Here is a 61,575-nt window from a genome sequence, read left to right as displayed (position 1 = left end):
TCAAATGGACACTAACATGTGTTCATATGTTTAGTATTACACGGTCTTACAAAGCACTATAAAAACAAATCAGAAATCACAAAACACTGAAAGCATCAATTTTATAAACCACTCTAAAAAACCATTCAGCCTGACGTGGACATTCTTATTTCTAGATTAACACTGAGGAACGGTTCATTTTACCTGATTAATCAAAACCAAATTTCTTCAGCAGACAGACAAAATTAACTTCATTGTTCTCCAAGATGATTAATGTTTGATTTGCAAATATGGTGGAAATAAAATAAAACCACAAAACAAATTAATCAAGCATGATTACCCCAGTCACAGGAGACCATTGTTTTCATTTGACGTGAAGCTCTACAGAAAATAAAAACAGAAAACAGCAACATCACAAAATCAAGGTAGGCCCGAGCTCACCCGCTCACGCAACTCAGCAGACAAACTGCAATTCTTTATCTGTTAACTCTTAACTAGGCACGTACATACAAACGAGAATTGCACTGTACAAAATGTATGCGCCACAGCCTGTCTTTCTCTTAGGCCTCGATGTATGTAAATTACATTACTGGCCAGTAGCAGCCTTACGTCTTTTCAGATGTACGATATTGGTGAAGTGCTTGTTACATTTAAACATTTGTTTGGTGTCAGTTCATACAGGACATGGGATGTTAGGATAGACTAGCATCGAGAGTTGCATCAAACCAGTCTATGGATCTGAAGACACACATCTCGCTCCAGCAGTTAATGCAGCACATTTTACATCATCACAGACTGCTATAGCTTTGGGATAACACTTTCTGAACTGACACACATCACAAATTCGCCTATAATTCTCGAATTGAGAACTTCGCAACATATCTGCTACACTTTGGCACAATCACCATAAATCCAACAACCGTTCCCTATCTCAAATAGCACAGTTTACTACAATCACCAAAAATTTAAATCGTCTAACAAGTAGACTTAACGGTGGACAAGGAATGTTATACCATATCCTGCACTATAGTGCATTTAAAATTAGTCGCAGCTTGACGTTTGGCTGACCAGAGGGGTACACGACACCGTTGTCCAGGTAACACCAATGACGAGGCAGCTTTCCCTGCCGTGCCAACAGCAGTCTGGCTGGTAAAGTGCCCCGGTTGCCAAAGCACAAGTAAAAAGTACCGCATGGCATCACACAGTAGATGCAGCAGTGTCAGCTCTCGTTAAGTCTTATTTTATGGACTGAAATGTTCTGTAGTCATGTATTCTGAAGAAGTGTTCTGTATTTAAATGATTGATAAATTGACACCCTAGCTGCAAAGAGGTGTTGATATATTTCATTGGGGACATGTTGAAAAATGTGTGCCCCGACCGGGACTCGAACCCGGGATCTCCCGCTTACATGGCAGACCCAGTGGTGTGGACATAATGTGAATGTGGGTCTCCTGAGGAGCGTGCAAGGGATAAGTCCCTGCAGGTGCACTATCCTCTGTGCCCTCAGTGGCTCAGGTGGATAGAGCGTCTGTCATGTAAGCAGAAGATACCGGGTTCGAGTCCCGGTCGGGGCACACATTTTTCAACATGTCCCCAATGAAGTATGTGAACGCCTCTTTGCAGCTAGGGTGTCCATTTAATCATCATTTCATTCTAGCAAAGCTGCAAGGTCATCAACGGTAACTGTTCTTTCGGGAACAGATACTAGCATCATATATATGTTTTGTATTCGTGTTGTATTAGCAGCAGCAGTGCAACACATCTGAATAAGAGATTCGCAACAAAAGTGTCGTCCAGGGTCACTGTTCACCGGCCAGGAAACATTGTGCTGTAAAACATTCCTCAGAATTTGAAAATAGTAATGGACAGAATGCCATACCACACTGTTGTGTTGCATACCCAGTGTCAAACTGGCTAAACGTGAAGGGCGTAGTTTAATCATGCACCCTGCATATCGTGCCCATTTAAATCCGACAGTATATGGGCCTAGGTGAAAAGTACACTGGCAAAAAGCAACAGGAAGTGTACGCTCACTGAGATTGAAATGCTGACAAAAGAAGCCACTGCAAATGTTACACAACAGGACTGGTCTTGAGATGTCAGCCATACCAAGGAGGTAGTTGAGGGAACACTGATTCATGAAGGACTGTGGCAAGCTTCGAGGAATATGTAACTTCTCTTGTTACCCTGTTAAAATCTGCTTCTTTTGTCAAAACATACCAGAGTGTAGAAATATTCATGTCACTAACTTTCAAATGCATTTGAAATTGTTACAGAATCCTGAGGTACTGGATTATTAAACTAACAACTGAGTGCGCGTCAGGTCAATAGTTAATGAAACAGCCATCCTCAGTATAAAAATAAACAGTAACCTCTTCAGCTATACTGTTGCAAAAACCACAGCAGTTCTCATTTCACCAGCTATCGGGGGCCCTAAGTAATTACATTAAATCACTGAGAAATCTGTAGTCGCTTTAATATCGTGGCAGATATGGATGTTTCGCATATTAATCATATGGCAAAACACTCATCTTTGCGTGCTGTCATTTGCCAAAATCTTGTTTCGATATCTCAAACTATTTATGAGATACGAGGAATTTGTGAATATTTCATTCTACTTTTTTCCACCGACACCCGAGTTCGTGACTGAGTACTTTACATACATTGAATTTCCAGACAGCTTTCCTTCAAAATATAAGAAATAATTCAACATATTGTCAACATTTAATACATAGCAACACGCAACCTAACACACACAAAAAACAATTTCATTGCGGCACCTATTTTTCGCTGCAAACTAAGGATTTCTCTCTGGAGTTTACCTACTATGGATATAGCACAATAATTATGCCACCAACAAAATGATAGGGGGTTCACCATGAAGCCGACGAATTAAACTACAAGATATGCGAGAATCAGTTTTTTGTTACAGAATAGTTTCTTTACAGTAGTTTTAGAAAAATATCAGATCCATCGGTTTGCTGTTCACACAGTCAAGCGAGTGTGCCAGGTTCCACACTGAGAAGGCCTGACAATATACTGTCATCACCTGTCGACGCGCCCCGCACATGCTGGCAAATGCGCCTCCCTCCACTCACTCTGTACTGACCTGTCAAAAGCCGCAACTCATTTTAAACGCACTATAACTCTTCCCCAGATAACAACAAACTGACTGCAGACAATCACTTAACAGCCTCATACCAGCAACACAATGCCAGCAGCTGGTATCACCTGCAATCTGTCAATGTCTCAGCTCCAACAAATGAGCCATTTACCAAACAATTTCAATAAGTATTTCTACCAACACCATTACATCGAGGTCTACAGTGAACAGCTACATTGACCAATAGTGGCAATGGCAGTTGATCTATGGATATCAAACAATGACAAAAGGGTGAAATTTACTAATCTTATTCTGAGACACAGATCCTGCTAACTAAATATCGGCTATATTAGGGAATACATTTTTGATTAATTCCAAATGTTTTACATATATGTGTCCACAATTCTTGTTACATTACAATTCCTGCTTAACTTCAAGTAGGAGCTACTTACATTTGCACTTTCCAATATGTTACCTCATGTTACTATATCAATAGCAGAACATAGCAGGGACATTTGGTTCCCACAAGAGTTGTGAATCTTAGTAGAGTGACATTATATCAGGCGAAAAGGGATTCTAGTAGACTGTAGCCTACCAGTAGAATATGTACCATTTTTATACTACCTGAACAACTACGAATTTCAACAAAGTTCTCACTACAAGTAACCATACTGAAACAAAACCTAGCACACATGGGTGATTTGTCAAACTGCTTCTGAATTACGAGAGAATACAGATCCATCGTTGCAAACTGTATCCAATTATAGTATGCCATCATGTGTCAGCTGCTTCAATACAGTCTGCAAATAATGATGCAGAGCTTTCAGCATGTGAGGCCAAATGTTTTTCTTCATGCCATATTTAACACATTTTTCATTACAAAAGAGTAAATTGTAAATTCAGAAAACCCATATTAAACACTGGATACGGCCTGACGAATATTTTTACGCATAACACGTACACACACTGCACAAACTACAAAAATTCAAGGGAGGCCATTACATAACATTTACTATTATTGTCTGTTTTATGAAACCAAAACTATTTATGAAAGCAATGCCTTACTGTAAACGCATTACAGCTAACTTCATTCTGTACATGAATAAATGAATTCTTAATCTTTACGAAAATCCGCCTAGTCCACATATTCAACCTCATTTCCGCTTAAGCGAAATTGAATACCACATGCTGTTCGAAACCACTTGGCTGTAAAATTAATGCTGCCGATTACAAGTTTGCAAGGAAGGACAACAAAATAACTATTGTTACCTACAAAAAAAATTGCATCAATATTACCTGTTCCGTATCCTACTATCAGGACGCACAACTTCCTTGAGCTGACATACATCACATCATCTATAATAACTACTAGGAGCTACAAAGCGCAAACACACTGTCTCGTTAACGTACCATAATATTGATAATCTATAATGTATTTCACGCAGAATACTACCGTAAGTTCTCGCATCAGAGAAAAATCCTTTGTAGTACGACTACAAAAATTAGGACTTAACAGTTTCAATGGCTGACGAACTTAACCACCACATAAATGAACGGCAAACAGTAGCTACTTTTCGGCTACTCAAACCGAGTACCATAAAACAAATGAACACCGATGACTACGAAATGGCAAGAGTGCCTGCAGCATCGCGAATTGCTACCAACTTTTTTCCGGTATGGTCGAACTTATAGGTACATCTTTGGTACTTTGTTGCGGCCCAACTCTTAGTTTTCCAGTGAAAGTATTGGATGCATCATACAAATATAAGGGCAGACACACTCAGACAGCTGTAATATATGTCTCCTGACAGCAATTACCCTGCAATATTAAATCACGACTTTATATATATATATATATATATATATATATATATATATATATATTATTCAATCTGTATATTGAGCAAGCAGTAAAGGAAACAAAAGAAACAAAAGAAAAATTCGGAGTAGGTATTAAAATTCATGGAGAAGAAGTAAAAACTTTGAGGTTCGCCGATGACATTGTAATTCTGTCAGAGACAGCAAAGGACTTGGAAGAGCAGTTGAACGGAATGGACAGTGTCTTGAAAGGAGGATATAAGATGAACATCAACAAAAGCAAAACGAGGATAATGGAATGTAGTCAAATTAAGTCGGGTGATGCTGAGGGAATTAGATTAGGAAATGAGACACTTAAAGTAGTAAAGGAGTTTTGCTATTTAGGGAGTAAAATAACCGATGATGGTCGAAGTAGAGAGGATATAAAATGTAGACTGGCAATGGCAAGGAAAGCGTTTCTCAAGAAGAGAAATCTGTTAACATCGAGTATAGATTTAGGTGTCAGGAAGTCGTTTCTGAAAGTATTTGTATGGAGTGTAGCCATGTATGGAAGTGAGACATGGACGATAACTAGTTTGGACAAGAAGAGAATAGAAGCTTTCGAAATGTGGTGCTACAGAAGAATGCTGAAGATAAGGTGGGTAGATCACGTAACTAATGAGGAGGTATTGAATGGGATTGGGGAGAAGAGAAGTTTGTGGCACAACTTGACTAGAAGAAGGGATCGGTTGGTAGGACATGTTTTGAGGCATCAAGGGGTTACAAATTTAGCATTGGAGGGCAGCGTGGAGGGTAAAAATCGTAGAGGGAGACCAAGAGACCAATACACTAAGCAGATTCAGAAGGATGTAGGTTGCAGTAGGTACTGGGAGATGAAGAAGCTTGCACAGGATAGAGTAGCATGGAGAGCTGCATCAAACCAGTCTCAGGACTGAAGACCACAACAACAACAACATATATATATATATATATATATATATATATATATATATATATATAAGAGGGGGAAATGTACAATCATAGAAAACAGAACTACACTTAACAGGCACATAACAGGTTATTAAATACTTTCAGTTACAATATAGCCTCGAAGATTTACTTCCATTTTAGCCACTTCCACATGTTACAGACATTTCACATTTCTTTCATAACTGATTTCAGTTGCTTATTAAAGAGTATTTTGACTGCTTCACCAGGTACACTCATCGTTGGTTTCACATTCATCTGTCTAGTGCAATAATTTCTTTATTAGGAGCCATAGTACTGCGATATCCAATTTATAAATGGAAAGGAAATTTCTTGCTGCAAACTTTATTTGCCTATACTCCACTACAGTTTCGCCTTTTAAAGAATCTTCAGTGGATTTATTCTGGAACTACACAGTTTTTGTTTTATACACGATACTGGTTGATCAGAAAATAGTATGCAACACAATTTTTACATTAATGAATTACTGCTTACAGTTGTACGTATTTCCAGCCGAAATCTACGTCTCCTGTCATCTGATCACACTGAGTGAAGTGATTGTTCCCCTAACGTATAACGAGGGCAGAGAAAATCCAGATTTTTGGCTGGAAAACAAATTTGTTGGTGTGTGTATAATCCACAACAAATATATACTTATTTGTCTTAGAAGTTAGAAAGTCTTTTTCTTGCGGTGTCTACGTATATTTAGTCCGCCGCTCGTGGTCTCGCGGTAGCGTTCTCGCTTCCCGAGCACGGGGTCCCGGGTTCGATTCCCGGCGGGGTCAGGGATTTTCACCTGCCTCGAGATGACTGGGTGTTTGTGTTGTCCTCATCATTTCATCATCATCCAAGAAAGTGGCGAAATTGGACTGAGCAAAGGTTGGGAAATTGTACGGGCGCTGATAACCACGCAGTTGAGCGCCCCACAAACCACACATCATCATCATCATCTACGTATATTTATGTTTAGACGCGTTTTACATGAATACATATTTTTGTGTCATATTTGCCACTGTAGAGTCTTGTACCATGGGAAGCAAGGAGAGGATATTGCTTAGTAGCTGGTATCCTCTTTCTATAACACAACTGCACACATATTTTAACAAGGTTCTTTATTCGTAAGAAGAAGGAGCTACTTATCTTTAACCAAGTTGTTGTGGTACAAGCTCTTCTGTAATAATCCACATTAGCCTCACTGCTGGTGAAGTACAAGTCCCAATATACGTAAATGGTAATGTAAAACGGCAGACGCGAACCAGGATAGTGACTGAGCTAGTAACTGAGCTGGCTGTGACCGACTGACTTGGTTGACCGTCTGTGACTGACTGGGCGCGGCGGCGATCTAAATACTGACGGTCGAGAGGACTTTGGCGGCGCATTGCTTGCGAGTCTGTTTTTCCCCTCTCTTCTGATAAGTGCGCTTGATTCATCGCCTATTATCGATCTTCTTGCAAACTCTTTGCCGATCGATGTGCTGGCTACAGCTTATGCCAGCAACACATAGTGTGTATGTTGTCAGAATTCGGTGCTGGAACAAGACTGCGGCCCCCTCAGTGACAAGGTCTTTTCAATGATAAGTGAGATGATAGATAATTCATCACTGTACCAGTATATTACAACAGCTTCTCACCAAATAAAACACAAATAACACAGTAAAATGTGCCCAAACAGTCGCATCAATACATACACTATGTGATCAAAAGTATCCGGACACCTGGAGCCCTCCATCGGCAATGCTGGAATTCAGTATGCTGTTGGCACACTCTTAGACTTGATGAGAGCTTATACTCTCGCAGTCATACGTTCAATCAGGTGCTGGAAGGTTTCTTGGGGAATGGCAGCCCATTCTTCATGGATTGCTCCACTGAGGAGAGGTATAGATGTTGGTGGATGAGGTGTGGCACAAAGCCAGCTTTCCAACACATCCCAAAAGCGTCTATAGGTTTCACGTCAGGACTCTATGCAGGCCAGTCCATTACAGGGCTGTTACTGTCATGTAAGCACTCTGTCACAGGTCGTGCTTATGAACAGTTGCTTTATTGTGTTGAAAGATGCAGTTGCCATCCCAGAATTGATCTTCAACAGTGGGAAGCAAGAAGGTGCTTAAAACATCAGTAGACACCTGTGCTGTGGTAGTGCCACGCAAAATAACAAGGAGTGCAAGCCCCCTCTTTGAAAAACATGACCACACCACTACACCACCGCCTCCAAAATTTACTGTTGGCACTACACACGCTGGCAGATAATGTTCACTGGGCATTCGCCATACCCACACCCTGCCATCGGATCGCCCCATTGTGCACCGTGATTTGTCACTCCACTCAACAATTTTTCACTGTTCAGTCGTCCAATGTTTATGCTCCTTACACCAAGCAACGTGTCATTTGGCATTTGCCCGTTTGATGTGTGGCTTATGAGCAGCCGCTAGGTCATGAAATCCAAGTTTTCTCACTTCCTACTTAACTGTCATAGTACTTGCAGTGGATCCTGATGCAGTTTGGGATTCCTGTGTGATGGTCTGTATAGGTGTCTGCCTATTACACATCATGACCCTCTTCAACTGTTGGCAGTCTCTGTCAGTCAACAGACGAGGTCTGCCTGTACGCTTTTGTGCTGTATGTGTCCCTTCACGTTTCCATTTCACTATCACATTGGAAACAAAGGATCTAGGGATGCTTCGGAGTGTGGAAATCTCGCGTACAGACATATGACACTGGTGACACCCAATCGCCTGACCACGTTCGAAGTCCGTGAGTTCTACAGAGAGCCCCATTCTGCTCTCTCATGATGTCTAATGACTACTGAGGTCGCTGATATGGTGGCAGCACAATGCACCTAATATAAAAATCGTATGTTTTTGGGGGTGCCCAGATACTTTTGACCAAATGGTGTACTGTACCCCTACCTGGTGAATGCACAGACGTGTACTCTTGAGTCCAAACTATCATAAAGGTGCCAAGTGATGTTCTGTGATAAACTGTCCTGAGCATCTTTTACCTTTTGTTGTAATCTGGCAATGGTTATTCCAGGCTCTGGAGAATGAGTAAGTTATTGCAATTGACTAGAGACGAGGGCAGTTGATGCACATGTCGAAGAGCACATTGCACCAAAGCACTCATACATTATCCTGCTAAAAAGGCACATCACCTTCCTGTCGAAGAAATGGTCTATGCCTGTGTAATGTATTGGGCACTGGTTACTTTAACTTTCAGAAACACCAGATATGACCACTAACTTAAGTGATTGCCTCCCTCCCACCACTACCGTCAACTCTGGAATGAGACGTATGTGTCATAGGTGAATGCACTCTAGAATAGGCAGTTCATCAGGTGTACAGCAGAAGTATGTCCATCGCTTGCATATAGACAGAACCTACTCTCTAATCACTGAAGACAACAGCTCCATTCCACTCTACAGTCAACACTTTAACGACACCAGAGTGCTGGTAGCCATGGTTAGTGGTGTCATGGAGGCTGTGGTATGGTGGCCAAATATGCATGTGATCTTAATCCTGCTGCAAGCTGATGGTTCCCAATTATCCCTGACGACACAGCAGATGCAACATGAGCCCCGATTTCGATCCTTCATGATGTTCGGCTGGCCACCACTCTTCACTCAATGGGTCGACATTGACATTCATCTGTACTAAGTCGAAGTCCAGAACATGGTCTACAGACGTGGAAATGTTAAACAGCCCACTGATGAAAGCAGCGACGCATTACCAATACATTGTGCCCAACATATGTAGCAATCTGTCCATCCATCTTCCTGCTGGCTGTAGCTGTTCAGCAAGAGTATGCCCTCTTTGGTGAGGTACGGTTGTACGCCAGAATGAATGTTTCAAACACTTTTCACCTCTAAACTCGACACAGTTATTGCATGCTTAGTCAGAACCTAGGGTCCTCAAATAGCCATACTGAGCATCAAGAATCTCTAACACTACAGCCCCTCAGAATGCACATCTTATACGCTGTGTGTCTGAACACAGTTCTTGAGAGTGTCGGATTTTGTTTTCTGGCAGTGTGCTATATTCTTTACAATTGCCTCACTGCTCTTTTATGAACTACAAATATTCTGTTTTAATTTGGCAACATGTAGACTGCACTGAAGAGAATAGTTTGGGAAACATATGTCCACAGAACATTTTTCAGATAGCTTTGTCATTAACACACAGGCACGCTTGTCTAACACGTTTTTCAGAATATTGATTTAGTTCAATTATCAAAGCACTGACTAGTGTAGTGACATCGACGTTACACTGTTGCTAATTGGAAAAAAAGTAGATCATCCACTTTCAAACAGTTAGACGTATCAGTGGACGTATTAACACAGCCCATGGATGCTTCTGTTACAGGTACTATTCTTGTAGTTGATGCAATGATAGCATACTCGTTCTGAAGTACTTGTGCAGCGTTCTCTGCCTCTTGAAATGTCCTGAAACAAGTTTTTAAGCCTACGGTCTAATAACGTCACCAGCATATTAACAGTCAATGTGTTAAATGATTTCACTCTTTCACTGACTAATCAAGGAATCCAGAACACTTTGTCCTTCATTACTTGTCAAGTTGCTTTACAAGTCCGAAAATTTTGCAGGGACACCTCATATAAGAGGTATAATTAAAGAAGCAGTGATGTATGACTCCCCCGAGATTGTTGTTGATGCTATTTCAAAAGGTTCAAAAAGATCTATTATATTTTGTACAGCTAGGTAATTTTCTGCTGTGAGGGCAGTGCTTTTGAACTTTCATTGCTCACAATGCCAAGCTCACTTCGTACTTCCAAAATTCTTTTGAGCATGTGGCATGAGCTGTTCCATCGAATCAGCACCTCTTGCATCAGTCTCGCTTCTTTTTTGTTTGCTCTTTTTTGAACGTTGCACAGTTTGTCACTGGCTAGTTTAGAGCTATGAAGGAAAGTCACAATAGCCTTTATTTTCAATAAAATTTTGGAAAACGTTTCTGCTTAGAAACAATCTTCACTGTTACATCTACATCTACATCTACCTCCATACCCCGCAAGCCACCTGACGGAGGGTACCTTGAGTAGCTCTATCGACTCTCCCTTCTATTCCAGTCTCGTATTGTTCGTGGAAAGAAGGATTGTCGATATGCCTCTGTGTGGGCTCTAATCTCTCTGATTTTATCCTCATGGTCTCTTCGCGAGATACACATAGGAGGGAGCAATATACTGCTTGACTCCTCGGTGAAGGTATGTTCTCGAATCTTCAGAAAAAGCCCGTACCGAGCTACTGAGCGTCTCGCTTGCAGAGTCTTCCAATGGAGTGTATCTATCATCTCCGTAACGCTTTCGCGATTACTGAATGATCCTGTAACGAAGTGTGCTGCTCTGTGTCGGATCTTCTCTCTCTCTTCTATCAACCCTATCTGGTACAGATCCCACATCGGTGAGCAGTATTCGAGCAGTGGGCGAACAATCGTACTGTAACCTACTTCCTTTGTTTTCGGACTACAATTCCTTAGGATTCTTCCAAGGAATCTCAGTCTGGCATCTGCTTTACCGACGATTAATTTTATATGGTCATTCTATTTTAAATCACTCCTAATGCCTACTCCCAGATAATTTATGGAATTAACTGCTTCCAGTTGCTGACCTGCTATATTGTAGCTAAAAGATGAAGGATCTTTGTTTCTATGTATTCGCAGCACATTACACTTGGCTACACTGAGGTTCAATTGCTTTTCCCTGCACGATGCCTCAATTCGTTACAGATCCTCCTGCATTTCAGTACAATTTTCCATTGTTACAACCTCTCGATATACTACAGCATCATCCGCAAAAAGCCTCAGTGAACTTCCGATGTTATCCACAAGGCCACTTACATATACTGTGAACAGCAACGGTCCTACGACACTCCCCTGCGGCACAACGGAAATCACTCTTACTTCGGAAGACTTCTCTCCATTGAGAATGACGTGCTGCGTTCTGTCATCTAGGAACTCTTCAATCCAATCACACAATTGGTCTGATAGTCCATGTGCTCTTACTTTGTTCATTTAACGTCTGTGGGGAACTATATCAAACTCCTTGCGGAAATCAAGAAACACGGCATCTACCTGGGAACCCGTATCTATGGATCTCTGAGTCTCGTGGACGAATAGCGCGAGCTCGGTTTCACATGATAGTTTTTTTCGAAACCCATGCTACAGCGTAGATTTCTAGTCTCAATAAAAGTCATTATACTCGAACATAATATGTGTCCCAAAATTCTACAACTGATTGACGTTAGAGATACAGGTCTATAGTTCTGCACATCTGTTCGACGTCCCTTCTTGGAAATGGGGATGACCTCTGCCTTTTTCCAATCTTTTGGAACGCTACGCTCTTCTAGTGGCCTACGGTACACTGCTGCAAGAAGGGGGGCATGTTCCTTGGTGTACTATGCGTAAAATCGAACTGGTATCCCGTCAGGTCCAGCAGCCTTTCCTCTTTTGAGCGATTTTAATTGTTTGTCTATCGCTCTGTCATCTATTTCGGTATCTACCATTTGTCATCTGTAGGACAATCTAGAGAAGGAACTATGATGCGGTCTTTCTCTGTGAAACAGCTTTGGAAAAAGACATTTAGTACTTCGGCCTTTAGTCTGTCATCCTCTGTTTCAGTACCATTTTGGTCACAGAGTGTCTGGACATTTTGTTTTGATCTTCCTACCTCTTCGAAGTAAGGATTTTCTGCCAAGTCAGTACATAGAACTCTACATTTAAGTTGATGCAGTGGGCAAAACAGGGTGAATGTCGAATCCTTAAAATTTAGACAGCTTTTTCGTAATTGCAGTGTTGTCTGTAACCACAACTACTGTCTTATCACGGGTATTGTGTTCTAGTAAGATTTGATCTGAAAATATGCAATGTTAATGTAACCTGCAAGTATGTCCGAAATTTTGCATAATATTGTCAAAAAATTTCTTTCTTTAGCGTCTTGTTATCTGAAAAATTACTTTCATACGTAAAAAATAATTCACATAAAAATTTGGCCAATATATTATTTGTCGATGTTACATCGAGCTTCAGAGTCTTAGAAGCATGAGGAAAACAGGAAGAGCAAGAGGAAGAAGAAGGTGGTCGTAAGGAATAGGGATGTGAGAGGGGAAATGTTCACCATTCAGTTACGCAATGTTGCTACCTTAGGTGTGCATGCTTGCTCATGAACTGCAGCAGTTATGGTATAAACTGGACATTGGAATAACAAGGCTGAAACTGGGTTGAAGAGATCAAGGGTGGCTCCTTCACTCATGTTTTTTCTCGGTTGAGTTGACACTCAGTACGAAACAAAAGGGCCATCACTCTACTGCAGTGCTACAGCCACTACATCACAGAGATCGGTAGCACTTGTGATCTTAGTGCAGTTGACATAAAACGTGTAGCTTGTAGAAGTTTTGTTGGGTGTTTTGCCTTTCGTCAGGGGGAAACACACGGAGCAGTATAAAGAGCACGGTATTAATGAAGGATAAGGTAAGGTGCAGTGAGAGACCGATGTATTCCTATAATATACCCGCGTTGCTCGTATTATACACTTGACAGAACCTGAGAGATAACGTTTCGTTAGCTTCACTGTAGTGGCGATACGACAGCTTCCATTACTCAATAGCTGAGTTTTCCATTACCACTGGAAAGTTTCGATTCGTTAGTAAGGCTTATATTTACAACTTGCTATGGTCAGTCTTTTTTGGCAAATACATGCGTTAATTTTTGATGCCATTTTATAAGCACCGAAAGTTTTAATTCTTTCCAATTCGCTGACATAAGGGAAACACTTCCACATAAATCGCCACAAAAGCAAGTTGTTTATATACTCAGACGACAGCATCACAGCAATTGTAATGCCACTGCAGCTGATTTTTCTATGCTATATTAACTTTGGTTCAGATCGTGTTGGGATTACCATTCATTTCTCACTTGTTAGTCTGCTATCGTACGAACTCTCAAGAGAAAACTATGGGCATGGATGTAACAATATTTTGAGAATGCGCATTACAGAGACATCTATATTCAAATGTGTTGCTTATTTGTAGTAATGTATAAGAAAATATACTAAGCCTGTTGTAACACAATTATTCAATGATCTGTTAGAGCTGGCAGTGTCTAAAATACACGATGGCTTCAGATTTCTATCGACAAGATTGGTGAGTGTAGAGGTGGCGGGAAGGGGAGGAGTGAAACTGCCAAGAAATGCCTTACAAGTTACGCAGACTTGACTTATACCGGCATATACCGATCACAAGAATGAAACGAAACTCAGCATGGCATTGACAAGTTAAAGGAGGAAATATTGTTAAAAAATGTTAGTTGCATGTGCATAGATTATGCATTGTGTGGCCTGCAGTTTTTGTCACTTTTAATATGGGTGAAACTAATTTTTCGTTTATTATAGAGTGGCAAGTCAATGGCAGTATGAGTTATTTGTGTTGCTTTTCCACATGTCTGTTATAACACTAAAAAATTACATTTTGTAAGGGCTTTCTCCGATTTATTTTTTATCGCTTCTTATAGTTTTGAGATCGGTAAACATTTAAGTGTGGTTTTTTCTGGCAACTTATATCTGCTGTCTAAGGCACAAACAATTTTTTTCAAACATTGATGGTCAGAAGTTGTGTATGGCAGCATGTAGATAGCAGTCATTTGTGCATAAAGAGAACCAAGTTCTTTTTGTACTTTTGAACTGGCAGCGTACAACTGTCTTGTGTTAAAATAATTGGTTGTAGAGGTTCTCGATTTGTTTTTGGTTGCACCTCTTGCACTTGATCTAGCTCACAACTTGGTACCTCCCCTTTCGCTTCTATTGCTAATTCATGGTTCCTAGTTTTCACCATGATTTGTTTTTAGTGGTCTCTTAAATTAGTCCTATTTGCTGATCATGTTTATTATCTCAAATGCAGATGGTACACTTTACAAACTGACTATTATCCCCCGCTTTCTTGAAAAAATTCCACGTGGATTATTGATTTTTACGGTTCATTTTCAGAACAATAAGACGTAGGTCTTACATAAACAAAAGCGCGGAATTTACTCAGCCAACAGAGACTGTCGCTGGCATGCAAAAAGTACTGATCGCTTCATGTCAGCACCATTCGGAAAACTTCTTCGCTACTGTGCTCTTTGTCTCACTGCTGCCGACAGAGGTTGAACAGTTGTGGCACTATAGTTGCATGATCAATAATAATGTTGTGTGGCGTTTAAATAACGAAGTGAGTGACGAAGAAGCGATTGTTGACATATTGTGGTCGCCTCCTATGGTACCTCGTAGAGCGAGAAGCTTAAGGGATAGAATTCGAAAAATTATTCATCAGGTTGCAGAAAGATGTAAACACGAAAAATGAAAAAAAATGATGAGCTTATTCACCTGCTGCACAAATTTCAAACAAGGGGTTTCAGCATTAACGAGCAAGAGCTTAAGAAATATATACAGGATTTGGAGCTTTGCAAAAACAGCCGTGGACATTCACAGTCAGCTCTTGGCAAGAAGTGATTAGTTTTGTCTCACATCCACTAAAACATTCACATTTCGCCCGAATTACTTATGAATACGCCCTGCAATGCTGTGAAAGCATATAGCATGTAAATACAGCTGTATATTTTAATGTTTATGTCCAGCCATCACTTTACGTATTAACATGTACAACTGAAAACACTTGTAAGTGCAATGAGGACTCAGAAACAGAAGAGGGCAGTAGCAGGTGTGTTTACTTGATGACGACAATAATTGTATTTATTTTAAAATGCATTACACGATACAATCAGAATCACTTAAAAAATCTTTAAAATGTCATATTTTCCTCTACTAACTGCGTTGTATTACAACAGCATTATTTACATTTGTATTCCATTTTACAAGTAAGCAAGCCCACACATTTGAAGATGAAAATCAGTATAACGCACATTCACGAATACGTGTTATTTAGCTGTGTAGTTTTCACCATAAGCATCTGATCGGTACGAGACACACGACCATGAGTTGTCATCATTGGAAGACAAACAAGAAAATTAAAATTCCATTTTTCACGAATCCCTCTCCCACAGCGAACAATCCATTAACAACATAGCTTATAAACAACTTAGACTGGCTTAGGCGCCACCGTATTTGTTGTTGATTAAATACCACCATTCAGTCTACTTTTCCTCTGCACTCCAAACGCCATGGAGGTAATAGGAACCAACAATTTTTCAGGCGCCAATTAAAAAAGAATTACATTATAAAAGGTAGGACTAACGATAGTTAAATCAGACTACCGATAGCGCATATACTATCGATTAATCGATAGTCTGACGATGTAAGAAACACTGTCGAATGTTAAGATCATTCCCACCAGGATATTATGAAGGTATTTGTTACTCGTTAGCTTGTCTTCGAAACGAACGGATAGGATTATCGCATATATAGGTAATTCATCTTAGGTCGCAAGGCCCCGTGGGATGGAAAGAAATGAATTAAATGTTATCAAGGCAACAAAAGAGTGGAAATTTGATTATTCTTTTTCTTATGCCGCGGTATCTTTGTACACGTATGTTTGCGACAGGACCAAATGTGCATTTAAATGCATGCTTGTAGAATGTATTTAATGCGGAACTCTTAAAACTTGCCCACAAAAAGTCCACGTCTAGTTTAGCAGGCGATACAACCCGTCGGCTTTGACCAATGGCGTCGGAATTGGCCAGAAATCATGTATTATAAAGATGAAAGAGCTGAGAAGCATGTTCAGAAACAAAGGAATGCAAGACAGAAAGACTGTACTTCACATATATATAAGGGCCAGTAGTATTTTCACGTTAATGATATCGCGTGTTTGTATCTTAGTATTTCTCCGCAAAATACAGTGGAAAGAAATGAATGAAATATATTACTAGCAAAGAATACATCAAGTTACATGTACGTCAGTTGTATGTCGAAACTCTTTCGAACTGTATTGCTTAAGTGCAGTACGGGATACAAATTCAGCGTACGTCGATTTCTTAATTTCAACTAGCATTGCTGTCCTGTTGTTCACTTGAACTATGTATCCCCTGCTTCACTAACCATAAATGAAAAACCTGATACAAATTAAAATCTCATCCGAAGTGTGTTGCTTAAGTACAGTACGGAATACGAGTTTGTCGTAAGTCGATTTCTTCGTTTTCACTAGCATTACTGTCCTGTTCTTCACTTGAACGATGTATCCTCCGCTTCAGTAAACCCTAAGTGGAATACAGGATACAAATTGTAGATGTGTTGTTTATTTAGTCTCCGCTATTACTAACAGTCTTTTCTTATGTACATATCAGTACCACTGATGACAGAAGGACCTACGTATGTAATATATGTATACCAGACTTCCGTTGAACTCTCTATATATGTACACTGGTGACGAAACGGTGGAAATAGACGTACGCTACATTCGCAACTGTACCTCAATTGTACTACACGGAGACAAGAAGACGACACATGTACAATTTGTATCCCGTACTTCACTATGGGGTACAGTTTCTTTGTTGCCTTGGACGCTAATGGTATCCCATTCGTTACTTGAGCTATATAGCTATACCCAACATTTGTATCTTGCTCGCCAATTGACATATATAGTGTCAGTTAAAGGCGAAGTGAAGGATGGGATACAAATTTTCGTTGTGTCGTCAGTGTAAATGCGAAGTGAAGGACGTGATAGAAATTTTAGTTGTGCCGGGGGTTTCGCCTGTAATATAGCAAGTACACATTCGAAAATGTCGTACTGATACTAGTGCTGGGAAACGAAATAAGATCGACAGCTGAGAAATTTCTATTACGTACTTTACAATACGAAAATAGACATATTGGTGGAATAAAACAGTGAAATATGTCAAAATAGTGAAATACAGTGAAAGAAGCAAATGGAAAAGTGAACTTACCACACGGAAATATCGAGGAATAACCGAAGCTCGCCTAGACAGACAGTAACGAAAGTTCCATACCCACAAATAAACAAATCCATTCCTATAAACGAAAATAAGACACTAAAAATTTTTGGAAATACAGAAGCGTCCGATCTTACCCGTCGGCTTTGACCCATGACGTCACAAATACCGCGGAAACGACCATAAACAACAATTCCAATATGGCGGATATAAAAACATCGAATACGTATTGTAAACACTGAAATACACAAGTTTCACAAAAAGCCTAATGACTAACGGGACAAGCGTGGGAAATTGGGGGTTTTTGGGTGGGGAGAAACTAAATATGTCGTTATGCGGTGGGGGGAGTCTGCAGTGCCCCCCCATCCCCCCACAGGCTTCATTAGTGTGAAATCAATATTTTCGAATCATAGGCGGCCGCTGCCGCGGCCGCATTCCAAAAAAAAACTCCCAACCTAACCTCAAGTGGGCTACGCTACAGATCAATATGTTCATCAAATTGCTTCATATTACGTATACATGTTCTTTAAACAAGAGTACATCAAACCATGTATTAGGTTTTCCGCGCCGTAATGACGTCACACACCACAACACGCTTACGTCACGGGTCAAAGCCGACGTGTAAGATCGGACCTTTCTGTTGACCCAAATTTTTCTACAATAACAAACTAATACTCCAAATTACCTCAATATCATTACGAATAATTATTTTAATGTACAATGATAGCGCTTATCCGGGACATAGAACTGTATTATCTATGCCTCGAAGTGAAGACATTACTATCTCTGACTAATGCGTGACGATTGAAGTTATTGGTCAAAGCCGACGGGTTGTATTCCCTGCTTCACTAGAGCAGAACTGCAGAAGTGCGACGCTTGTGACCGGCTTGACGATAAATTACGTCTTGCAAGCGTGTGTGGTCGGATGTGCTCGATAAAATTCGAAACAAAATTGTGATACTTAAATGTCTACTGGCAATTTATAGTTACGTCAGTTAGATGAATTGGTAAGAATCGTGAATGATTTGTCATAACACACTAATTTGTGTTAAAATGTTCAGTTTACTTGGTGTATGTGGTAATGAAGATTCTAGTGCCTCTTCTTATGTCAACAGTTCCTGTGAACACGACTCTATTCCAGGAAGTGAACATTGGTGAACGTTAATTATTAGCCCATTTGTCGCTTCCTCGTGTTGCCGGGAAGGAAGACCCACTGGTTGATTTCGCCCCTATTTATAAGGTGAGAACGCGTCCCTTTTCATTAATTATTTTTTTTTTTTCAACGTGTTCCCTAGGTCCCATCGAAAATGAGTTCCATCAGGGATGCAGGAGATATATGGAACAAAAACATGAGAAACGTAGAAACTGTCTGTATACAGTATTAACAGTAAGCTGACAATATTTGAATGCTGTTCACACATATGACATCAAAACTTAGTCGAGTAAAGTAGAAAGTGACTAGTGCCTATATACCAGTACTGTGAGCAAATCAGCAAATTCCTTAAGCTTATCAAGTAGTTCACTGCATATTTTATATTGCTAGTTTAATATTTGCGTGACAACACAGGAAGATAATCGTTGGCTTACAAATTTAGTTATCAAGTCACATTTTTGCATTAGGGCAATTCCATAGTTACGGGTGTTACATGTACACACCTTAAAATCAGGAAAAATAATGTAAGGAATAATATTTATTGAATTTAATACTGAAAACTTTTAAGGCTTACATTATATTTCATGTGACAAATGTTGATACAGGAATTGTTTTATTATTCTCCTGGTTATTAATCAAAAAAGTAGTGTTACGGGTGTTACCAAAGGTAGACCTGGCCCCTGTTATGAGTTAGGGAATTCTCTAATTTCTGCAAACTTGATGAAGCTTTTATTCTTGTAAAACAACTGTTAAGAGGTATTGCCCCAAATTTTATTTTGAAATATAAATTTTTATTTTTTTTTTGGACATCATAACTCAGTATATATAAATTTTTTTCTGTTACGGGTGTTACATTAAATGTTACGGGTGTTACATAGATGCATCAGATTTGATTCTTGAGGAATAAATCTAACTCTTACAATTGCATCAAAATAAAAGAAGTACTGTAGTTTATTTGGAATAAAAGTATGTACTTAAGGAAACATATTTGAAGGATAAAGCCATTTATCACACAAAAAATTTTGTTACAATTTTATAGTACAACTAGGCCAAGATATCATTACTTACATTTACCTAATTTTGTAGGCCTAATAAATTTATGACAAATGTTTTCTTATTATTGATAGGTTTAAAAACTTCATTTGATAATCTTTTTCAGCAACATCCAACTCAAAATTGAACTCAAAGTACGAACGGTTACCTTGTTGTTTGATTTCTGGTGTTACCTTAGATAGTACTTGACTGAATTTCACAAAACAACCATCAGTTTCATCTAGTTTAAAAAGTGTTTTACTTTTTCCTACTGACTTCAGAAACATTATTTTCACATCCTCCTCTTAATCAACCTCACTCTGGCAGATTCCCAAGTAACAGTATTGACTTTTGGATAGGGTTGGCTTCTTTTTATCACTTGCAATGTCAACCAAGACAAATAACCCAAATTTTAAATCAGACTTTTCAATTCTATTAGTTGGGCTTAATTCACAAGCACTTCCAATATTGTCTTGTGATTCAGATAGTGAAGCAGTCTCCTGATCAGAATCTTCAGAACTGCACACTTCATAGAAGTTTATGCATCTTTTTGCATGTAATGTTTTGACTTTGGCGTCGTCAGAAATAAATACTGACACCCTTGTCATTAATGACTCTGCTGTTTTTGAAACCAGCAAATCAGTTGTGTTATAAGGCCAAAAGTGATGTCAGCCCTGGATTTGAAGAATCGCTTGTAAATTTTTCCACCTTTCATCCAAAATAGGAATGTTATGCTCCTATCTTATCAACCCATAGTACCTTAAATTTAGAAAAATTCTTCAGAGTGTAGTCATAAAACTCAATTGTGTTGTTAATAATAATTTTCCTAGATCTAACAGCATGTCCACATGCTCCTCTTCAGCGCACCTCCAATGCCATCCATGGCTCCTTTACCATGTGAACTGGCAAAAAAATTCCACTCAACTGTCAATCCAAAGTCTCTCTCAAAATAACATAGATTGGACAAAGTATATTTATTTTTGAACTGCCCAGCACAGTACATTGTTAAACATAGGCTCTTATGAATGACTAGAATTTGCCTCAATAAGCAGTTTACTGGGCCTATATAAAATTTAAAACTGAGGTTATAAATATTGTTGTTCTTGGAAAAGTTAGAATGGAAAACATAAACTATATGTAAAGAATTTTGGGCTTAATTAACTTTTTAGGAGAACATCAGTTGAGTCAGGTTAATGCTCTAATTAACTTTTATAATGTATGTGTAGTGCTTAAAAAATGTATGCAGAGGAATAAAATTTTAGTTTTCATGCTTAAAACTGTTTTCATATGTAATAAACATAGTTAAAAACTTTTTTCATTCATAATAATACCCTTTGGTTATAATTTAAATGTAGGGCCTAGGCCTACTAAAGATGAAGGTGGCATTAAACCTTCCAATTCAAGTTACGGGTGTTATGCATGTGTTAAGTAACACCCGAAACGAAAATTAGTAACACCCATAACAGCTCTAAGAGTGTTAAATAAGATTTCAAAATGCCATGTAATGGTATGATATTGTAAAACATGTGCATAACCTCACTTTTACAGAAAGGTATTGTACAGAACAAATTTACTAGATTACAAATTAAAGTTTTGTATCTTTTTTGTTATGGGTGTTACAAGCTGCATATATGTTATAAAACTAACAAAATAAATAAATGCAATTAGCTTACTTCAACAAAACTCAAACAAGAGACAAAACGAGTGTTCACATTACAAAAAAAAAAGCAATTAGGACCATTTTAAGAAGAAAGACCTAACTGCTTCAAGAAGTTAGGTATCTTAACTTCATCATTGTATATATACAAAACAATAATGCACATGACAAAAGGTAGTGAGGACTGGATTACAAATGCTAGTGGGCACACCCACAATACAAGAAGGAAGATTGAAGTAGGGAGCATACCCCACCAACTGGCAATGCTAGAAAAAGGACCCCAGTACTCTGGTATCAGACTACTATGAAGTCTGCCTGAAAACGTGCAACGTAGTGTACTTGACAACTTTCCGAAGAAACGTAGACTCTCTCATTGCAAAAGAGTTCGTTATTCATTATCAATTATGTAAAAAAAAAGCGAAAGGGGTAGAAAAGTGATAATGAATGTTACTACTTTGACATGTCCTGTATTACATGTACATTTACTGTACACAATGTAACCTTACAGGATCAGATAAAATTTAGTTCAGTTAAATAGTAAATTGCATAGCTTGGGAAACGAAGTGTCAAGTTCTAAATTTGAATGAATGAATGTACCCTTAAAAGAAAGGAAGGCAGAAAGAATGTGTGTGTTTCATTTGTTGTTTTAAGGAATTTGTGTACCATTTACTTTAATGCAGTGCCGTAATAAATAAGACACTTACGTCAGGTTTGTCATTCTTTTTGCTGGGGGTAACACTAATATCATATTTTTCAGTTGATCTGTATAGGATACCAGTGGGTCATTCCATGTCAAGTCACCCAGGCCTTGACACCAACCATGTCAGATTTTGATGAAACTTGGTACAATTACTTCTTTTATCATCCTGAAAGCACTTGTAAATTTTTTTTGCTCTATCTCTTATAGTTTTTTTTAATGAATTTTTAAAGTTTTTAGATTTGGGGTCATTCCATGCCAAGTGGTCTAAACCTTCCCACCATCATGTCTCCAATTTTCTTCAAATTTTATCTGTAGCACTAGTCAAGTGCTAAATTAAGTTTCTCAAGATTTCAAGCCTCTAGCTGCAATACTTGCTGATCTAGACCCCCTTGTCTGAAGGGTAGTAAGTTCGCATGCGCGCGACATCAGACAAAATGCCATTTTTGGGGTCTCATAAAATTGAAACCAATTCATAAGAATGGTTAGTAAGATGAGACCCTGTACAGTTTTTTGTGCTGATTCAAACGAAATTAATTATAAGATTACTGATGCAAAATCCGGTCAAACAAGTCGACTCAAAGTGTACCCCTAATTCTGTCGTGACTTAATGCGACAAATTTTGACCAATATTCAGACTGCAATAATTTCCTTGCAGATAAAGATATGGACTTGAACTTTTTACCAAGTCTTATCTTTGTGCTGGACATAATACAGCTGGATTTCCAACTACCCAGGCTTTATAGTCGCCTTGCAAAATCTCTTCAAATTTGGCAGTGTCAGCGCAAATGGCTTTATTTACCAAAGTTCAAAGCCCATTACTACAAAATAGTCAGCCTGGATTTAATTGTGAATAGTATCATCTGAAAGAGAAAATTTTGCTCTACAAGATGGATATATTTTTCTTTTGCAACGCTTCCATTAAGTGCTTATTTACTCAGGTCAAAGTATCTTATATTTTGTGTGCGCAGTGCCCTGCGTTGGTCCATGATGGCTGAGCCATTACTGGTTATCACAATAAAACCAGCATCCCCATCGCCATAGGGGCCACGCCCGATAGCCATGCAGTAACAGCCACGGGTGGGTATCTTTACTGCAGGTTCCCAAGCCTGATTACAGGGTGTCTTTACCACAGGATCCCAAGCCTGATTGTGGGTTTCTTTATGCAGGTTCCCAAGCCTGTCTTCCTCAGTTACTTCATCATTCTGAAAGCATCGTTGATTTGCAAGAGAATGCTTTCAGGAAAACTGTATTGCCGACCAGATGATGTCACTGATGGAGCTGGAATAACACCAATGATAAGTTGTTCTGGAATCCAGCAAGTATCACGTCTTAAGGGCCAATAAAATGAACTTGCAGGACCATGAGGATGCATAAAGCTTATGAAAGCATCTTTCTGTTCGACTGAGATTTCAACGATGTTTCCAATCCACCATTTCTTTTCATAAATGCAAGCAACATACTGCCCAGGCTGAAGATCCATGACTTGAACTACTAGTTCAGCAGCACTAATTTTGGCCAAAAAAGATGTCGCATCATTTGAAACTCTACTGACCTGAATTGTCGTCATATCAATGGGCAAAAAATGGTGGTTTTCTCTTGTGCCAGCTAGAGTGTGCCCTTGCAGGAATCTTCCTTCTTGAGAAGCTTTTTCTTCTTCAACTTCCTCTTTGCTGATGAAAAAGAATTTGATTCCATTGATATTATCATTGCAGAAGTTGAAAAGATCTTTGGGTGTTAGAATCTGGTTTTCATATGGACGTTGCAAACTTGCTCTTGCTGCCAACCGTTTTGTTGTGCCTCCAATGCCATCACAAGGCGACTTTCCATGGCTTGTTCCAAAGAAATTCCATTCTGCTGTTATTTCAAAATCTTCTTTGTGATAGCATAAGTTGAGAAAATTCTTGAAATTCTTATATTGTGCAGCTGAACCATCACTGAAGTAGTGGATGTGGCTTATTTTGGAAAATTGCATCTTCAGGTAATTGATTACTTTTCCAATGTAAACATGGACAGTAATCGTATCGTGTCGAAGGCAATCACTAATAACACAAAGATTCACACATTGCACCTCTTCGTTTTCACAGTAGTAGACTACAAATGGATGAACTGTTGCTTGACTGTTTTCCCAGTGAAAGCCTTGCACTGCATCTTGAACAATAAATGAATAGTTTTCAGCAAAATCCATTAGTATTATGAATTCGCCTTCTTTCAAATCAGTTTTGAGAGCTTTCAGGTGCTGGCTTTGATGCTTGGCAATGTAGTGATGACAAGACAGGTTCCAAATTTTTGCTGCAATATCTTCAACATACTCTTCTGTTGAAAGCTGCTTTGTTTCTAAAGTATCCCTGTCGGTATGAATCCATTGTTTGTACTCAATCGGTTCTTCAGGGTCATTATCTTCAAAATATGTTGCAATAACTGCTTCTACACCTTCTGGACCAGGGCAGTTTTCACAACGATGAAGCATACAATCCTTGTTTTCCAAGCTGCAAACAGCTTTGCTAAGAATTTCCTTGTAGTCTTCATTGATTGATGCACCAGTGAGCATAAGCTTGACATTTTGGTGTATTGTACAGACACAAACTGAGTGCATTCCAGCAGAGCCAACTGTAACACACCATTTTGGTCTAAGCTCGCAAAACTTTGAGAAGCCAATTTCTGGTCCATTTTGCTTCTGATAAGACACGTACATTTCCTTCAAATTGCAAAGCAACAACCGCTTTTGCTTGTACACCTTTGTTCCTGAAATTCTCACAGGCACACAGTCTTTCTTCCCTGGACAAAGTCTGCTGAATTCGTCATCTTGAAAAAAGTCATGTACTTTCTGGACAACTTCATCTGAAAGCTTCCTTCCTTGCCGATTTGCTGGAAAAGCTAGAACACCTTGCTCATTCTTCAGTTTTCTCGCTTGCTTTACCATTCTTTCTGATACATTAAATGCTGTTGTCGTATCTTTAATTGTCCAGCTTCTTGGAACCAAGGTCAATATTTGAACTTTTGTCCTACGATTTGACACTTTACATTTTTCTTTCAACTCTTCTATAAGATTATCAAGATCTGCACAATTACTGCATGGGCGACTTTTACTTGAACTTGGCTGTTCATCGTAATTGATTCCTACAGCAGCAGCAATTTGATTCCCAATTAAACTTTGTGCATCCAAGATCTTTCTTTTTGCATAGCTTGGCTTATCTCTTTTACTTAGTTGTCTTCTTTTCAATGGTGAAGCACCAATAAATGATAAACATTTGTTGATGGCTGGTTCAGTTTCATCCGTTGTGAAATCTTGTTCAGATTGGGTTGATAGTGATGATGAATCTTCTAGCTTTTGGTTCAGTGCCGACATGCAGCGAGGGCAAAGCTTCTGACCAGGTTTTATATCAATCACTTCTTTTTTCTTTAACAGGCAAAGTTTGGCAGCTGTTTCATTATCAAGCAGTCTAAGTCCAGCTTTTACATTGTGATTCCTCTTCTTGAATGGATTGCAACATTTCTTTTGCATCGCTTGATATTCATGTAGGAAGAGGGCTTCATGGTGGAAGCAAATGATGGAATTTTCGTCAAGTTTGGCTTCTGAACGCGAAACAAGCAATTTCTGGTCACATTCTGTGAAATCACTAAACGCTTTGAATCCAGTCTTCTTAGCATAGAAGATAACATGGCACTTTGATGCAGCAGCATCTTTTCCAATTGAACAGGGGGCCAACGATTCTTCTTCTTCATTAACTTCTGACATCTCTCACTGGCCAATCACTGAATAAAACACGAATGAAATATCCAATTATATCAGTAATTCTAAGCGACTATTAAGATTCAAATTCCTAGAAATGAAGAAAAATTAGTGCATCGCGCATACAAAATATAACAACTTTGATGTGAGTTAATGAGTACTTAATGGTCGCGTTGCAAAAAAAACAAATGTCAGTCTTGTAGAGCAAGATTTTCTCTTTTAGGTGATACTATTCACAAGCAGATTCAGGCCAACTATTTTTTAGTAATTGGCTTGAAACTTTGGTAAATTTTACCGTTTGTGCTGACACTGCCTAATTTGAAGAGATACTGCAGGGCGACCATATGGCCTGGATCATTGCAAATCCGGCTGCATTATGTCTAGCACAAGCATGAAGCTTGGCCAAAAGTTCAAGTCCATATCTTCAACTGCAAGGAAATCATTGCAGTCTTAATATTGGTCAAAATTTGTCGCGTTGTGTCACGACAAATTTTGAAGTATACTTTGAGTCGAGTTATTTGACCGGGGTTTGCATGAGTAATGTTATAAATAATTTCGTTGGAATCAGCAAAAAAAACTGTACAGGGTCGCATCTTACTAACCATTCTTATGAATTAGTTTCGATTTTATTAGACTCCAAATATGACATTTTTTTTATGTTGCATGCACACGGACTAAGTACACTTCAGACAAGGGGGTCTAGATCAGCAGCTATTGCAGCTAGAGGCCTGAAATCTTGGGAAACTTACTTCAACACTTGACTAAAGCTACAGTTAAAATTTGACGAAAATTGGAGACCATGATGGTGGGAACTTTTTTCAGTTTTAGACCACTTGGTGTGGAATGACCCTTTGGCGTTGTTTCAGCAGTCGGAAACTGTAGCTTAAACGTGTCCTCGCAACTAAAAAAATTTGTATATTAAAGAATACTCAAGATATCAGTATGAAATTTTGGAATAAGTTTGTGTATTATATCTAAATGTTAAAAAAAATTACCATAAAGATATATTAAATTCTTCCAAATGAAAAAAAATTTTCAAGTTTTTTTTTATTTTAGCTAACGGATGTTTAGTTTTACAAAAACTGCAATATCTAGAGTCTCAGACCTGATAGAAAGCTCAAATTTGTTTTAAAATACTCTTAATTGTATAGGCTATTAGATAAAAGAAAAATTATGTTGGCTTTTTAACCTGTTTAATAGTTATCTAATTTTTAAAATAATATTAATTATATTTTAAAAATAAAAAATGCCAAGTGACTTAGACACCAAAAATAAGTTTTTGTCTTCTTGGAGTAACAATGTACACTTGGATTTTGTATTGTTACTCCTGTGTTTTGAAGTAAAAAATTATTACAGTGTTAAATAGTGCTTGGATAGTATTTTATTAAGTTTATTCGAACTCTCATTAAGTGCTGTTACTTAGTTTAGAGATTCTTTTCCAATATCCTATAAAAGTAACCAGAACAGTAATCAGACCAAAAGTGAAATCAGTATGTCAGATATTCAAACCTGTAGTGTAGGGTTATTTAAAAAATCTGACTGTTTCCAAACAACCTACACACCTTCAAAAAAGTTACAACCGGTATCAGAATTGAGTGAGGAAGAAAAAGATTTGATCCACTTACGGTCTGGAATTAATCTGTGTGAATTTAGGAATATATGTTCACACCACAGCTACTACTTTTTAAATGTTTTTGAAAAGTATCAAACAACATGTGTAGACCCACTAAAAAAACACAAAAAGCCCATTAAAAAATCGTTGAGAAGTGTAGGCTTGGATCTTTCTAAACAATTACTGACAAAAAATATTAGCATAAAACCTGGACAAAAGCTTTGCTCAACACGCCGTAACTTTTGTGAGGAAAAATTAAGAGTTGAAGTCAATGAAAGTGAAACAGATGATGAAGTCATGGTTGAATTAGAATCTTTGGAATCCAGAAATGAATCCCTCGTACAAACAAACATTGCTCTTGATTATTTAGGTTTAACACCGATAAAGCTTCATGGCTTGTCAGAACAAAGTAAAGGGTCTTATTTTAAAAGGAAGGTTAGCAGTATTGAAAAGACTGCAAAAAAGGCAGTTTCAAAAGCATTAAAATATGATGCACCAAGTTCTGATGATGACGAAGAAGATAAAAGTGTGGTTGAGAAAGCAAAGGATTTTGATGTAATGATTTCTCTTATGAAAGAGAAGATTTCATCTGTTGGGAGGTCCAGAAAAATCCAGATTCTGACCTTGGCTCCAGATTCTTGGACTCTAAATAAAGTGATGAAAGAATTTAATGTGAGTGAGTACATGGTGCGACAAGCTAGAAAGCTAAAATCTGAAAAGGGTATTTTGGAAACTCCTGGTCCAAAAAAAGGTAAAACTCTTTCTGAAAATACAGTAAGACTTGTAACAGATTTTTATGAAAAGGATGAAAGTTCCAGAGTGCTACCTGGAACAAAAGACAAAGTAAGTGTTCAAAAAAATGTGTACATGCAAAAAAGCCTCATTTTGTGTAACTTGAGAGAACTCTATTATTCTTTCAAATGGGAGAATCCCGAGGTAGAAGTAGGATTTTCAAAATTTTGTTTCTTGAGACCTAAATGGTGTATCCTTGCTGGTGCTGCAGGCACACACACTGTATGTGTATGCAGTATCCACCAGAATGTTAAACTATTACTGGATGCTGTGAAAATTGAAGAATCTTATAAAGACCTAATTAAGATGCTTGTGTGCAACACGGAAAACCAAAACGGCATGCTACATCATTGCGACAGCTGTCCTGCAAATACTGCACTAACTGAGTACTTAACTGAAAAACTAAGTGAAGATTATGATTTAGAAGAAGAAATTGTAATCAGTCAGTGGGTTAACACAGACAGGGCAGAAATGATCAAACAGTCTATCAGTGTTGAAGACTACCTTTCTTTATTGGTTAGGTCATTGGAAAAGCTCACCCCGCACTCGTTTATAGCAAAATCCCAATCGGCAGCCTTTAAAAGATTGAAAGAAGACCCACCACCCAAAACAGCAATTATTGTGATGGATTTCAGTGAAAATTATTCCTTTGTTATACAAAATGAGATCCAAAGTTACCACTGGAATAGAGGTGGTTGTACTCTACACCCAGTTGGAGTTTTTCTAAGAAGTGAGGAAAACAATGTTTTTGTTTCCAGCCACTGTTTTATTAGTGACGACCAAGAACATGATACTGGTTTTGTTAACTTTGTACAAAAAGAAATTACAAAGTGGCTGTCATTACATCATACTGACATTGACTCAGTTCACTACTTTACAGATGGTTGTGCTGGGCAGTACAAAAATAGAAACAGTTTTAAAAATTTGACTGAACACTTGAGAGACTTTAATTTGAAGGCCCAACACTCTTTTTTTGCAACAAGTCATGGGAAGTCAATTTGTGATGGCCTAGGAGGAACTATTAAAAGAATTTTAAGGAAAGCCAGTCTACAGCTTTCAGACGAAGAACAAATAATGACAGCAATCGATGTGTACAAGTTTTATGAAAAAAATATTGAAAACATTCATTTTCACTTTATTGACAAAAAAGAAGCTGATTTGCTACGGTTAAAACTTGAAAAAAGTTTTTCAGCAACCCGAACCATTCCTGGAACTAGAAGTTTTCATAACTTCAAACCACTTCCAACAAACAACCTTGAAATTAGAAGGACTACAGATAGTGTAAAACCCTCCTTAGTCTTTTCTTTCCATTCTTCTTCTGATTGGGTTCGTGTTGAACCATCCGTAAATAGCTATGTGGCTGCAAATTATGATGGTAACTGGTACTTTGGACTGGTAAAAACAATATTCAATGATGAAGAAGATGCAGAAATTCTATTTCTACATCCTTCAGGACCAGCTGCATCATTTTATTGGCCTGAAAGAGAAGATTCCTGCATAGTGCCTTTGGAGCACATAGTCTGTGTAGTAGACGCACCTCAATCAAGCGGCACTGGGAGAATGTATTACTTCAAAAAAGACTGTCTCAAAAGAACTGAAAGCTCTTGGATGAAGTGGAAAAACAGTTTGAATCAGCATTAATGTTTATTAAAAAGACAAAATTACTCAAAAAATTCAATGTTTCAAGCAATCAGTTGGGTTATACATAAGTGTCGTAAGTAAACTATCTTCGTACATAATTCTAATGTAATCTACTATAATTAATAAACATGTTAAAAAGCCATCATTATTTTTGTTTTATCAAGTAGCCTATATGTTTACGAGTAAATTAAAACAAATTTGAGCATTCTATCAGGTCTGAGACTCTAGATATTGCAATTCTTATAAAACAAAACATCCGTTAAAAAAAAAGAAAAAAAAATATATATATATATATATATATATATATATATATATATATATATATATATATATTTCATAGAAAATATTAATATATTTTAATAGCATCATTTTTATCTTCAAATATGTATAATAAATAAACTTGCTGCAAAAATTCATGATGTTATCTAAAAGAGTTTTTAAGATAAGCAAATTTAAAGTTTTGAATACAAATTAAATTGACCATTTCCGAAGGTTCAGAAAACGCAAAACATAAAAACTTCAAAAATTTATTTAAAAAAAACTGTGAGAGATACAGCAAAAAAAATTTGCAGGTGTTGTCAGGATGGTATTAGAACCATTTGAGCCAAATTTCATAAAAATCTAAGGAGGTGGGTGTAAAATTTATTTTTTATTGGGTGATTTGATATGGAATGACCCCAGTGTTAAATGTCATTTTCTGCCCATCAGTTAATATACATGTGACCTGAAATGAGGTACTGTGTTTGTGGTTTCCTCCACAATAGGTAATGTCAGCTGACCTACAGGATACCAATGGAAGAGTTACAGTTTTCTTCGCAATACTTAATTCGTAGATGAACTGAAGTACACGATACCAGTGTTTGGTATGTTCTTCTTTTGGCTGTTGGTAATACCAGTGTTGATTGCTTGCTTGCTTTTTCCTTCATGGCTAACACTGGTATTTTCTTCCTCAGTTGAACAACAAGATATCAGTGTTTAGATTAGATTAGATTGGTACTTGTTCCATAGATCATGAATACTACACTTCGTAATGATGTGGAACGTATCAGGTTAATAAAAGGTGTCTATACAAGATATTACATTACACAAAATATTACATGACATTTAATCTTTTTATTTATTTATTTTTTGTGGCTGTTGGGGAAATTACCCACTTACTGTATCCAAAATTCATCTACTGAGTAGGAGTTGCCATTAAGAAATTCTTATTTCCTTTTACATGCTATATGGCTATCTGTCAGACTTACGATGCAAAGACTTTTGTAGCAGCATAATTTACCCCCTTCTGAGCCAAAGTTAGATTTAACCTTGAGTAGTGAAGATCATGCTTCTTCCTAGTGTTGTAGCCATGTACACTGCTATTACTTTTGAATTCGTTCGGATTGTTAATAACAAATTTCATAAGTGAATATATATATTGTGAGGCCACAGTGAAGATCTGTAGCTCTTTAAATAAGTGTCTGCAGGATGATCTTGGATGAGCTCTAGCAATTATTCTGATTACACGCTTTTGTGCAATGAACACTCTTTTACTCAATGATGAGTTACCCCAGAATATGACGCCATACGAAAGCAGAGAATGAAAATAGGTGTGGTAAGCTAATTTACTGAGATGTATATCGCCAAAATTTTGAATGACTCTAATAGCATAAGTAGTTGAATTCAAACGTTTCAGCAGATCCTCAGTGTGTTTTTTTTCCAGTTCAACCCCTCATCAATGCGTACACTTACAAATTTTGAATATTCTACCTTAGGTATCAATTTCTGATCGAAGTCTATATCTATTAATGGTGTCATTCCATTTACTGTGTGGAACTGTATGTATTGTGTTTTCTCAAAGTTTAAGGAGAGCCCATTTGCAGAGAACCACTTAATGATTTTCTGAGAAACATTGTTTACAATTTCACCAGTTAATTCTTATCTGTTGGGTGTGATAGCTATGCTTGCATCATCGGCAAAAAGTACCAACTTTGCGTCTTTGGGAATATAGAATGGCAAGTCATTAATGTATATTAAGAACAGAAGAGGACCCAAGACCGAACCTTGTGGCACCTCATTCTTGATTGTTCCCCAATTTGAGAAATCACCAATTTTTTTGCATATTATGTGAACTGCTTACTTCAACTTTCTGCACTCTTCCAGTTAGGTATGATTTAAACCATTTGAGTGCTGTCCCATTCATACCCACAGTACTTGAGCTTATCTAGAAGTATTCCATAATGTCAAAATTTTCATGTGGCATAGTATGGTTCCTGATAATTTGGTTTGTATTTTCTTTTGTGGTAATTTTTGTGGTTCTGCTTTTAGGTTGTGCCCACCCGGAACCCTCTAATTCTCATGTCAGTCCTGTTAATTTCATGCTTTCTAATTTTGTTTCTTTACACAAGATTCTTTCACATTTGTGGATCCACATCATGTGCATGTATGATCTGTTCCGTGCTACATTACTTTTTCTGAACATTCATTCATGCTTTCAAATGTTTGTCACCTATCATCTGTGGCTGACCTATGTCATTGGTCGAAGCTGACAAGGTGTATTCCATACTTCAGTATTCCCCGAATGTTAAGCTAAGGCTGCCCTTGAATTGACAATGTGTAACATTATAAGCTAAATTTGGTACACAGTAGTGCTATACTGGACTGACCCCTGATATTTTTGGAAGTAAAGCAACTCTTTAAAAATATCATCATTTCCATCTGTTAATTTTAAGGTAAGGTATAGAAGACATGGTAATAATTGTCATGGTCCAGTCTTTCATACCACCTAACAGTGACTGTCTCCAGGGTCTTATTTATGGTTTGAGTTCAAAACATATGTGACCAAAATGAATTACATTAAGAATTCCTATCAGAATTTTATGCTTGCGAATTTGGGTTCCAATGTCTGATGTGGTCAGTAACTGGAGCACCTTCTTCCAGGAATGAGAACCTGTTGAAATTACAGGCCCAAATAAAGGGCAAAAGCTATAGAACCTGTCCAGGCAGGCAACTTAATGGCTGCCACAGCCAAACAACTTAGTGTGCCAAGGGTCGGTTAACGGAAATGTCAGATTCCACCCATCTGCTTTGACCAATGACGTCACCAATATGGCGGAAACGACCATTCACGACAACTCCCATATCGCGACCATGACGTCATAACATAAACATGACAACAAACACAAAAATAGATCAAAAAACCGTCAAATACATATTCCTCCAAAAATATAATGAAACTAACAGGACAAGCGAGGGAACTTGGGGGTTTTTGGGCGGGGGCAAACTAAAAATAAACACACGCCGCTAAACCAAAACAATAAAATAAAACCACCACAACCTTCCCAAAATCAACTAAAAACACTGGAATCGAACACTTCCCTTGACCTATATAGGTCAACAGCAACTACTGATACCACATAAGTCTCAAAACTTTCACCACCACCACACTTAATCCTAAAAAACTAGAAAATCAAAATTAGAATTCACCAATTCTCTTGTCCTGTTATCCTTAAGACATCTCCACATATAGCTGTCCCTTATCCGAGACAACAGAACTTTAGTAAGCCTGGTTTCTTCACGAGACACTGAACACTTCACAACTTCAGCCAACAGGCCGAATAGCTGAAGAAGTTTTATTAGAGACAACTCACTGTCCCCCATCATCAACGACAACCGAAAACTGTTCACCTTGTCAGTCATATCCACACCTACCAAAGACACAAACAAAGCGTTTTACCAAAATTCACACATGACGAACAGAACAAAACTACAATAACGTCGACATAACAAAACCAAAATCGTTAACTCAGTGAAAAATATTCCACTGAAAGCACAGTTACTACCGATACCACACACATGCAATGCTACCATGCAAATGAACCCCATATGCCACATAACACGCTAACCGTAAACACACCACCAGAGAGAACCATCGACCACAACAATGCGCTGCTTATGAACACCCCCCCCCCCCCACACACACACACACACAAACTGAACCAAAAGCATGACCTAATACACAACACATAAACATGCCACCAGAGAGCATCGCCGATCATATCAAAATGACACACATGCAAACACGCCACTCTCACAAACTAAACTCCGCTTTATGTCACGGGTCAAAGCTGACAGGTGGAATCGGAAGCTTCGGTTAACCCCCGAGTGTGACCGTGCATTACAAAGTGGCAAAAGTACCAAATCACGAGGCACCAGTCCTTATGTTGTACTGGCTGGGGATCAGGAGAAATTGGTGTCAAGTGGCTTCTGTAAACAGCAATAGTGCGCTACCTGGTAAGAAAATAAATGTTCTTTGGGCAGTTTCAGCAAATAAGTAAAGGGAACACACAAAATCTGTCATCAGTCACTGTTTGAGGTGGTTTATTTAAATCAGGACCAGTTTTGTACGTATGCTGATCTTCAAATGACTGTACATTCAGTTTCATGTTGTGACGTTCGATTAGAGTTAATTGTTCACTGTTAGATGGAATATCCGTATCACAATTGAGCACTTCTCACCAAAGTATTCACTTGCACCGCCATATTCGGATTTCCACACATTAATGCCACTAAAAATGTTGTTACCTGCAGATGAGACATGAACTCATACATTCAAAATGTTTACTACATTTGAAAACAGAATTTATAACATATTAGGTATGATTACTTAAAGATAGGCGTAAGACTGAAAATGGCTGCGATCTAAATAACCCACCTTTGATTGTGGCTGGCAGCAGATTTTATTCAGCATGAGCTGTGCCCGGCATGCGTTGCGATGGCTCTTTTTCTTTTGAAGTATGTACATTCATGTGAAGTGATCACATTTGCATGTGCAAAATAATGAAAGACAAGGATTCTTTGTGCAGTAATTAAATTTGAAGTTTATTGGTATACTTTTGAACACAGAGCATTTTTGTCTGTCTTTTGCGATAACAATTTTTTTGGCAGACACTTTTGAGCGTGCGACATATAATTGACTGTTCGAAAAGCCTACACGTACCTAAAGAGAGGGCCTGATGGCCCTAATCTTGCCAGGTTAAATAAATAAATAAATAAATAAAATAAAACGACTGACTTGGGATTCGATGGTCATTACGAATGCAAGATAAATAGGGAGCTCCAGTCTTTTGAAATCAAATGGCACGCTTCCTTTTTGACTTGCCATTCAGAATTGTTGCTTTGATGACATTTGGGATTGGTATTTTGACAATGAGCCTGGTTCCACTACACAACTGTCATTTCTTCTCTCTCCAAAACCCTCGGTGAAGGTTCGATAGGGGTATTGTTACTGCCACAATTTTTCCAGGCAGCAAGCAATAAAATTACCAATCTCGATAGATGGTCCTTCAGGTGCTAGAGATAAATCAGAGGTAGGCAACAAGAACCTCATAATTCTGTTTCATTAAATTTTACAGATGATGTGAAGAAGTTCTTAAAAAAATATTAAGTGAAATCAAACAATGGAAATTCCAGTTAGGAATATAAACTGTCTCGGAAGAGATAGATTGCTACTTTTGCTACTTACCATAAAGATAACACACTAAGTTGCAGACAGGCACATTTAAGGGGAGGTATAATGAAAAAAAAATTGTTCCCACATTTTCAGATTTTTATCTCTTTATAAAATTTGCAATTTTCTGAATAAAATGATTTATGTATCACTTATAAACTCACGTCGGAAGTATTTTATTTTCTAAATATAATGTACACTAGTTAAAATTATTACGTGTATTACTTCAAGATGTAACAAAATTGGTAATTTTTTTATATGGAAGGCTATGGATTGCTGTTATAAAGGTCATGTCCAGAAGAGGATGGGCACCCAGTTGAGAAAGTTGAAACAAAGTTTGCGAGACAAGAAATTTTCAGATGGTAAAACCGGTAAAACCATAACAGGCAGGCTGACAGACAAAATGATTGATGAACTACAGCAGTATTATGGGATGACCATTACAATTTATACTGAGGATTTGTTGAAAATGAAGCCGGCAGTACGCCACTTTTGCCCTCCTGGACCCCATTCGTGGTGCAATTACCACAATGCCCAGTACACACAATTCATACAGCCATAAATATTCCATCCCAGCAGCAGTCATGGATATCATAAAACCTTTTTACAGAGACCTGGTAAATCCTGAATTACTGGTCAGACTCAAAATCCCGAGTCGTTCAATAATCTTATATGGACTCGCTAACCAAAAAATGTTTTTGTTGAAATGAAGAAAGTGGGGGTCAGTGACGCTGTTGTTGCTTTTAATGATGGCAGCATTTGTGGGGTGAAAGTGCTACAGCATATGGGAATTAATCCTGGAGCAAACTGCATGAGAGAACTTGAATGGATGGACAAGGTTCACATTGATAAAGCAGAGATGCAGCATAGTTGGCCACTAATGAGTCCAGAAAGAAGAAAAGAAGAAAAAAACTTGGGAAAAGATCAAAAGGATGATATTCAGTACGGTCCAGGGTGCTTCGGAGTGACTAAAAATAAAAAGTTAAGCCTATGTTGAGTTAGTCTTTCGAAACTTCAGAGACCGTTCCTGAAACTTTACATTTTCTGTTGCATTTTTCCATAAATCTCAGAGAGCATGTCGAGTAGAGGATCCAAATTTTCAGGGAGTAGTAACATACGTATCCTGAATCTACTGAACTAAAAGGACATAATGTTACGTATAATTAAAATTATTTGGGATAACATACAAAAACTGTACACAAATTTTTAACTGCGTAATTAAAAAATTGTATTTCTGAAAGCACTGGCTGAAATGCAATTGTTGTAGTTCAGTAGAGTCAGAGCAAAAATTTTAATGTCCTGTAAAAGTTTCATGCCAATGGCTACAGTGGCTCCTGAAATACAGGGAAGCCAAGTCGCTAAATTTAACACTGTCGGGATAGGGTGTTCAGACTCCCCTTAAGAAACTCACACCCGAGCTTTCGGCCGTGGCCTCCATCGGAAGAGATAAACGGAGATACGCAAAGGTCATTCTTAAAAGCAAGCACACCTTACGGGAAAGCTAGGTGGGTTCATTGGCAGTGGGCGGCAAACAAGAATGGGGAGGAGATGATGGAACAGAGGGGGTGGGGACAGTATGTTGCGGTAGGTTGAGGCCGGGAGCAGAGAGTGTGTTGTGAAGTTAACTCCTGTCTGCTCAATATATCAGAGAGGTGACCCAGAAATCATTGAAAATTATAGACCAATCTTGTTACTGTCATCCTTTTCAAACCTCATAGAGACCATAATGAAAAACAGGATCATGGGGTTAAATCTTCTGAGTAAAGGGCAATTTGGTTTCCGGGCTGGCGAAAGCACAAATTCAGCTGTAGCTCATTTCTCAAATGTTGTCGTCAAAGCACTAGACAAAGGAGGCCACAAAACAGGGATCTTCCTTGATTTGTTCAAAGCATTTGACACAGTAGACCACACAATTTTCCTAAACAAACCTAATGCACTGGGAGTAAGAGGAGTAACCAACTTGTGGTTTCATTCATACCTGCGAAACAGGGTCCAACAGGTGGAGGTCACTCACTCCAATCATACCTTTTCATACCTTTCAAACCCAAAATACAATAATATGAGTCCCCCGAGGAAGTGTTCTGGGCCCAATCCTCTTTCTAATAAACATCAGTGATTCTCTACAAAGTGTCAAATGTGATGAATCAGTACTGTTTGCTGATGACACTCACATCTTAATCGAATCTGAGTTGCCAAGTATACTCAGTGGAAAAGCTGAGGAAACACTTAACCATCTATTCCAGTGGATGTAGGCTAATAAATTAACCCTAAATGTGAAAACAACAACAGTATTAGTTTCCACCTAAACAGAAAACCGCACAGTACCGAGCTAAAAGTTAATGAGGAGCACTTAGAATGTGTACTGTCAACAAAATTTTTAGGCACGCATGTCGACTCTCGACTAAATTGGACCCAGCACACTGCGGAACTTCGAAAGTGAATAGCTTTAGCGTGCTATGCCCTTAGGATAAGAAACTCGGTTTGTAGTAATTCGTGTACTACAACTGCATATTTTGCATATGTCAACTCTGTAATTAGTTATGGCATAATCTTCTGGGAATCAACAGAGCAGAAAGACAAACAATATTTAAGTTGAAAGAAAGGGCTGTACGAATCATAATGAAAAGTAGCAGTAGATCCCATTGCCGAGAGTTATTCAGTCCGCAGCTCGTGGTCTTGCGGTAGTGTTCTCGCTTCCCGCACACGGGGTCCCGGGTTCGATTCCCGGTGGGGCCGGGTATTTTCTCTGCCTCGTGATGACTGGGTGTCGTGTGTCTTTAGTTGTCATTTCATCCCCATCGACGTGCAGGTCGCCGAAGTGGCGTCAAATCGAAAGACTTGCACCAGGCGAATGGTCTACCCGACGGGAGGCCCTAGCCACACGGCATTTCCACAGAGTTATTCAAATCTTTGGGTATATTGAAAATTCTGTGTGAATACATTTTGCAATCAGTAATATAGATAAAAAACACGTTGACCAGTTCCCAATAAACAGTTCCATACGTGCACATGAAACCAGACACAGACAACAGTTCCACCTCGACAGGAAAAACAAGTCAAAAACTCAAAATAGTATGTTATATAATTGAATTAAATTGTACAATAAACTTCCACAAGGGATCAAAGCACTCAGTCTGTAGGCCACAAGTGGCCCACCAGGACCGTCTGACCGCCGTGTCATCATCAGCTGAGGATGCAGATAGGAGGGGCGTGTGGTCAGCACAACGCTCTCCCGGCCGTTACGATACTTTTCTTTGACCGGAGTCACTACTGTTAGGTCTAGTAGCTCCTCGATCGGCATCACGAGGCTGAGTGCACCCCGAAAAATGGCAACAGCGCGTGGCGGCCCGGATGGTCACCCGTCAGAGTGCCGGCCGTGCCCGACAGCGCTAAACTTCGGTGATCTGGCAGGGGTGCATCCGCTGTTGCAAGGCAGTTGCCTACAAGGGTTCAAAGACATGAGCAAAATAGGGATTTGCTAAAAAAATATTTGTTGGAAAACCATTTTTATACTTTCAAGGATTACTTGGAATGATGTAAATATATAGTTATTTGTAAAGATTATCAACTGTGTTATTAAGTGGTTTAATGATGTATCTTTGTTACAATGTTCCTGAATTCAGGTTGTGATAATTATAAATTTGCCTAGCTATTGAATATACTTATGTTGACAACATCGATACGATCGTGATTGTTTAGGGCTGAAGAAATGGATAAATAAGCAGTTCAGAAAAGCTCGTGGTGGAGGGGAGGGGCCAGATGGCTCGGGGTAGTGAAGCAGCCAATGAAATAAAGTGTGCTACGTTCAGCTGCACGTTGTGCCAAGGGTGGTCTACTCTGCTCTCGGCCACAGTTTGGCGGTGGCCGTTCGTCCCGGTGGACAGCTTGTCGGTAGTCGTAGCAATATAAAACACTGTGCAGTGGTTGCAGCGGAACTGGTAAATGGCACAGCTCCTTTCACAGGTGGCCCGGTCCCTGGTGGGGCAGGATAAATGTGTGGCAGGACACGAATAGGGAGTGCAGGGTCGGTCGATTGGGCAGCTCTCGCACCTGGGTCTTGCAGGTGGATATTTATTTATTTATTTATTTATTTATTTACACACAAAGTTCTGTAGGACCAAATTGAGGAGCAAACCTCAAAGGTCATGGAATGTGTCACTACATGAACTTACAACATAAAAGTAATGACAGATAAAAATAAATGTTCATGAACATGAAAAAAGTCAATCCATAAGTTTAAGTAAACTCTATCAGCAATACAATAGGAATCAGCTTAATTTTTCGAGGAACTCCTCGACAGAATAGGAGGGACCCATTAGGATACCCTTCAGTTTAGATTTTAAAGTGTGTGGATTACTGCTAAGATTTTTGAATTCGAGTGGCAGCTTATTGAAAATTGATGCAGCAGTATACTGCACACCTCTTTGCACAAGAGTGAAGCAAGTCCGATCCAAATGCAGGTTTGATTTCTGCCGAGTAGTAAGTGAGTGAAAGCTGCTTATTCTTGGAAATAAACTAATATTGGTAACAAGAAATGACAACAAGGAGTATACCTATTGAGAGGCCAATGTCAAAATACTCAGACTCGTGAACAGAGGTCGACAAGAGGTTCGTGAACTCGCACCACTTATTGCCCGTACTGGCTGTTTCTGAGCCAAAAATATCCTCGTGGAATGGGAAGAGTTACCCCAAAACATAATACCATATGACATAAGTGAATGAAAATAAGCAAAGTAGACTAATTTACGTGTCGAAGTATCACTCACTTTTGATACCGTTCGAATAGTGAAAATGGCAGTATTAGGTCTTTGAACAAGATCCTGAACGTGGGCTTTCCACGACAGCTTACTATCTATCTGAACACCTAGGAATTTGAACTGTTCAGTTTCACTAATCATATGCCCCTTCTGTGAGATTAAAATGTCAGGTTTTGTTTTGAATTGTGTGTTAGAAACTGCAAAAACTGAGTCTTACTGTGATTTAGCATTAGTTTATTTTCTACAAGCCATGAACTTATGTCATGAACTGCACTACTTGAAACCGAGTCAATGTTGCACACATCCTTTACCGCCAAGCTAGTGTCATCAGCAAACAGAAATATTTTAGGGTTACCCATAATACTAGAGGGCATATCATTTATATAAATAAGGAACAGGAGCAGCCCCTACACTGATACCTGGGGCACCCCCCTCCCCCCAATTGTTAGTACCCCACTCAGATCCCACATCACAGCCATTATCAACATTGTGAATATGATACTTCTGGCAAGGGGTTGAGGTTGGGATTGGGAGTGGCATAGAGACGGAATAGGATGTTCGGGTGGGCGACAGTTCACCACTATACGAAGGCTAGGAAGGATCTTGGGTCAGATGTCACTCGTTTCGGGGCACGACTGGAGGTAACGAAAGTCCCGGCAAAGGATGCGGTCCAGTTGTTCCAGTGTGGGGTGTTACTGGGTGACGAGGGGGACACCCCTTTGTGGCTGGTTCTCGGGGGTGGTGGGAGGATTAGGGGTGTGAGGGAACACGGGCGATGTGTTTGCAGACTAGGTCTGCGAGATGGTGTCCATCTGTGAAGGCGTCGGTGAGACCTCAGCGTACTGGGCAAAGGCAATTCGTGTCACTGCATATATGCCGTCCCCGGGTAGACGGGCTGTACGGGAGGGATTTTTTGGCGCGAAAGGGAATAGAGCTGTCGAAATGCGGGTGCTGTTGGTGGTTGGTGGGTCTAATGTGCAGTGCAGAAGGAGCCATCAGAGGAGGTGGTCAATGTCAAAGATGGTGGCATGCTGCATTGAGGAGGACCAGGTGAAGCATATGGGAGAGGAGGAGTTGATGTGAAGAAATAAAGCTAGGGTGTCTCAGCCCCGAGTCCAGATGACGACACGCTGCTACCTTCCCCCTGTGATAGCTGCATAGTGCTCAGCTACTGGAGTTGGCAGTCGTGTGTGCGTGACGTATCCTTGTTTGTGAGAATGCCTCTGCATCTATACTCAACAGTGCAAACCGTCATCAGGTGCATGGCAGAGGGTACGTACCATTGTATTAGTTATTAGGTTTTCTTCCTGTTCCGTTCCCATATCGAGTGTGGGAAGAATGATTGTTCAAATGCCTCTGTGTGTGCGGTGGTGTTCTAATCTTATCCTCGAGATCCCTGTGTGAGCAATATGTTGCAGGTTGTAGTACATCCTTAGATTAATCGTTTAATCCTTACCTACATAAACGGTTTGGGAGGCAATCTGAGCAGCCGTCTTTGGTTGTTTGCAGATGGCGCTGTCATTTATTGACTAATTAAATCCTCAGAAGATCAAAACAAATTGGAAAAAGATTTAGAATAGAGATGTGAATGGTGTGAAAATTGGCAGTTAACAGTAAATAACGAAAAATGTGAGGTTATCCACAAGGAATTTAAGCTTTGGTTACACGATAAATCAGTGTAATCTAAAGGCCATAAATTCAACTAAATACCTAGGAATGACAATTGCGAACAACTTAATTTGGAAGGAACGTACAGAAAATTTTGTGGGGAAGGCTAACCAGAGACTGCGTTTTATTGGCAGGACGCCTACAGATCTACTAAGGAGACTGCCTACACGACGCTTCTCCATCCTCTTAGAATACTGCTGCGCGCCGTGGGATTCTTACCAGATAGGACTGACGGAGTGCATCAAAAAAGTTCAAACAAGGGCACCACATTTTGTATTATCGCGAAATATGGGAGAGTGTGTCACGGAAATGATACAGGATTTGGGCTAGACATCATTAAAAGAAAGGCATTTTTCATTGTGACGGAATCTTCCCACGAAATTCCAGTTACCAACTTTCTCCTCCGAACGTGAAAATATTCTGTTGACACCGACTTACATAGGGAGAAAAGATCACCACGATAAAATAAGGGAAAACAGAGCTCGTACGGAAAGATATAGCTATTTGTTCTTTCTCCACGCTATAAGAGATTGGAATCGTAGAGAGTTGTGAAGGTGGTTCGATGAGCCCTCTGCCAGGCACTTAAATGTGATTTGCAGAGTACCCAGGTAGATGCAGCTGTAATGCCGGTTCTTGAAACTTATTTAAGAGGCTTTCTTGGGATAGTTTTTCTTCAAGAGTCTGCCATTTCAGTTCCTTCAGTATCTCTATGACACACTCTCGCAGATTAAATAAACCTGTGACCATTTTTGCTGTCCTTTCCCGTATATTTTCAGTATCCCCTGTTAGCCAGAATGAAATTTTCACTCTGCAGCAGAGTGTGTGCTGATACGAAACTTCCTGGCAGATTAAAACTGTGTGCCGGACCGAGACTCGAACTTGGCACCTTTGCCTTTCGTTGCAAAGTCCTCTACCAACTGAGCTACCCAAGCATGACTCACGAACTGTCCTCACAACCTTCATTCTGCCAGTACCTAGTCTCCTGCCTTCCAAACTTCACAAAAGCTCTCCTGCGAGTCTTGCAGAACTAGCACTCCTGGAAGAAAGGATATTTTGGAGGCAGGGCTTTGCCACAGCTTGTGGGATGTTTCCAGAATGGAAAATTTTTGTAGAGCACTTGCCTGTGAAAGGCAAAGGTCCTGAGTTAGTGTTGGTCCAGCACACAGTTTTAATCTGCCAGGAAATTTCATCCCCTATTAGTCCTATCTGGTATGGGTCCCACACACTTCAGCACTATTCTAGCATGGGCTGCAAGAGTGTTCTGTAAGCAATCTCTTTTTGTTGACTGATTGCATTTCCCCGGTATTCAACCAATTAGCTGAAGTCTACCACCTGCTTTACCCACAACTGGACCTATGTGTTCTTCCATTTCGTGTCCCTACAGAGTGGTACACCCAGTTATTTGTATGAGTTAGCCAATTCCAACAATGACTCATTGGTATTATAGTCACATTTTTTCATTTTCTGAAGTGCAAAATTTTAAGTTTCTCAACATTTAGAGCAAGTTGCTAATATCTTAAAGTTGAAATGATGCGTGTCAGTTTCTTTTTTTCCACTAATGTTATGGCCAAAAGCACATGTGTAAGTGTCTTAATTGTGCCTGTCTACAATTTAGTGTGATAACATTATAGTAAGTAGCAATATATCTTTTCCTACATTGGTAGTATAAAGTGATACAGATAAAGTTGATACATGTTTAACTACATAGCAGAAGCTTAGTTATTGAGCAGTTAGAGAAATCCGTGTAGTTTCAAATCTCTTTGATTATGGATTGCTGGTTACTGGAATCAAGGTTCTCATAGACAGATGGTGTTAAAAGGTTTTCATTGCCTATTGCCATATGCTGATACATCGCTGTCTTTGGATCCCTGCCTCCTCCCACTCCCGTGAAGCCAACTCTAGGAGTGAAACATCTTGACTGACACCAACAAGTCCCATGACTATGAAAGTTATGTATTTGATACGGATGCAATCCCAAAGAAAGCGAGTGTTGACAGATGTGAAAATTACCGAACTATCAGTTTAATGAGTCACAGCTGCAAAATACTAATACGAATTCTTTACAGACGAATGGAAAAACTAGTAGAAGCCGACCTAGGGGAAGATCAGTTCGAATTCCGTAGAAATATTGGAACACGTGAGGCAATACTGACCCTATGACTTACCTTAGAAGCTAGATTAAGGAAAGGCAAACCTACGTTTCTAGCATTTGTAGACTTACAGAAAGGTTTTGACAATGTTGACTGGAATACTCTTCCAAATTCGGAAGGTGGCAGGGGTAAAATATAGGGAGCGAAAGGCTATTTACAATTTGTATAGAAACCAAATGGCAGTTAAGAGTTGAGGGGCATGAAAGGGAAGCAGTGGTTGGGAAGGGAGTGGGACAGGGTTGTAGCCTCTCCCCGATATTATTCAATCTGTATATTGAGCAAGCAGTGAAGGAAACAAAAGAAAAATTCGGAGTAGGTATTAAAATCCAGGGAGAAGAAATAAAAACTTTGAGGTACACTGATGACATTGTAATTCTGTCAGACACAGCAAAGGACTTGGAAGAGCAGTTGAACGGAATGGGCAGTGTCTTGAAAGGAGGATATAAGATGAACATCAACAAAAGCAAAACGAGGATAATGGAATGTAGTCTAATCAAGTCGCGTGATGCTGAAGGAAGTAGATTAGGAAAATGAGACACTTACATTGGTAAAGGAGTTTTGCTATTTGGGGAGCAAAATAACTGATGATGGTCGAAGTAGAGAGGATATAAAATGTAGACTGGCAATGGGAAGGAAAGCGTTTCTGAAGAAGAGAAATTTAACAGAGTATACATTTAAGTTTCAGTAAGTCGTTTCTGAAATTATTTGTATGGAGTGTAGCCATGTATGGAAGTGAAACGTGGACGATAAATAGTTTGGACGAGAAGAGAATAGAAGCTTTCGAAATGTGCTGCTACAAAAGAGTGCTGAAGATTAGATGGGTAGATCACGTAACTAATGAGGAGGTATTGAATAGAATTTGGGAGAGGAGGAATTTGTGGCACAGCTTGACAAGAAGAAGGGATCGGTTGGTAGGACATACTCTGAGGCATCGAGGATCACCAATTTAGTACTGGAGGGCAGCGTGGAGGGTAAAAATCGTAGAGGGAGACCAAGAGATGAATACACCAAGCAGATTCAGAAGGATGTAGGTTGCAGTAGATACTGGGAGATGAAGCTTTCACAGGATAGAGTAGCATGAAGAGCTGCATCAAACCAGTCTCAGGACTGAGGACCACAACAACATGGATATGAACTTAGACTTAAGACTGAACAAGGAAGAAGGGATAGATAACATTCCATCAGTATTTCTAAAATCTTTGGGAGAAGTGGCAACAAAATGACTCGATGTCTGTGCGTCGAGTTAAGAGAGTAGTGATATACCATCTGACTTTCGGAGGAGCATAATCCACACAATTCTGAAGATGGCAAGAGCAGATGAGTGCAAGAACTATCACTGAATCAGCTTAACAGCTCACGCGTTAAAGTTGCTTACAGTAATTCTATAGAAAAGAATGGAAAACCAAATCAAAGTTGTCAGATGGTAAGTTTGGCTTTAGGAAAGGGAAAGACACCAGAGAGGCAGTTGTGCTGTTGTGGTTGATATTGGAAGCTAGACTTTAAAAAAAAAAAAAAAAATGGGTACATTCATAGGATTTTTGACCTGGAAAAAGCTTTAGACAAAGTCAAATGGTGCAAGAAGTTCAAAATGCTGAGGAAAATAGGGGTAAGCTATAGGGAGAGGCAGGTAATATACAACATGAAGAAGAGCTGAGAGGGAACGAGTGGAAGAGAGAGAACAGAGTGCTCCAATTAAAAAGGGTGTGAGGCAGGGATAAAGTCTGCTGCCCCTACTGTTCGTATAAAAGAAAGATTGAAGAGTGAAATTAAAATTAAAGGTGAAAGGACATCAGTAAGGTTCACTGGTGACATCGCTGTTCTCAGTGAAAGTGAAGCAGATTCACAAGATCTGCTGAGTGGAATGAACAATCTAACAAGTGCAGAATATGGACTGAGAATAAATCAGACGGATAATGAGAAGTAGCAGAAATGAGAAGAAGAAATTTGTCAGGTTTGATGAGCACGTAGTAGATGACGTTAATGAATTTAGCTACGTAGGGAGTAAAATAACCCGTGACAGATGGAGCAAGGAGGTCACAAAAGCAGATTAGCACTGGCAAAAGAGCATTCCTGGCCAAGAGAAGTCTGCAAGTATGAGACATAGCCCTTAATTTGAGAAAGAAATTTCTGAGACTAAGTTTGGAGCACAGCATTGTATGGGAGTGCAACATGGACTGTGGGAAAGCCAGGGAAGAAGAGAATTGAAGTATTTGAGATGTGGTGCTGTGGATGAATGGTGAAAATTAGGTGGACTGATAAAGTAAGGACTGAGGAGGTTCTGCAGAGAATTGGAAAGGAATATGTGGAAAACACTGATAAGGAGGAGGGACGAGATTATAAGACATGTGTTAAGGTGTCAGGGAATAACTTCCATGGTAATAGGAGCTGTAGAGGGCAAAAACTGTAGAGGAGGACAGATATTGCAATACATTCAGCAAATAACTGAGGGTGTAGATTGCAAGTGGTACTCTGAGAGGAAAACATTGGCACAGGAGAGGAATTTGTGGCGGGCCGCATCAAACTAGTCATAAGACTGATGACTCAAAAAGTCGTTATCGAATATTTTTTGTGTGCATTCTCACCCAGTCTCCCTGCCTAGAGGAAGCTATTTCCTTTTACTCCTTACTATTTTTGTTGAAATAATTATACAAATAACAAATCATGTACATACAGAATGTGCTCGAAATGGCTCCAGGTATTGCTGATACAGGCAATGTCGTGCTCTTTTGACCCTCAAAATGGGGTTGGTACCCCCACAAGAGCCTTTGCAAGCATGCACACAAGTACTAGCCAAAGATTCATTGCCATTGGATAAACGGTATGGGAGTGCACAGAAGACAATCAGATAATCATTTTTATAAATTGGAGTATCCTATAAAGGAATGGCCGTGGAGTCCAGGAGCACAAATAATGGAAAAATACAAATAATAAATAAATTGAAATTACAAAACCCATTTACTAATGTAAGACCAGGCAGAAAACGGTACTCATCTTTCTTGACAAGACAGCTTGTTCTGAGTGAGAGAAGACTGTCAAAATGTCACAGAGCAACAAATTTGTATCTGGTTTACAGAAATAGGAAGAGTGTTTCAAAGGAAACATTTTTGAATTAGCAAATCACCCAAGCAGAGTTTTCTGTTCAGATGAAAGTGGTCTCTCTTCCTAATTTGTAGACTAAAAGGAAAAAGATACACGAGTACTGTTGTCCAACTCATTCAGTTCTGTTTATCAAATGGATTCTGAATAATTACATAGGAATATTAGATCAGCTTATAGGCGTTAGTTTACACGGGGAGGGGGGGGGGGGGGAGAAAAGGGTCAGCACATTTGAGCTAGAGTATGATAGTGGAACCCACATCCTCCAAAAAGTTGGTTAGTGGGATACGTTTAACTGTAGCAGTTGTTCTACATTAGTTTAAAAAGTGATAATTTTGTTGTCAGTTGTGGAACTTGACAAATGCAAAATAAAGATTGCGGTAACACTGACATGTGACATAGCCTAATATTTACATTTGTACCATAATTAAATGCATTTTGCCATATTTAACGCAGTTTTCTTGTTTTGATGCCTTTATACATAACGTATATTATGAAAAGAATAGTTGCTACTCACCATATTGAAGAGATGCCGATTCGCAGATAGGCACAGCAAAAAGACTGTCAAACAAGTAAGCTTTCTGCAAACTGACCAATAGAAGTAAACTCTCTCTCTCTCTCTCTCTCTCTCTCTCTCTCTCTCTCTCTCTCTCTCTCTCTATGTGATCAAAAATATCCAGACCCCCAAAAAGTGGAAGAACGTTTCGTGAAGTGACGAATCATGGAAGGCAATCCAATGGCAGGGTGTGGGAGATGGAAGGCAGTTTTTATCCCTATTCTGCCAATGCTATTTTACCCATTGAATAGGTACACTTTTCAAAAGAACGATAAGTGATAAAACAATGAAATTTTTACTCTCTCTCTGTGTTTGTGTGTGTGTGTTTGTGTGTGTGTGTGTGTGTGTGTGTGTGTGTGTGTGTGTGATATTATATATCTCAATTTACAAGTAAAATGAACATAATACCTAGTATAGTTTCGAAGAAAAAAAATTATTCTTTTACTAGTAAAATTTCACTTTTTTGTACATTAATTATTATAAAACAGTTTCTGTTTATTTGGTGGTTCTCAATTTACTTGTAGTAACTTATTACCATCTGCAGTGCAAATTGACCAAATTTCATGTTTCTAACCCCATTAGTTTATCAAATAATGGTACCTGAAAGTAAATTTAATATTACAATTCTAGTATAGTTATTGATGAGAATTACTTACCACTAATAAATATTTTCTTGCACGAAACTGAGCAGCATCTGTATCATGCTGGTCTTCTTTTCTTCTCTTGGTCCCTCTTCTTTTCTGTCTGGCTTCTTTTGTGCATTTTAAATTAGCCATATCTATTTGCACCATGGATTTTGTAGTATTTCCACTAGATTTTATGACCAATAATTCCAAAACATTCAGTTTCTAATTATACCATCATTGAAGCATAAAATAGCATCATAAACACCAATTTTGAGGGTTGTAAGCTGAACAAATACAGTTTTCAGTAACCGGTTCCAAATGACAGAATTCACACATTCATTTAAAATTTGGTTTTTCCTGTGAAGACATTTCTTCAACAAGGCATCTTTACAAAATAAATATGGGTTTAATTTAATTTCATTTAATTAAATGCTGTGCATTATCTCTGCATGGCGCAAAAAGAAAGGTGTGGCATTTCAGTGCTGGATTGCACAGAGCATCAGGAAAACTGTCACATCTCACAAAAAATTGTCGTGTTTATATAAAATAAAAACTGTTTCACGCAGGGAAGACCAGGCATTTCAAATATGCTAAAATCTAAAAACCAAATTTTTGAAGCCCACTTGCCTTCCGTCTCCCCTTAAGCACCTTCTTACTTCCCACTGTCGAAGAGCAATTCGGGGATGGCGGTTGCATCTTTCAGCACGATCGAGCACCTGTTCGTAAGGCACGGCCTGTGGCTGAGTGGTTACACGACAGTAACATCCCTGTAATGGGCTGGCCTTCACAATCCCGACCTGAATCCTGTAGGGCACCCTCGGGATGGTTTGCAATGCTAAATTTGTGCCAGCCCTCACCGATCGACACGGGTACTTTTCCTCAGTGCAGCACTCTGAAGAACGGGCTGCCATTCCCCGAGAAACTTGCCAGCACCTGATTGAATTTATACCTGTGACAGTGGAAAGTGTCGTCAAGGCTGAGAGTGGGTTAACACCGTAAGGAATTCCAGCTTTACCGTTGAGGGTGCCGCGAACTTGTAAGTCGTCTGATGTAGATGTAACTTCAGGTGTGCCCCAGGGAAATGTGTTGGGACCACTGCTGTTCATGTTGTGTATTAATAACCGTACAGACAATGTTAATAGTAAAATCAGACTTCCTGCAGCTGATGCAGTTATCTACAATTAAGTACTATCTAAGAGAAGCTGCATATTTATTTATTCAGTCAGATCCTGAGAAGATTTCAAAGTGGTGCAAAAATTGTCAACTTGCTTTAAATGCTCAGAAATGGAAAATTTTGCAGTTCACATAACAAAAAAAATGTAGTACCCTATGACTATAATATCAGTCTCACTGCTGGAATCGGCCTACTCATACAAATACCAAGGTATAACACTTTGTAGGGATATGAAATGAAAAGATCATAGGATCAGTTGTAGGCAAAGCAGGTGGTAGACTTTAGTTCATTGGTAGATTACTGGGGAAGTGCAGTCGGTCTACAGGCGAGACAGCTTACAAACCACTCATACAACTGGTTCTAGAATATTGCTCAGGAGTGTGGGACCCATACCAAATAGGACTAGCAGGTTATGTTGAACGTGTACAGGCCAGCACAAATGGTTTCAGGTTTGTCTGATTCGCGGTAGTGTCGCAGAGACTTAAGGAACCGAACTGGGAGACTCTGGAAGACCGATGTGAAATATGCCGAGAAAGTCTATGAAAAAAGTTTCGAGAACTCGCTTTAAATGATGACCCTAGGAATGTACGACAACCCCCTATGTATCGCTCAGATAAGGATCCTGAGGATAAGATTAAAATAATTACTGTAGGTACAGAGGCATTCAAAAAATCTTGTACTCTGTACATGAATGAAATGGGAAGAAACCCTAGTACTGGTGCAGTGGGACGTACACTCTGCCGTGCACCTCACAGTGGTTTGTAGATGCAATGCCTGAAGGTTGCAGTCCATTTCTTTATCGAACATTATAAATGCCTGACCACTTCCAGATATATTCCACTTAATACCGGTAATCTGGTTTTAACTGCAGTATCTCTTCCACTACAAGTTGCAGACATACTGCCATCCATTTCATTGTAAAATATTAAATAACGTAGCGGTATGTATAGAAGTCCACGTTAGAAATGTAGTATAGAGCAAGTAATTAAGTACACTCGTGTTCTACAATTCATAAGCTGCCTCACTGCTTCAATTAATCTTTTGTCTTTCATTATAGAATTAAACATTTTAACAAAATAAATAAGAAAATGGAACAAATTATAGCAAATAACCAAAAATAACTAATAGCAATAACACAAAATGTGTGACAAAACAAAGTTAGGAGATCCATATGTCACTGTATATCGGAAGGAAATGCGTTTCGGGATCGTGTGGTAAATGCGTGATGTCAGGCATCAAAGCTTTCTTCCTGAGAAACCTCGACGGTGATGTGACGGCCGGTGCGGACGCCGCCATTTGAAATGCATTGTGGAATGTTTAGACACGACATGACATAAGGTGACGTGATGGGCAGTGAAAACTGACCTTCATTAGAGCATAGACTACACATGTTGTCAATACTTCACTTTTTTCTGAAGCATCTGACTTATTTTGTACAGAGTGGACACAAGTCCGACTGGGGACCTCGTTTAGTTTTGTTACCCTAGGCCTGCAGTAGTTTAACTTGCCACTGCATCTCAAAAAACCTTGAACTAATGGCAGTTTTCATACCAAGTGTTGATGGAAAAGCACATCAGCCTCACATTGTCAAAATTAACAGATCCAGTGATGTTTCTAGAGATTATTGAACATTTCTTGTCATTTCAGATTTTGGTGATGCCTGCTTCGGTCCAGACTGCCAAGCAGAGAATGGTTGAATGTAGTGTGGCACTGTAAATGATTGACTTTTGCTTATCCCTTGTGTAGCTGCCTCATTGTCATCATATGTATGCAATTGGACTGTGTGTGGATTTAAATACATATTACTGGAATGTATTCAGTGTTGCAGAACTGCCGTTAGTGCGACGCAGTGGATGCAGATGCGTAGAAAATGCTGTGCGTGTACTTGGCTTGACAATATTTTATATCTTAGGAGCATGTCCAGTTGTTTGTGCTCAGTAAAAACAGAAAACAAAAAAATGTGATAATTACACGTTTACTGACAATTCATAGTTAAGACAGCTATGTAAATTAGTGTGAATCTGTGTGTGAATGTAATTAATGTGAAATTAATCTGTGTTCAAATGTTCAATTTGCTGTTACGGTGTTAATGATTCAAATATCTGTTTATGAACAGTTCCCTGCAGCACAAACCATATCGGAGAAGTTGACGCCTATTTGTTGCCGCAATGGAAGAATCGCTGGTTGCTTCCTTGCCGGTCGACATGGTAAGAATGGATCCCTTTTCTTTTCGTTCTTTATTGCATTCATTTGTCCATTGTGATCTGTAGATTTCCTCGAGGCCAAATTCCAGGTCGCTGTATACACCTCAAACTCAATTGGTACCCTGATGCATTTTTCGTAATTTATGTGAAACATATGTGAGTAATAAAAGGTGTACAACTTTGCTTCTGCCGTTTTTTTCCCCAACATTTGAGGCTTTAATGAAACAAATTCGTTACACACGTATCATTCAAAGTATTTTCCATCGCTGGCCACTACTTTCTCCCATCTTTCGGGCAGTGTACGAATCCCGCGTCGAAATAATGGTTCATCTTTTGAAGTGATCCACGAAATGATCCAATTTCAGACTTGTTCGTGAGATCTGAAGTGTCGGTCAGCCAGGCCGTGCGCCATTGATCTAAACAGGTGATAGTCAGAGGGAGTAATGTCGGGAGAATAGTGGGTGGGGTAGGGCTTCCCATTTTTAACCTTTCCGAGTACGTTTTGACCCTTTAGCGATGTGGGGTCGAGTGTTGTCATACTGCAAAATCACTTTATCGTACCTCTCACTGTGTTGTGGCCGTTTGTCTTTGAACGCTCTGCTCAAACATATTGTGTTCGATAACGAGCACCTGTGATTGTTTAACTTGGCTTTAAAACCTCATAGTACACGACACCGAGCTGGTCCCACCAAATGCAGAGCACGATCTTGGAGCTGTGAATATTCGGTTTGCCCCGGTCACAATGCGATGCAGAAATCCTTCCAGTTTTTTGCCTCTGCAACTGTTCACAAATGCCATTCAGTCTTTCTCGGTTTCAGCTCACACGGGACCCCAAGTTCCTTCTTTCTGAATCGTGCCCATAGCCTTGAGACGTTTTGAAATGGCTCGCTGTGTCACTCCCACTAATCGTGCCAATTCTACCAGAGTTTGACACGAGTGTTCACTCGGCAATGTCTCCAATTCCGCATCTTCGAAAACATTCTCTCTTCCACCGCTATGCCGGTCTGCGAAGTTAAAATCACTCGAGACATGTTCTTTCACTAATACCGTACGTAATAGAGAGCATTCGATGAGACTAACCTGCAGTTTTCTTCATATTGAAACTAAACAGTAACATCTCCCGCAAATGACTAGAATTAGGCTCATAAACTGACATTTTCAATGGAGAACAACTTTATGGTGCAGACACAAATCGACTAATGTTTGAACGAGGTTATGTTGACAGAGGTCAGAGCCAACTGTCTGACATCTGCGATCTGTTTCTTTCGACCACTACTTCCCATTGTCGCCACCTATCGGCAGAAGCAAAGTTGTACACCTAGTACGTATTAGAATACGTGTCGCAGACGTGTCTGTTATGATACAGCTTTCCTGAATTTACTTTGCAGTTTCAGTTTTTATGATGCAAAGTGCATTTAGTGTGTGTGTGTGTGTGTCTGTTGTGTGTGTGTGTGTGTGTCTGTTGTGTGTGTGTGTGTGTGTCTGTTGTGTGTGTGTGTGTCTGTTGTGTGTGTGTGTGTCTGTTGTGTGTGTGTGTGTCTGTTGTGTGTGTGTGTGTCTGTTGTGTGTGTGTGTGTCTGTTGTGTGTGTGTGTGTCTGTTGTGTGTGTGTGTGTCTGTTGTGTGTGTGTGTGTCTGTTGTGTGTGTGTGTGTGTCTGTTGTGTGTGTGTGTGTGTGTCTGTTGTGTGTGTGTGTGTGTGTCTGTTGTGTGTGTGTGTGTGTGTCTGTTGTGTGTGTGTGTGTGTCTGTTGTGTGTGTGTGTGTGTCTGTTGTGTGTGTGTGTGTGTCTGTTGTGTGTGTGTGTGTGTCTGTTGTGTGTGTGTGTGTCTGTTGTGTGTGTGTGTGTCTGTTTTGTGTGTGTGTGTGTGTGTGTGTGTGTCTGTTTTGTGTGTGTGTGTGTGTGTGTGTGTCTGTTTTGTGTGTGTGTGTGTGTGTGTGTGTGTGTGTCTGTTTTGTGTGTGTGTGTGTGTGTGTGTGTGTTTTGTGTGTGTGTGTCTGTTTTGTGTGTGTGTGTGTGTGTGTGTGTTTTGTGTGTGTGTGTCTGTTTTGTGTGTGTGTGTGTCTGTTTTGTGTGTGTGTGTGTGTGTGTGTGTTTTGTGTGTGTGTGTCTGTTTTGTGTGTGTGTGTGTGTGTCTGTTTTGTGTGTGTGTGTGTGTGTGTGTCTGTTTTGTGTGTGTGTGTGTGTGTGTGTGTGTGTGTGTAAAAGTTAGGTTATGCCACAGATCACTCCTGTTACCACACACTATATCCCGCATTCACGTTCGTTGGCTTCGTTAACTTCAGTCAGATTATCACTACTACCTAACCTAGACCTCGTGCTATGCAACAGATCAGTCTGTGCACACCACCGAAAAACACCTAAAGGTTCAACTGTTAATGACTGATATTCGAGAGGTGTGAACACGAACTTCTGTTCGGAAAGCCCGAGAGATTTTTGAACAAAGTCAAAGGCAGAAGTTTAGGAAGTCTCACGTGTGGAAGGAAGACAGTATGAGGAGGAGAAAGGGTGGGTGTGGAAGGGGGGGGAAGACGAGTGGATACATATTTCAGTAATTTGGTGGCACTTGATGTGTGGCATACCAGTGTTTTGTTTTACTTACAGCATCGTATCGCAGGCCTGCGTTACATGGCACGAATCCCCCTCAGAGTGTCAATTACGACCTTCCTGTTGTAGGCTATGGCGAGCTGGAGAGGTCTTCAGCAGCAGCAGCAGCAGCAGCAGCAGCAGCAGCAGTCACCGACCACACCCACCCGCAGCGTCACCCCCACCGCGGCCGCTTCACCACGCACCGCAGCGGTCTGCGGAACTGCCTGCCCCTCGCTGTCCCTCACATCTCTGTCCACTCTGGGGATGGGCAGGAGCTTTGCGGCGCCCTGCCTGCTGTATCCTGCCGCTATGTGGAGGCCGCCCTGCTGCCACTTGTTCTGCATGTTGACGTCGGCCCCCGAGTGCGGCAGAATTCCGCTGTACAGTGCGGTGGAGTGTAGCCGCGTTCGCGCCGGTTGTTCGCGTCTGTTCCCCTGGCCGAGACCTCGAGGTCTTTGGCCGCGTCTCCGTTCTCTGTGTATTTTGAATCTGCTTCTCGATGCCTTGCTCCTTTGCGGTATTATTTTCCACGGAAATGTGTTGCCGCAGTGGAAAATCTGAAAGTCTTTATAACCGTGCCAACTACGTGCTAAAAACCCAGTACTGTGAGCAGTGTGTAAGACTTGACAACTTGGTCCAGTATGGGGAAGGAGATTTTGAGGCTACACAGAATTACTTGTCAACATTTTTAGAACTGAAAGTGTAATACCAGAGGTTGGTGTTCCACATTACATCTGATTTGGGAATCACCCTGCAAAACCCCCTGTTCAGGGTTACCTTTGCTAACCCAGAAAACTAATTTTTGGCAGGCCACGTATTTGAGGCATATCCTGTAATTTTAATGTGCGGAATTTAAAATTGAGCTGTGGCCTCGGGCGTAGATCCTTAAGCGGGGATTTGCATACGATTTAATGTGATTGAAGATATCCGAGTAAAACAAATTTTCATTTCAACACGTAAATGTATTCACTAAAACCATCTATTAACTTCACATACAAAAATTGACTGCCAAACTGTTAAGTCTGTTGGTGTTGAAATTCTGTTTAATGACTGAGTGTATAGCAGTGTTACTGGTTCACCTGTGAATTTACACACTGATAAACCACAATGAAAACTGAAACTTTGAGGTGGGATCAAAAAATACCTGGAGTGCTGCAGTTGGATGTGCACGTTTTGTTGTTACATGTTGTGGTACTAGGTGGTGTCGGTTAGGGGTATTCCACGTGGCTCAGGAAGCTGGCATCAGTTGGAGTTCAGTGGTTTGTTTGTTGTGCTCTCTTGTTAGTGTTTCTGTTCGCTTCCTTTGGCATTTAATGACACGGTTGACAATGAGCAAAGAGTCTGCGTGAAATTTTGTTTCCTGTTGGGGAAAACTGCAGCAGAGACTATTGGGATGCTTCGGCAAGCCTTTAGTGACGATGCTTTGGAGAAATCGCAGGGCGAAGAGTGGTTCTCTTATTTCAGATCTGGCAAAACATCAACTGAAAACGTGTCACACTATGGTTGTACTTAGACATCAAGAAATGATAACGATTGCCACAATCAATCAAACGAGCAATTCTCAGAGGACCAGAGTCTGCAAAATTTGTTCCTCGCTCACTCGCAGGTGACCGAACAGAAAACCACGTTAATGTTTGCCACGGCTCGAAGAGTGAAATGCAAAACTGTCCAACTGCTGGATGAGAGTCGGTACTACAGGTACAATCTGGAGTCGAGGAGTAAAAGCGAGTGCGGAGCCAGTGGAAAACTCGAACATTGCCACGGCCCGAGAGAGCACGTCGAGTGCCGTCCGACGTGAAAACAGTGTTTATCTGTGTTTTTGATATGAATGGAATTGTTTACAAGGAGTGTGTTGTTCCAGACAGTTTGTGAGCCGATATTTTTATGAGGATGTGTTAGGAAGATACGAAGGTGTGTGCAGTGAATATGGCCAGAACTGGGGAAAAATGGGAACTGGTTGCTCCACCGAGACAAAGCTCCAGCCGTCGCAGCTCCGACAGGCCGACAGTCTGTGGCAAAACGTGACACGGTGCTTGTCCCTCGTCCACCCTCTCACCCAATCTCTCTCTGTCTGACTTTTTTTTATTTTCACGGACGAAGCGAAGTCCAAAAGGAAACTGAATTGGTGATGCAGACGACGTCAAAGAAAACGCACTGCCGGCTTCGAACAGTATCCAGCCACGAGAGTTCCAGAACTGTTTCCGGCAGTGGCGAAAGCGTCGGGCTAAGTGTACCGTTGCACACGGATGATACTTTGAAGGGGACTAAAATACTGTAAATGTAGGGTTCAATAAAATGCAAAATAAAAATTCCAGTTACTCCCAATTACTGACAAAGTAGTGATCGAAAGCTCGGTGTGTAACCTCAGAAATTTGCATTCGAGACGTGACTGTCGATCTCGAGACGGGCAGTAGCGTGAAATTCCACAGTGCCGCTTAAAATGCTCGCCGCATTTGTAACTGTGGTGTTCCGTGCCGTCATCTGCTGACGTGCGGTCCCTCTGTGGACGGCACTCGGTCAAAACTCTGAGGTGCCGCAGTCTACGTCCCGACTCGATCTGACGGGTCCCACGTGGAATCGACCGTGACACAATTCGGAGGCAGTGCGTGCTCTGCCACGACTCGATGCCTAGTCCCCGACGTGGCCACCGCCGGTACGGAATGGCTAGTCTTCGAAATTTTGGTAGTCTGTTATACCCTGCAAGAAGTACAGGATGCTCCCCTTCTCCTTAAAGGCGAGACGAGGGGACCATTTTCTACCCGTTTCCCGGACGTAGGGATTGGAGGAAACGAACTCACCGCTGCGGCTGCCGAGGAGGCTCGCTCCCTTCCGACTCTCGCTCACTGTCACGTTCACACTCTGATATGCCAATCACGCGTTTTCTGATCTATGTTGCTGGCCTAGCACCAGGGTTTTATCTGCAGCATCGTATGACAGAACTGTTAGACGGGACAAGTCACCATCGCTGTACCGGGCTCCACTGCCCGGTTGCAGACCAGGGAAAGCTGTTCATTATGCTGGCCACAATCACAAAGGTGGATAACACTTTGGTGCACTCCCCCGGTATCACCCCCTCCCCCCCCCTCCTTCCCCCATCGCGCTCCCCCATGCAGTTCTGGTCCCAGTTCTATGAAACATACAGGGTGGCGCAGGGAAATGGGAAATTTCGAAGTAACGTCATTTCCACGAATAAATTCATAAAACTAGTAGTTTATTAACGAAAGTGAACATATTCAGTATGCCATTATTCAGTATGTCTTTACAATCAAAATGTCCAAAAGTCTCTCTTTACTTTTTAAAGGTGACATCGGAAAGATGTGCTGCCATTTGGTGTTCACACACTTAACAGCCTGTTACAAAAACTCTGGAATGCGCGGTGTAGCAAATCTCGGGGAATGGCAGTGATTTCGTTTTCAATGTTCTCCTTCAGTTCGTGGATTGTTGCAGGACGTGTACGGTACACCTCGCCTTTAAGATATCCCCACAGGAAGAAGGGATCTCGCAGGCCGTGCAGTGTCACCGTTACGTGAAATAATGCGTCTTCCAAACAATTGACGAACTGCTGCCATCGATTGTCGAGCAGTGGGTGACGTGGCTCCGTCCTGCTGAAACCACATGTTTTCGACGTTAAGATTAAGCTCGTATGTTCAAAAAAAAAATAAGGGCCGGTAACACAGTGACATGATACAGCACACCGTATTGTGACCTTGGCGCTGTGTAGTGGTCGCTGCTGAAACTCGCAAAGATTGTCCTGTGCCCGATAACGAAAATTCTGTTTGTTCACGAATACGTTCACGTGGAAATGGGCTTTGTCTGATATCCATAACTTACCAAGGAAATTCGCATCCTCGTCGATTTTAGCCAATATCTGGCTACTAAACTCCGTATGTGACGCTGGGTCTCATTTGTGTAAGTGTTGCACAATCTGCAACTTATAGGGACGGAAGTCTTAATTCGTGCAGTATTCTCCGTAAGCTTTATCGCTTAATCCCTAGCGAAGATGCGTGCTGTCGAACGGAGCGGCGAGGACTTCTCTCGATTGCAGCTCTAGCAGCTGCAATGTTCTCTGGGGTACGTACCGTCGGAATGCCACCTGGAGGTTTCTTTACAAGGCAGATCCTGTTTCTTCAAAATTACACACCCACGTTGTAATCGCATGCGCAGAAGGGACGCGTCCGTGACGTTCGAGCTGGTAATGCTGTCCGAATGTTCTCTGTGCGGCAGTCGCACTATCGCCATTTTTGTAAAACGCCCTCACAGCTACTGCACGTTCCGCACCAGTCCAGTTCTCCACGATTACTAAATGGCAATGCGTTCACATCAATTGTGCATAGTTTCGAACATCTGCTGGTGCTACAGTGCTGCTAACTGTAACGTTCAAAATTTCCCGTTCCCCTGCGCCACCCTGTACAAACATAAAAACAGTGCATGTGCGAGATATACCTAGTGGCGACGTTAGTCAGTTTAGGAATATTAGTGTCTCTAGAAGGAAGCACAATGCTTCACGTTCGGATTTTGTCGGTGGAACTGACAGTCTCTCTCTACATGTCTATCCCTTTTCAGCATTAAGTCACCACCACAATGGGTTGTAAATCACGAGACTGACTTCAAAAATATTGCACGAGGATATGAAAATTTCAAAATACCTTCAAAGAAGAAATCCTTTACGGAGTGTGTCTGTCGAGAAAATACACTTGTATTGACGGTGCCGATTGTGGACCGTGTGAGATTTACATTACTGCATTACGGATGGAAGGAAACTTGAGGGTCGTCTCAAACCGTTACTTCTAAAGTGTGAATTTTATGCAAACTCGATTATTTTTCTTCGACCGACTGCGAAACTAGTGCCATCGGCTGTGGGCAGCTGGCCGCCCCGTCTCGTCAGTCTTCCGTTCTCCAGACGTCCGGGGAGGCCCCGGGAGATCGGCTCGACGGCGGTGTCCGTCAGGCGAGAGTACGCGTGCCGTGAGGCCGGCACTGCACGGTCTGCCACGTCCTCCGGTGTCGAACCCCGGACCGATTAGTCTTGACGAGCCTCCTTGTGGAGAGGGAGCTCAGTTGTCTGCAGCTGGCAGTAGTTTCGCCCACTCCCCTTCGTAATTCTCTGTCCACGTGTGTAAACTTTGACGCCTGGCAACAGACTGCTGCAAAGAGCTTGGCGAAACGAAGATATTACACGCGACTCAGTCGATAGTCGCCACACGTCTCTCTCCGTAACAGTCAGAGATAATGAACTAGCGACAGGGTAACCAACTTATGGGAACACGATGGTCACAAATGTAACCACTGGCCATTACAGGACCTCATTTCCATCAATATATTCAGCATAAGGTTAATGGCCACATATGTGCAAATATCCCTGGAGAGGTGAAAAAAACAAAGTTTAGCTTGATATCTCTGACGTGATCCCACCTAGCAACAAAAAACCGACATCATATAATTGCCGCCGTTGACCCGTGCAACATTTGTCACACCAACTTTTCCGGCTACTGTCATCTTTCAGGAGTTATCCTAGGTGGCAGTACTTAGTGACTCGCCCTGTGTATTTAAGTCACCAGCTAGTATTACATAAGTGTATTGATTCGTGAGTTTGAGCAGTAGCATATCAATTTCCAGTAAAAATCTTTCAGTGCATGAAGTAGGCGGTGGATATATTCCTATTACAAGGCATCTTTCCCCGAATTTTTACTCGGAGCAAAATTCTGTGCAGTTTATCCTCCAGGGAGTGCAATTCCTCTACTTTGCTGTTCGCATATATCGCTACTCCCACACTTCTATGTGCAATTCTGCAGTAATATGCTACATTTTTATATCCCGTTAGACTGAAGACCTTTAGTTCATTCTCCTTCAAACCGTGCGCAGTCATTATGAAAATGTTGGGCACTTCAGCAGGTAATAACACTTCTAATCCTTCCGATTTGTTGGATGCACATTTAAAATTTTCATGGAGTATTTTTAAATTGAATTTCTCTGAACCTATTGTACTAGTTACACTGGTTTTTCCCTACCTTTGGGAATAAAAAGTTTTGGGCCTATTGTGAGGGCTTCCTGTTCTCTGTGGTTCTTAACATTGATCCATGTGCTACTGCTGCTGTCAGAAGATTTGCCGCTGATGTTTGCACTGCTTTTGCTGTTGATGTTGGAAATACTACTTCCCTGGACACTGGTGTGATGGCCGTGTAGTATATAATGTGTGTAAATGCAAAGAGGTTGGGCAGAGATGTCAGTCTGCTTGTGTCTGTGTATGTGCGGATGGATATGTGTGTGTGCGCGAGTGTATACCTGTCCTTTTTTCTCCCTAAGGTAAGTCTTTCCGCTCCCGGGATTGCAATGACTCCTTACCCTCTCCCTTAAAACCCACATCCTTTCGTCTTTCCCTCTCCTTCCCTCTTTCCTGATGAAGCAACCGTGGGTTGAGAAACCTTGAATTTTGTGTGTTTGTTATTGTTTCTATCGACGTACCAATGCTTTTGTTTGGTAAGATATATAACGGTTGCTTCATCAGGAAATCGGGAAGGAGAGGGAAAGACGAAAGGATGTGGGTTTTAAGGGAGAGGGTAAGGAGTCATTCCAATCCCAGGAGCGGAAAGACTTACCTTAGGGAGAAAAAAGGACAGGTATACACTCGGGCACACACACATATCCATCCACACATACACAGACACAAGTAAAATATATATATAAAAATTAGAATACAGGGCCATCACCCCAGTATCCAGGGAAGTAGTATTTCCAACATCAACAGCAAAAGCAGTGCAAACATCAGCTGCAGATCTTCTGACAAATCTTGCTTGTAATCTAGGGCGACAGCATCCTTTTCTTTGCTACGTTTGTAGAACAGTTCACTTGACTGCGAAAGTAGCTTGACCTTCCTTTTCCGTTTAGGTGCAGGCCACGGCTTGTGTAATTACCACGGTTCATTTCCCTAAAGTCTACCGATTGTACGTAGTTAAATTTGTCGCACAATTTTTTAGTTCACGATTGTACAATTTCACTTCATCTACACAGGACCATATTGGCAGATCATGTCGCACTGGAACAGTTGTGATGACGGCATTTGTATTAAACAATTTCGGCAGTATGTTACGGAAACATTGCAGGGCAGTCTTGCTTGCGTTTGTATATACATTGTTTCCGCCACCAATAATTAAGAAGTGATAACGTTTTTTGTTGGTTTGCATCTGTTCCAATATTTTTGACCATTACA

The 61,575-nt window shown here is 40.2% G+C and overlaps 1 long non-coding RNA gene across 1 annotated transcript; it reads left to right on the top strand.

Annotated features, from left to right (window-relative positions):
- The first annotated feature begins 18,566 nt into the window (after nucleotides 1-18,566).
- Nucleotides 18,567-56,789, top strand: LOC126232173 (uncharacterized). Its single transcript, XR_007544688.1, has 4 exons — nucleotides 18,567-18,752; nucleotides 18,861-18,985; nucleotides 51,694-51,784; nucleotides 54,456-56,789. It is a non-coding gene; the product is annotated as an uncharacterized LOC126232173 (long non-coding RNA).
- Nucleotides 56,790-61,575: the final 4,786 nt, after the last annotated feature.

Source organism: Schistocerca nitens, unplaced genomic scaffold (assembly GCF_023898315.1).
Source record: "Schistocerca nitens isolate TAMUIC-IGC-003100 unplaced genomic scaffold, iqSchNite1.1 HiC_scaffold_465, whole genome shotgun sequence".
In the NCBI taxonomy this organism is placed as follows: domain Eukaryota; kingdom Metazoa; phylum Arthropoda; class Insecta; order Orthoptera; family Acrididae; genus Schistocerca; species Schistocerca nitens.
The sequence above is the reverse complement of the archived record's forward strand: the minus strand, read 5'-3'. Positions and strand labels throughout refer to the sequence as shown.